We start from the raw sequence: 72,089 nt of genomic DNA on the forward strand, positions 1-72,089 counted from the left end.
TTGTGGTGGATGCATATTCAAAGTGGATAGAGTGTATCATTATGTCATCCAGTACATCTACAGCCACTATTGAGAGATTTTGTGTCATGTTTGCTACTCATGGCTTACCTGACATTGTTGTGAGCGACAACTGATCTTGTTTCACGAGTCTTGAGTTTCAGGAGTTCATGAAGCTCAATGGTATTAGACATGTGAGGTCAGCCCCATTTAAACCTGTTTCTAATGGTCAAGCAGAGCATGCTGTTCAAACGATCAAGCAAAGTATGAAACGTGTAACTCAGGGTTTATTACAGACTCGTTTGTCAGTTACAGGACACGACCTCATACGCTTACTTGGGTTTCCCCTGCTGAACTACTGATGAAGAGAAATCTCAAGACCAAGTCTTCTCTTGTTCATCCTGATTTGAATGATCGTGTTGAAAACAGACGTCAAAGTCAGCAATTGTATCATGATCGTGCTGCTGTGTCATGTGATATTTCTGTTAACGATCCAGTTTATGTACTGAACTATGGTCAAGGTCCAAAGTGGATCGCCAATACTGTTACAGTCAAGGAGGGTAACAGAATGTTTATTGTTGTGCTCAAGAATGGGCAAACATGCAGGAAACATGTTGACCAGGTAAAACTGCGGCACATGGATGAACTGGAACTGTTTGAGGAAGATGCAGTCAGTGACCAACCAACCAATGTTCACTCATCAGAGGACTTTTCTGTCATTCCTGAACCTGGACCTTCAGTCTCTGATGTAGTTATTACCACTTCCACCAGATCTGTTACTCAGTCTTCAGTCACAACTGACTCAGAACGCTCACCTAGAACTAAAGTTGAACTGAGACGATCAACTCGTGAGCGGAAAGTCCCAACCGTCTTAATTTGTAAAAAGACTGATATTAAGATCTTGAAAGGGGGATGTTGTTATGTATTCATGCCTGGGGCACCAGACACCAGGGGGCACTACTGTCGGAGGTCATCAGGCTGTATGTGCGTGTGCGCGGTCACGGGTGTATATAAGCGTGGGTACTATGTCACACGGGTACTTTGGCCCAAATGAAGATGGATCAGGTTTACACCTGTCGCAGTTTACAGTAACACGACTCTTGAGTCATTACAACCTCCCAGTTTGATTTGACTATGGCCCAGAATTTGCGGTCAGCGGCAAAGCAAAGACGTTCACCTCTGGCCCTGAAGAAAGCTTCCCACAAAGATCTCGCAATCTCTGTGGTTAGAGATTTGCCTTTATTGACACGTAAGTGATTTCAATGTAGTATAATGGGGAATCCCTAATGCCAACTGCTATGGCGTCAACGAGCTGTCTCAGCAGCTAATCACAATGCAGAATTTTTACAGACTGGGAACCTGCTTTTATTCGGACTTCTAAAAAAATGCGACAGAGAGCAAACAAAGATTGGTGCTCTCAGAGAATCATACCTTTCCTCCAATGTCCCAGACTCCGCCATCACCATCCCTGGGTATGTCCTGTCCCATTGGCAGGACAGACCCACCAGGGGTGGTGGCACAGTAGTATAGTCGGGAGAGAGTGGCCCTGGGAGTCCTCAACATTGACTCCGGACTCCATGAAATCTCATGGATTCAGGTCAAACATGGGCAAGGAAACCTCCTGCTGATTACCACCTACCGCCCTCCCTCAGCTGGTGAATCAGTACTCCTCCATGTTGAGCACCATGTGGAAGAAGCACTGAGGGCAGCAAGGGCACAGAATGCACTCTGGGTGGGGGACTTCAATGTCCATCACCAAGAGTGGCTCGGTAGCCCCACTACTGACTGAGCTGGCCAAGTCCTGAAGGAAATAACTGCCAGACTGGGCCTGCAGCAGGTGGTGCGAGAACCAACACCAGGGAGAAAAACCTACTTGACCTCGTCCTCACCAATCTACTTGTCGCAGATGCATCTGGCCATGACAGCATTGGTAGGAGTGATCACCATACAGTCCTTATGGAGACAAAGTCCTATCTTTATACTGAAGTCACGCTCCATCGTGTAGTATGTCACTACCACTCCGCTAAAAGGAGTACATTCAGAAGAGTTCGAGTAGCTCAAAACTGGACATCCATGAGGTGCTGTAGGCCATCAGCAGCAGCAGAATTGTATTCTGTAACCTCATGGCCCGGCGTATCCCTCAGTCTACCATTATCTTCAAGCCAGAGGACCAACCCTCGTTCAAAGAGGAGTGTAGAAGAGTATGCCAAGAGCAGCACAAGGTGTACCTAAAAATGAGGTGCCAACCTGGGGAAGCTGCAACACAGGACTACATGCATGCTAAACAGCGGAAGCAGCATGCTATAAACAGAGCTATGCTATCCCACAATCAACGGATCAGATCAAAGCTCTGCAGTCCTGCTACATCCAGTTGTGAATGGTGGTGGACCATTAAACAGCTAATGGGAGGAGGAGGCTTCATGAATATCCCCATCCTCAATGAGGTGTTTGCAACCATCTTCAGCCAGAAGTGCTGAGTGGATGTTCCATATCAGCCTCCTCCTGAGGTCCCCACCATCACAGAAGCCAGTCTTCAGCCAATATGATTCACTCCACGTGATATCAAGAAACGGCTGAGCTCACTGGATAGAGCAAAGGCTATGGGCCCCAACAACATCCCGGCTGTCATGCTGAAGACTTGTGCTCCAGAACTAGCCGCACCTCTAGCCAAGCTGTTCCAATGTAGCTACGATACTGGCATCTATCCAACAATGTGGAAAACTGCCCAGGTATGTCCTGTCCACAAAAAACAGGGCAAATCCAATCCGGCCAATTACTGCCCCATCGGTCTACTCTCAATCATCAGCAAAGTGATGGAAGGTGTCGTCGACAGTGCTATCAAGTGGCACCTACTCACCAATAACCTGCTCACCAATGCCCAGTTTGGGTTCTGCCAGAATTACTCGGCTCTAGATCTCACTACAAGTATGGTCCAAACATGGACAAAAGAGCTGAATTCCAGAGGTGAGGTGAGAGTAACTGCCCTTGACATCACGGCAGCATTTGACTGAATGTGGCATCAAGGAGCTCGAGTAAAACTGAAGTCAATGGGAATCGGGGGAAAACTCCTCACTGGCTGGAGCCATACCTAGCACAAAGGAAGATGATTGTGGTTGTTGGAGGCCAATCATCTCAGCCCCAGGACATCGCTGCAGGTGTTCCTCAGGACAATGTCCTAGGCCCAACCATCTTCAGCTGCTTCATTAATGACCTTCCCTCCATCATAAGGTCAGCAGTGGGGATTTTCGCTGATTACTGCCCAGTGTTCAGTGCCATTCACAATTCCTCAGATAATGCCTGCATGCAGCAAGACCCGGATGGCATTTAGGCTTGGGCTGATAAGTGGCAAGTAACATTGCCACACAAGTGCCAGGCAATGACCATCTCCAATAAGCGAGAGTCGAACCACCACCCCTTGACATTCAACAGCATTACCATCGCCAAATCCCCCACCATCAACATCCTTGACCAGAAACGTAACTGGACCAGCCACATAAATACTGTGGCAACAAGAACAGGTCAGAGGCTGGGTAAACTGTGGCGAGTGTCTCACCTCCTGCTTCCCCAAAGCCTTTCCACCATCTACAAGGCACAATTCAGGAGTGTGATGGAATATTCTCCACTTGCCTGGATGAGTGCAGCTCCAACAACACTCAAGAAGCTCGACACCATTCAGGACAAAGCAGCCCGCTTGATTGGCACCCCATCCACCACCTTCAACATTCACAATGTTTTGGAAGTGTAAGTTTCACTTATTAACTTCAATTACAACGTGTTATATAACATGCAGAATATTAATGGGAACTAAAAGCATTCAAATCAATCGGTTGTACCAGGAAATGAGGCTGACCACATAACCCCAGTTAATAAATTATACTCTCACCTGGATTCAGCAGTTATTTTTAAATGTTTTGAGATAGTTTACTATTTTATATTATAATTGAGTAGCTGGAACATAGCCTATTTGGACAGGCTTTGCTGCACGTTCCAATACAAGCAAACTAAACCACAACTATATTCCCCTTCAATGGATTGGCTTCCTCTCCCGAGCCTCACAATTTAAGATTTGGTGCCACCTTGTGCCAAAACGATGTATTACACAGAGCAACCTGCATTGACACAGGATTCAGCTATCTTTTAAGTTTCGTTTTGGAAAATGTAGTTGCTGTTCACCGCTGACTACAAAGTTTAAATATAAAAATTCTAAAACTCACACCCTGAAGTTTATTTTTTAAAAAGTAAAACTTCATTAAACTTTCATTATAGGCAATAGCATAGGAATTAAATGCTTTTCCATGAAGTGCTTATACTTTAGCACATTTTTAAAAATCATGAGTGCCAATACAATAGTGTGAATCAATGGCATTAACAGTGTCTTAATTGGCTTGTGTAGAGCATGAATTACTGTATCAGTGTAGTAATTGCCCCCTACATGTTATCCTCACCATTTAAGTTGCTTCCCATTGATTCCCATTAATTATTTTTCCATCATTTACACATATAGCTCTATTGCTAATTTAATTATTTTGTGTACTCATATTGTCAATCCCACAAACCTCAGTCATCATTTGTAATACATTACCTGTGTATAGTTTGTGTGTTTTCATATATGGAATATGTTATAAAACACTGGATCAGCCAAAGCAGCCCGCTTGATTGGCATCCCATCCACGACCTTCAACATTCACTCCCTCCACCACCGGCGCACTGTGGCTGCAGTGTGTATCATCTACAAGATGCACTGCAGTAACTCACCACGGCTTCTTTGGCAGCACCTCCCAAACCTACAATCTCAAAAACTTAGAAGGACAAGGGTAACAGGTGCATGGGAACAACACCACCTCCAAGTTCCCGTCCAAGTTACACACCATCATGACTTGGAAATATATCGCTGTTCCTTCATCATTGCTGGATCAAAAGTGTGGCACTCCCTCCCTAACAGCACTGTGGGAGTAACTTCAATAGAAAGACTGCGGTGGTTCAGCAGAAAAGATTGATCAGAATGGTTCCAGGGATGAGGGACTTCAGTTACATGGATAGACTGGAGAAACTGGGGCTGTTCTCCTTAGAGCCGAGAAGATTGAGAGGAGATTTGATAGAGGCGTTCAAAATCATGATGGGTCTAGACAGAGTAGATATTGGTAAACTGTTCCCATTGGCAGAAGGGTTGAGAACCAGAAGACACAGATTTAAGGTGACTGGCAGAAGGTCTAAAAGCGACATGCGGAAAATCTTTTTTACGCAGCGATTGGTATGTGCAGTGCCTAAAAGGGTGGTGAAGGCAGATTCAATCGTGGCTTTCAAAAGGGAATTGGATAAGTGCCTGAAAGAAAAAAAATAGAAGGGCTACGGAGAAAGAGGTGGGGAGTGGGATTAGGTGAAGTGCTCTTGCAGAGAGCCGGCATGGCTCGACGGGCTGAATGGCCTCCTTCCGTGCTGTAACTATTCTATGATTCTATGTTGCATGAGGTGATTAAATGGGCTTTGGTAGACAATCTCTCAAACTCCTAAATCAAGCATATTCCTTGGCAAAGTACTTCTGGTAATTGCGGGGCAGTCTCCATACAAGTATCAACCAAGCCTGCCTCTGTTTATCTTCTAAGACCTGATGGGATTGGGTAATTACCAAGGATTGGATATATCAAAAATATACAAGACACTGAGTGCAATCCATACAGTCCGGCAGATTACTGAGCCCTAGTATGCAGAGCTGTGCAAAATTGGGGGGACCAGGTCTTGGAACAAAGTATATTAGCAACAGTCTTTTAACAATGTTTTTCACTCATTTTTAAAATACTTAAGTGATTTCAGAAACAGCAGAGAATTGCAGCTTCAAGGCGAACTAACAAAATCAGACCCCTTGTATTAAAGATGCTGCCATTGACTGCCATGTCATTTATACCTGTGCCATCGAACGCTGCTATGTACTATTAAAACATTTTGGATGAACTTACAGGACATAAGACTACTGAGCCTGAAGACCTGGGGAGTTAAGGCAATTTCAGAAAGTGGGTTGGTGTAAAATCCCCTGATATTCCATTTGCCACTTCAGTTTTGAAAGTAGATAAACGAATCACTGGCTGTGCACTGATTAGCACAGTTCCCTTCATGTCTGCGATCTGAACTCAAATCCAACCTGGGCTGGTGGGATGGAAATGTTTTCTCTCTGCTGGCTGGAAGAGTCCAACATAAAAGTGTCAGATGTGGCTCAGTGGGTAGCACACTCGCCTCTGAGTCAGAAGGTTGTGGGTTCAAGTCCCACTCCAGGAACTTGAGCATATAAATCTAGGCTGACACTCCAGTGCAGCACTGAGGGAGTGCTGCACTGTTTGAGGTGCCATCTTTCAGATGAGACATTAAACCAAGGTCCTGACTGCCCTTTCAGGTGGACATAAAAGATCCCATGGCATTATTTCGAAGAAAAGCAGGGGAGTTATCCCTCGTGTCCTGGACAATATTTATCCCTCAATCACCATAACAAAAACAGATTATCTGGCCATTATCACATTGCTGTTTGTGGGAGCTTGCTGTGTGCAAATTGGCTGCCATGTTTCCCACATTACAACAGTGACTATACTTCATTGGCTGTAAAGTGCTTTGAGATGACTAGTGGTTGTTAAAGGCACTATATAAATGCAAGTCTTTTTTTCTCTCTAAAATGAGCTTGAAGATAAACCTGCAAGGCCACAAAGGCGCTTAGTGCAGGAGGATTGCTCTTCTGAGTGTAGTTTGTAGCAGATAGTAAATCCCTAAACTAAAATAACAAGTTCCATTCTCCATCACATCTTGAGAAGGACAGAAATCCAGCGAGCTTTTCAAAAAGTAATTAAGAACACTGGTGCATTGTACATGGAGGATGTAAAGATTATACAGGAACATTGCATATCTATAGCAGTGGGCTTTAGCCCATCTGGGAGCACGAGCTGATGATGCTCAGAGTTTATTGTGCTTCCATTCTTAATCCAGTCTTACTTTACATTGCATTCCCTGCTCTTCTTCTCATTCCGCAATGACTCATGAATCCTCTGCCCTCCTTTCCATTACACAGTGGCTTGTGGATTTAGTTGTTTACACGATAACCCATATAGAAGATCAATAAGTAACAGAACAGCTAGTTATTGATTGCTAATGTCCAGACTAATCATGCTCTTGTAAATATGTGTGGTCATCAAGATCCCCATTCACAAATGAACTGATAACAGGTCCATGGGCCATAAGAACATAAGAAATAGGAGCAGGAGTAGGCCATACGGCCCCTCGAGCCTGCTCCGCCATTTAATACAATCATGGGTGATCCGATCATGAACTCAGGTCCACTTCCCTGCCCACTCCCCATAATCCCTTATTGGTAAGAAACTGTCTATCTCTGTCTTAAAGTTATTCAATGACCCAGCTTCCACAGCTCTCTGAGGCATCGAATTCCACAGATTTACAACCCTCTGAGAAGAAATTCCTCCTCATCTCTGTTTTAGATAGGCGGCCCTTAGTTCTAAGATTATGCCCCCTAGTTCTAGTCTCCCCCATCAGTGGAAACATCCTCTCTGCATCCACCTTGTCAAGCCCCCTCATAATCTTATACGTTTCGATAAGATCACATCTCATCCTTCTGAAATCCAATGAGTAGAGGCCCAACCTACTCACCCTTTCCTCATAAGTCAACCCTCTCATCTCCAGAATCAATCTGGTGAATCTTCTCTGAACTGCCTCCAAAGCAAGTATATCCTTTCTTAAATATGGAAACCAAAACTGTACGCAGTATTCCAGGTGTGGCCTCACCAATACCCTGTATAACTGTAGCAAGACTTCCCTGCTTTTATCCTCCATCCCCTTTGCAATAAAGGCCAAGATTCTATTGGCCTTCCTGATCACCTTAGTTAGCCATGTATGGCTATCTTTTCTTCTACACCCTTTCCTCCTCACTGGATTATATTTTTCTTGAGAGTTACGAAATACCTTCTCAAACGTACTCCACTGTTCATCAACCGTCCTACACTTTAATCTATTTTCCCAGTTCACTTTAGCCAACTCTGCCCTCATATCTTTGTAGTCTCCTTTATTTAAGCTTAGTACGCTGGTTTGAGATCCAACTTTCTCACCCTCCATCTGAACTTGAAATTCAACCATGCTATGGTCACTTGTTCCAAAGAGATCCTTTACTGGGAGATTGTTTATTAATCCTTTCTCATTACACAGGACCAGATCTAAGATAGCCTGCTCCCTGGTTGGTTCCATTACAAACTGCTCAAGGAACCCATCCCTTACGCACTCTATGAACTCTTCCTCAAGGCTACCCTGACCAATTTGATTTCTCCAATCAATATAGAGGTTAAAATCACCCATGATTATTGCTGTTCCCTTTTTACAAGCCCCCACTATTTCTTGGTTTATACACCGACCAACAGAGTTGCTACTGTTAGGGGGCCTATAGACTATGCCCCCCAGTGACTTTTTCCCTTTATTATTCCTTATCTCCACCCAAATTGATTCAACATTTTGATCCTCTGAGCCAATATCGCTTCTCACTAACGCACTGATCTCATCCTTTATTAACAGTGCTACCCCTCCTCCTTTTCCTTTCTGTCTGTCCTTCCGAATTGGCAAGTACCCCTGAATGTTTAGTTCCCAGTTTTGGTCACCTTGTAACCACGTCTCTGTTACGGCTATCAGATCATACCCATTTGTAACTATTTGTGCCGACAGCTCATCTAATTTATTACGAATGCTGCATGCATTCAGATAAAGAGCTTTTAAATGTTTTTCTTACCATTTTCTCCTGCTATGGCCCCAGTTTCTGATACACTCTTATGTTTATAGATTCTGTCCCTTCCTGTCACACTCTAGTTTTTGTTTCCCCCATTGCTATCCTGCTTTATTGCCTTCACCTTATTCTTTGAACTTTTACGTTTCTGCTCACCTGAACCCTCCCCCCCGCTAATTAGTTTAAAGCTCTCTCTGCATCCCTAGTTATTCGGTTCGCCAGGATCCTAGCCCCAGCACGTTCCAAGTGGAGTCCGTCCCGACGGAACAGCTCCCTCTTAGCCCAATACTGGTGCCAGTGCCCCAGGAACCAAAACCCATTTCTCCCACACCAGTCTTTGATCCACAAGTTTAGCTCTCTGATCTTATTTAACCTGTGTAAATTTGCTCGTGGCTCGGGTAGTAATCCAGGGATTATTACCTTTGTTGTTCTGCTTTTTAATTTGGCCCCTAGCTGCTCATAATCCCTTAGCAGAACCTTCTTGTCTGTCCTATCTGTATCATTGGTATCCACGTGGACCACGACAACTGGATCTAGCCCCTCCCACTCCAAGTTCCTCTCCAGCCCTGAGGAGATGTCCTTAACCCTGACACCGGGCAGGCAACACAGCCTTCGGGACTCACGCTCACAGCTGCAGAGAACTGCATCTATCCCCCGAATGATACTGTCCTCTACTACTACAATGTTTCTTTTTACTTCCCCCGCTTGAATGGTCTCCTGTACCACGGTGCTGTGGTCAGTTTGCTCATCCTCCCTGCAGTCCTTGCTCTCGTCCACATACAGCGTAAGAGCCTCGAACCTGTTGGACAAGGGCAAGGGCCGAGGCTCCTCCATCACTATCTCCCGGATCCCCATACCTTCCTCACTCGTAGTCACACCCTCCTGTCCTTCACCGCTAGCCAAATTTGAGTTAGTTAACCTAAGGGGTGTGACTACCCCATGGAACACAGTGTCCAGGTAACTGTCCCCCTCCCTGATGTGTCGCAGTGTCTGCAGCTCGGATTCCAGCTCATCGATGCGGAACCGAAGTTCCTCAAGCTGCAGACACTTACCGCAGACGTGGCCACCGTGGATCTCAATGGGGTCCACCAGCTCCCACATGTTGCAGCACTGACACATCACCCATCCTGCCATCTTAATGCAGTTAATAATTAATTAAGTTTTATTTTTAGTCCCATCAATGCCACAGAATTCTACCCCTTAGTAAAACACACACTACTACTATTTATTAAACAGTTGATTCAATAATTAAGCAAAAAAAGCAAGAAAGGAGAGAGAATTCACCAACCAATCACTTTTCTACTTTCCTGTGACGTCTAATGTAGTCGCCCAGTTCTACTTCGTCGCAGTCACCAACCTGCTCGCAGTGCTCCCTGGAGTATCTAGCCGCCGCCACTGCCTTTAAGCTGCCTGTGGGGGGGTGGGGGAGTGGGGAGATGCTTACCTGAGGTCACAGTGATCTGATCTGGACCATCACCACTATCATCTGTAGCATCTTTCTTATCTCGTGCACAGCAAAGTACTCAACACAAAGCTCTGGAGGATGGCAGTGTTAAAGGGATGCACAGGGTCAATATTCTCTTTGGAGAATTAAAGTTAACTTAAAGTGTGAACCAGAAGCATCATAAATTTAGGCCCAGGTCGTGCAAGAAGATAGGGTGAAATCTAGATCGGAATGGATGGCTGCTGTTGTGTTGAGCAGACCTTCTGGGGTGAAATTCCGGATTGCCCGCTGCTGTGATTATCCAATAGTCTCAGGCAGTGGGTGAGGTTCCTGAGAGCCAATGCACACACTCACAAAATGACCCTTTCTGTGTTAAACACAAAAGCAAGTATTTATTTTTGAGGACTTTGCTTTGATTGATGGGACATTGAAATTGTGATCAATACAAAAGTTTTGATTGCAAATCTGTTCTGCACATAGATAGGCCATACCACTCGCCCACACCTAATCGCAGCAACCAAAACATGTATTAAGTGATTTATGTACCAGCTTTTACAATACTATGTAAATACACAATAGTACTTCTTCACACCTCCCTGCTCCCTGCTCCAACAAAAAGAGGAATCACTTTGTTTTGAGTGACAATGCTATCAGAAGACTCCACCACTCTGAGGCAACGCCCCATTTGAGGGCAGGGGTGTCCTGTGCTTGGCACGGAATTCCTGATGGCGTCGAAATTGGGATTACTGCCCCCAAGAGGAATTGGAGCACAATGTCGGGCGCTCCACTTCCTCTCGGGGGTGAGACCTGGGAATTTTCCAGCACTAAGCAGGTTGCCGTGTGGCTCTGGTGGGAGAACAGGGCCCTCCCCTTCTATTAAAAGGGAAGGAATGCTGTGAGCTCTGCAATGAGGGCCACCATTTCATCACTGGGGAGCAGAGAACCATGGCTACAGCCCGGCAGAGAAACGGAGTGCAGGGCTGCAACATCGCAGCACAGATCCCGCAAATTCGTCAATGCAAGGCCGCGACCGGTAAATCGGCCATTGCAAGAAAATGGCGACCCGCGATGCTGACGTGGACATTGCCTGCGGCAGTCTCATGGGCACTACCGAAGTTCCGCTCCGGGGCGAAAATGCCGCTGCAGCCCGGGCACTACCGACAGGAGCGGGGCACTGCCGGTTTGCGCCTCTGCCCACTCCAGCGGAATTTAGCGGGAGGCAGTAGCGACCCCATGCCCCGGGCGAGAAATAGTTTGCGCCCTGTTAGCGCCCCGGAGAGGCTAATGGGAGGAGCAAACGATGCGAATTTCTCCTCCGAAGTCTTTGAACTCTTCAACAGCTTGTTTCCAGAGTGGTTGCATTTACACAGCAGGTGTGACTATACAGAGCAAGTGTAAGTAATTAACTTAAAGACTTAATTTGCACATGTTGAACAATCGGCTCATTTGACATTATTACAGATTGGCTACTCTGGACTGAGATTGAAGTTTTCCCTGATCCTGAGGTGGAGCTCTCTGTTGTCAAATAATGCTCCACCTAGTGGCCAATCTGATAACTGGTAAAGTTATGCATTGTTAAACCAGAATGCATGTCAGACCTGGGTTTATACTCATGGCCCTCTCTCTTCAATGAAAACCGTGAATAAATGAGCAATCAAGTTCTGCTTTATTGCCGTTGGACACAAAATTCAAGCCCATTAGGAAACGAGGAAGGTCCATCAGACAAATGGGGAATCCCTCTGCTAGCAGTCACATACTCTCTAGAAGGGCAACTGGGCTGACGTCACTGGAGTCAGGACAGCGCATTGGAACAGCGCCCAAGCCCAGCTGGGAGGGCGGGGGGCTGAGATCCGGGCCCAGCAGGGGGGCTGAGATCTGGGCCCAGCGGGGGTGGAGGGGGCGGGGGGCTGAGATCTGGTCCCAGTAGGTGCGGAGGTCGAGCCTAGCAAGGGGCGGTGGTTGAGCCCAGCGAGGGGCGGAGGTTGAGCCCAGCGAGGGGCGGAGGTTGAGCCCATCGAGGGGCGGAGGTTGAGCCCAGCGAGGGGCGGAGGTTGAGCCCAGCGAGGGGCAGCGTTGGATTCCAATGAGGGGCGGAGGTTGAGCCCATCGAGGGGCGGAGGTTGAGCCCAGCGAGGGGCGGAGGTTGAGCCCAGCGAGGGGCAGCGTTGGATTCCAATGAGGGGCGGAGGTTGAGCCCAGCGAGGGGCGGAGGTTGAGCCCAGCGAGGGGCGGAGGTTGAGCCCAGCGAGGGGCGGAGGTTGAGCCCAGCGAGGGGCAGCTTTCAAGCCCAGCGACGGGCGGCGCAGCATTTAATATCGGCAGGGCCGTGGCCCAGGGGAAGCACAACAAAGCTTGGTCAATCCTCGCCACTGGACCAAGACCTAGCTCTGTCGAGCCCGTGTGGTGGCTGGTGTGCAACGGTCACCACACGTTAAAAAAATCCACGCACAGGCATCTTCCACCCTTTAAGATGTAACTCATTGTAACACCTGTGAGCCCATCTTTTTTTGGTGTGAAGAGCATCATCCTCATCACGAGGGTCTGCCTATACTATACTACTATACTTTCGTTATGTTTAGGTGAATTTTAGGGACCAATTTATTAAAACTATAGGAAAATCATCTCAATATTTAGAAATTGAATTATGAAATTTGGGACATTACCATAGACTTGAAATGGCTTACGAACTCAGATTTATATATTAGGCAATTTAAAGCATTTATCTCGCACCTAAAATGATTTCTTAAGTTACCACTTCCTTAATAATGAATTCGGTAACGGGGCAATTAGCAAATATTAATACGATTAGACAGAATCAACATGGTTTTAAGAAAGGGAAATCATGTTTAACACATTTATTAGAGTTTTTTGAGGATGTAACTAGCAGGGTAGATAAAGGGGAACCAGTGGATGTAATATATTTGGATTTCCAAAAGGCATTCGATAAGGTGCCGCATAAAAGGTTGCTACGCAATATAAGGGCTCATGAGGTTGGGGTCTTCATGGGGGTCTTCAAAGTCCGCTCATTTTCTGAGGCACTCAGGCACTGTTAAGCACATTTTAAATGTTTTTTCATATAAAAACTATTTAATTTACTAAGAAACTGACCAGTGTACCCCAGTGAAGTTGTTAAATTGTTCAGTATAGTTTTTAGGTGATTTTCAGTGATTTTAAATGAGGTTACTCAAATGCTTATAAACCCATTTTCAGCTGCATTACTAAAACTGCACCAAGTTACCACTCTCAAATATATCAAGGATACTTGTTGATGAAAAGAAAAAATAACGGTAACGTTGCCGAACGCATTGGTTCGGGGAAGATTTTACCTTTGTGATTATGCAAATGAATGTTAGCGGAAGCTAACCAGCACAATTTCAAATGCGTTTTGTGCACAATTTTCCGATTGTGCCCAAAGTGGAAACTCTATCCCTATGTGTTTAGGCCTGTGGAGTGGGGCTTGTACCCATAACCTTCAAACTCAGAGGCAAGAGTGTTACCACTGAGCCAAGGCTGACATTTTGACTTTCAAAAAATATCAGACTATAGCCCAAGAAATGCATGAGAAAGTTGTATTTTTTTAGGTTGGTTAACTTTCATGCTTTACAAAAGAGATGATAACACTGGGAAGTGGAACACAATCCCATTTGGGACAGCTGGTGTCTGATATGGTATAGCCAGATGCCCAGAACAGAGTTCCCTTTAATCTTTCCCAGCAACATGCCTTAACACCCCTAATGCACCAGTCTGCCATTTTCCATCTCTCACAACAGCCACCATCGTGACCTCTCTGGGAGAGATTACCAGTCTAGGAGCATTTTCACAATGTACGATAAAATTTCTACCCAAAACGTCAAACTGCCTTTTCTCTGTCAAATGCTGATGGACCTGCTGTGTATTTCCAGCATTTTCTATGTTTATTCCATTTAAGAATTTTACAGTAAGCAAATAGGAAACTTTCATACTGTCAATCATACTGGATTCAAATTCAAATCCCAGAGGTGAAAAGGACAGAGTTTTAACCTCGGCACTACCCACGGGGCGGATTAACCACAGGCGGATTAACCATGGGACGGATTAACCATGGGACGGATTAACCTCAGGGCGGATTAACCATGGGACGGATTAACCATGGAGTGGATTAACCACGGGGTGGATTAACTACGGGGCGGATTAACCATGGGGTGGATTAACCACGGGGCGGATTAACCATGGGACGGATTAACCATGGAGTGGATTAACCACGGGACGGATTAATCACGCGGCGGATGGGGCTGCAGCCCCAGGCCCACCAAAGAACATAGGCCCACCAAATACCTGTAGCAAAAAAAATATAAGGCCTCCCAAATAGGCTGAATAGAATAGACAAAAGAGTGAAAAAATAAAACCGAGGAACTTGTTTATACCTATATACAGGAGTCCCTACATACACTAATGTATCTATATACAGAACAGAGTATGTATTAGCCTGTTTTATTTCACATGTTATTGAAAGAAATTTGTATATATGTATAGGAATCTAGTATTGCAATGTTACCCGAACCAGAATATATACACACTTGATACAGAATATATGCTTTCATTGGTGAATATACTGGCCTATATTTTGATACTCCGGATCAGAATCATATATGTAATGTAATGAACATGAACAAACATAACTAGAGGCCCATTTGGATCAGTTTGCCCCAGGCCCATCAGGCCCTTAATCCGCCCCTGACTACCCAGTCCCAAGTGGGAACTCCGCGTTTTGTCGTAAGAGTGAGACGTAAGGTTTCTTTCTAGAGTTGGATATGGACAAAACAAAGACCATCTTGGCGAATCTTTTGCAGATGGCCCTAGGATACCAGAGAACACCAGATGCATCTCTCCACTACACCACCCGCTCACCTCAACACTGTGGGGAATTGAGTTTGGGTCTCTTCCTGCCCAGTCAGCCCTGCAAAGAAAATAGGTGTGTTATTCCAGTAGGCTGTGAGGGAATTACCCTCCCTGCTCTCCCCCCACTCTCTCGGTCACATATACGCACACACACATATATTTCTATCTATATACACACTAAAATTACTGGGGAAAATGAAACATACCCTTTGAGTATAACACAGGGATGTGACACCCCCCCCCCACTGAATAGGCAGGGATCAGCTGACCTTCCACCAATCACTGCTCCCCTTGTTCCCCCTTCCCTAAGGACTAGCATGTAATTGAAAACATAAAGGAAGAATAAAAAGAAACGAGTCTGATCCACCTTTTAGCTGTAACTCCAACCCCAGATCTCAGCTCTTGTTTACCATCTGCCATGTCCGCTGGATAAGTGCAATGTTCTGTTGGGGACGATTTCCACTATGGCCATGCTTTCACTACACAAAGCAGAAAGAGGAAATCTCCCGTGATGTACATTGGAAAGGACCAGCCCAGCCCTATTGGTCAATATTCCAAGAAATTGAAATATTGGAAATCGCAGCAACAGTTGAGTCACTTCAGCTCCTGCACTCTGTTTGGCTCACATCACCTCACCGTATTGCACAGCTTTCTGCCACTAGAAGGAGCTCGAGTAGTTCCACAGCTCATTGAAAACATCTAGTGGATGACGTCAGGCACTGCAACAGCACAACACTGAACATCAAGTTCTGGACCAGTGCAGCCACAATAATTGTTCCTCCTCAGCTCCAAGTATGTCATCCTACACACGCTTCAGCCTCCATACATCTTCACTGTACGGAAATCATCTTCTCTCTCATTTTGCCCCACACTTTCCCAGATTGCCCAAACTGTGGAACTTCTCATCACCATCAGTCCTGCAATCTACACATTAGGTGTCACCTAACCATTACTTCTTCTCTCCTGTTCAATCTTGGCCCCTGGTTTCTCAATTTAAAATAAAATTCCCATCACCACAAACCGTAGTTAAAGTCTCTTGTACGCCATCATTCTGCTTCACTTTTTCACACAGATCCTTGACAGAGGCAGTTTGTAAATTACCCGCTCTCGGTGCAGTGAGCGCACGTCTTTTCCAGATTGTGTTCCCTTCAAACTATCTGACATCAGGATGTGTCAACCTTGCCTCCAGCTTAATGCAGGCAAGACTGAAGGCATGCTTTTGGGCTCTGATCAGCTCCTATGTGACTCTGGCCTGAGCAGCAACAAAGTTACCAAATGCCACCTCAGACTAAGTCTGCTGGTGTGGAACTTGGGCATCCTTCTTTATCCTGAGCTGACATCGCTTGCCCGTATCCAGCTCATCATTGAGACCGACCATATCCACCTCTGTGACATCTCCTGCCCCTAACTCTCCCCCATGACCACTGAAGGTTTAATGGATTTAACGGCAAATCATTGTGCTACCCAGTGGTAGATCCAGCTGTCTGTGTTTGTGTTCTCAATTTCAAAAGGTGGGAGATACCTTGTCCCCACAGGGCAAAGCGATTGGACTTTGTTACTTCAAACCTCAATTTTTCTAATATTCTCCTAATTGGCCTCCCAAACTAACTCATTGGGAATGCCACTGCCTAAGTCCTTACTCTCATAGCCCTGCATTTAGTGCTTTGAAAGTTTCACTGATATTCCAGTGGATTAATTTCAACCTCCTTCTCCTCACCTGGCAATGCCTCCACCTTACCCCACCCAACCTCACTGATCATGTTCAGTACATTCCTTTTTATACCAATTGCTTGGCTGACGGTTCAAATCCTTGTCCCCTTCTCTTCACTCCACATCAGCCATTGTGTTTCAGTCACCATGCGCCCACTCTTTGCCATCCGTCCCAACATGTCTTTCTTCTCTCTTTACTTCCAAAATCTACTAAAGGCCACCAGAAAAACTCTGCAATCATCTTGTGGCTTCACACCTTTATCTCTATTTTACCTATTTGTTTCCCTCCCCCTCAGTGTCCATTTTATCTCCAATAAGTAAAGTGCTCCAGGACATCTTTCTCACACTTTTTATTAATGTAAGTTGTTTTATTTGCCAATGCATTGGTTTGATCCATCCAGCTACCACTGGTCTGGGTTAACATTTACTGTTCTTAATTCGATGACTCATTACTAATCTCAAGCTCTGCTTCAGTGTGTGGATGTTAATACTTACAGTTCATTTTTCTCAAAAGGAATTGAATTCTATTCTGAGATTCTAACGGGCACCAGTCTGTGAATTAGGTTTCACTGAAGCACCCGAGTGGAGTGAGCCTTGGCTCAGTGGCAGTATTCCCGCCTCACAGTCGGAAGGTTATGGGTTCTAGCCCCACTCCAGACAGCGTTGGCGAGTGGAAACGAGTGTCCTAGTCTCTGAATACTGGGCTGGCATCCAGCGGGATACTTACGTCTGATGGGAGTGGAGTCACAATGCCCCATCACCCCACCCCCGATCTCATCGTATCTAGCCAGTCGGGAAGTATCTTTGTAACTGAAACAATCCAGAGCACGATCAGCAAGATATGAAAACAGTGGAAGAGATGGGTTGTATCATGTGCCACGAGGCACAGAAGAGAAAGAGGACCTGCCTGAGTGTTGGTAGTTCTGTCGCAATGGATTTACCTGCCCAGTGCTGAACCAGCTGTCTTGTTTAGAATCATAGAATGGTTATAGCACAGCAGAAGGCCATTTGGCCCGTTGAGCCCGTGCCGACTCTCAGCTACTCCCACTCCCCTACCCTATCCCCATAGCCCTGCAAATCTTTTTCCTTCAGATACTAATCCAACTCCCTTTTGAAAGATAAAATTGAGTCTGCCTCCACCACCCTTTCAGGCAGTGCATTTCAGATCCTAACCACTCGCTATGTAAAAACGTTTTGTGTTATGTCGCCTTTGCTTCTTTTGCCAATCACCTGAAGTTTGTGCTCCAATTTCAAACAGTGGGAGATCCCTTGTCCCCACAGGACAAATCTCTTGGACTTTGCTATGTGACTGCTGTGGAATTTGCAGCAAACATTAACTCTGTCTACAAGATCCTCCCGGTTACATATTCCCAGAGGAGCAGTGGGATCTCCATTGTCACAGTGCTCCCGGCAGGCATGCTGCTTGTACCGTCACCTTATGGTGCTCTCAGCAAATTTGTTCAGGCAGTTTCAATTTGACACTTCACAGAATGAGATTGTGAAAGGATGGAAAAGTTTAGAGAAGCTTTTACAGTTAGAGGTACTTTTACATTTGAGTAAGCAACGAGTTAGTAAACCTGTCCTTGCCCAAGTTCGATCACCTAATAGAGGTCTTTAAAATTATGAAAGGTTTTGGTAGAGTGGATACAGAGAGAATCTTTCCACTTGTGGGGAAGAACAGAACTTGAGGCCACCAATATAAGCTAGAAATCCAATGGGGAATTCAGAAGAAAATTATTTACCCAGTTACTGGTGAGAATTTGGAACTCAGGGAATGGTTGTAGCGAATAGTATCGATGCATTATAGGGGAGGTTAGACAAGCATATGAGGGAGAAGGGAATAGAGGGTAATGCAGATAGATTTAGATGAGGAAAGACGGGAGGAGGCTCGAGTGGAGCATAAACGGCGGCCTGTTTCTGTACCGTATGTCCTATGTAACCCTATGTAACCTGTCTGTGCTACATTATCTGATCTTAGCTGCGATGACAGTAGGAGCACTGCAGTTGGCCAGAGCAGTGAGCACCCTGGCGGTTAGGGGTCAGATCAGCAGGTTGCTTCCTGCCAAAACGTGTGATTACATCGCCCGCCCGATGGCACCAGCGAGCAGCTCGAACCATTTTCACGGTTGGTCCTCATTGGAATTTGTTCAGTGAGCTGCAGGCACGCCACAAGCTGTGACAGGCTTGTGGGAGGAATCCAGTGATTCCTCCGTGGAGCCGAGCCACAGTTAAACCTTAATTAACTACTAGGGGTATAGCGGGAGAGGGGGGACCACTGAAAAGCCGGAGCAGGTGGGAATTCCTTTTTGTGGGGCATTCCTGCTCCTTCTGGCCCCACAGTTATCAGTGACACCAAGGTTATTGTAAAGTCCTTACACAATACCCCAAATCCACACGAGGCACATTCTATGGACAAGGTCACTCCATGACCTGAACCTTTATTCACAGGACCAAGAAGTCATGACCCTGCGTGGGACCGCCCTTTAAATACCTGGATGACCAAGTAAGGAGTGTCTCCCACAAGTTCATCCCCTGTGGTCAAGGTATGCATTTCTTACGTATATACAGTATTGCAGTGTTGTTACATAAAGGTTACATACATGACATCACCTCCCCCTCAACATCTTATTGGGATCATAGGTTATGTCTCTCGGGTTGGTCTGCGCTCTCTCGTGGAGCGCCGCAGTTGGGGCTCTGGTTGTTGAGCCTTGGTATGCGTGTCTGTCACCTGTGGTGATTCCGGCCTGTCCGGACTGACCGCAGGGACTGTGAATGCTGCTGAATGTTCTTGTTGCTCGTTCACTGACGGTGGTGTGAATACCATCTCATGATCTTCCTCAGGTTCCTCAGTGTCCATGCTGAACCTTTTTTTTTACTTGGTCCAGATGCTTGCGGCGTATCTGCCCATTGTTAAGTTTAACCACTATGACCCTATTCCCCTCTTTGTCTATTACAGTACCCTCAAGCCATTTGGGCCCCAAAGCGTGATTGAGAACAAATACGGGGTCATCAATTTCTATACATCTCCCCCTTGAATTTCGGTCATGGTACTCGTTTTGGGTCTGGCGCTTGTCCTCAACAATGTCGGACAGGACTGGATGAATGAGGGACAGCCGAGTTTTGAGTGTTCATTTCATGAGTAGCTCCGCGGTCGGGACCCCTATGAGTGAGTGCGGTCGGGACCTATAGGCCAGCAGGAGGCGCGATAGGCGGCATTGAAGGGAGGGTCCTTGAATCTGGAGCATGCCTTGTTTTATGATTTGGACCGCAGGTTCCGCCTGGCCATTGGAGGCCGGCTTGAACGGTGCCGTGCTGACATGATTAATGCCATTACCCGACATGAACTCCCGGAATTCGTAGCTTGTGAAACACGGGCCGTTATCGCTAACAAGATGTCCTGCAAGCCGTGGGTCGCAAAGACCGCGCGCAGACTCTCCACAGTGGTGGATGTCGTGCACGAATTCAAAATGATGCACTCGATCCATTTCGAGTACGCATCAACCACAATGAGAAACATTTTTCCCATGAACAGGCCCGCGTAGTCTACGTGAATACGTGACCGTGGCCTGGTGGGCCAGGGCCACGGGCTGAGTGGGGCCTCCCTGGGGGCATTACCTAGCTGGGCACACGTCGTGCACCTGCGAACACAGTGTTCCAGGTCTGAATTGACAGCCATGACCATCTCTGCGCTTTGCTCCGCTGTCCCCCCTCAGTGTGGCCAGTGGAAGCCTGCTGAGCGCGTCAGTGCAATTTTCGGTGCCGGATGGTGTAGTCATACGCAGCGAGCGTGAGAGCCCATCGTTGTATGCGAGCTAACACATTAGCATTGACAGCCTTGCTGTCTGACAGCAGCGATGTTAACGGCTTGTGGTCCATTTCTAATTCGAACCTCCCGCCAAAAAGGTACTGATGCATCTTTTTCACCCCATAGACACACGCGAGTGCCTCCTTCTCAACCATCCCATATCCCCGTTCAGCTTGAGAGAGCGACCTGGAGGCATAAGCCACAGGTTGTAGTTGGCCCTCAGCGTTACCCTGCTGCAACACGCATCCAAACCCGTAGGACGATGCATCACACGTCAGAACCAATTTCTTACGGGGGTCATACAGGGTCAACAACTTATTTGAACAAAGTAGGTTCTGTGCCTGATTGAAAGTCCATTCCTGACAGTCCCCCCAAAACCAATCGCAACTCTTACGCAGGAGCACGTGTAGTGGCTTCAATAATGTGCTTAAGTTTGGCAGAAAGTTCCCGAAATAGTTCAAGAGTCCCAGAAATGAACGCAACTCCGATGTTTTGCCGGGCCTGGGCGCTCGTCGAATCGCCTCTGTTTGGATTCGGTGGGCAGAATCCCATCTGCAGCAACCCTCCTTGCCCAGGAACTCAACCTCAGGAGCCAAAAACACACATTTAGACTTCTTGAGTCGCAGGCCTACCCGGTCCAGTCAGCGTAGCACCTCCTCCAGGTTGTGGAGGTGTTCCTCGGTGTCACGACCGGTGATGAGGATGTCGTCCTGAAATATGATTGTTCCGGGAATGGATTTGAGCAGGCTTTCCATGTTTCTTTGAAAAATCGCGGCCATTGATTGAATGCCAAACGGACACCTGTTGTAAACAAACAGTCCCTTTTGCGTGGTGATGGTCGTCAGTAGTTTAGATTCATCGGCCAGTTCTTGGGTCATGTAGGCTGAAGTGAGGTCCAACTTGGTGAACAGCTTGCTGCCTGCCAGTGTGGCAAAAAGGTCCTCCGCTCTCGGGAGCGGGTATTGGTCTTGTAGGGACATCCGGTTGATAGTGGCCTTGTAGTCGCCACAGATCCTGACCGAGCCATCCACTTTTAGGACGGGAATGATGGGGCTCGCCCAGTGGCTGAATTCAATGGGCGAGATGATGCCCTCTCTCAGCAACGAGTCAAACTCACTTTCAATTTTCTCCCACATCACATACTGCACAGCTCTGGCTTTGTGGTGCACTGGTCTGGCGTCCGGGGTGATGCGTATCACTACTTTGGTACTTTTGAACGTCCCGACGCCAGGTTGAAATAGTGATTCAAATTGCTGTAGGACCTGTGAGCATGAACTTCGCTCCACAGATGACATGGCGTGCACATCCCCCCATTTCCAGTTCATCTCGGCTAACCAGCTTCTCCCCAATAGTGCAGGACCATTGCCCTGGACAATCCAAAACGGCAGCCGGTTCACCGATCCATTGTGTGTGACCGCCAACATTGTACTGCCCAGCACTGGAATGATTTCTTTGTTGTACGTCCGTAATTGCGTCTCAATGCGTTCTAGTTTGGGTCTGCTGGCTTTGAGTGGCCACAGCTTTTCGAATTGTTGAACACTCATGAGTGACTGGCTGGCCCCCGTGTCCAGCTCCATGCGTACAGGGATACCGTTTAGTAGGACTTTCATCATCATGGGTGGCGTTTTGGTATATGAGTTGTGAATGTTTGCCACATGAACCCGCTGAACTTCAGCATCCATTGATTTGCCCCAAGCGTCATATTGCCTCGCAGACCCCTCATCTGGTTCATCCACCTCGTATATTAGCCTGGTTACAGGCTTTCTGCACATTCTGGCTAAATGGCCACTGAGGTTACAAGTTCTGCAGACGAACTGTTGAAATCTGCAAATTCTGGCAGCACATCTGCCCCCACACGTCCAGCATGAACTGAGATTCCCATTGTTGTGAACAAAAGAGCTGTTGCAAGGCATTCCTCATTGATTGTCTCTTTGACTGCTCTTGACCACCCTATTAGTGGGTGTCAATGGCCCCATCCCAGGCCGCATTGTCCACTGGGGGGGCGTAAATGTCTGTTCAGCCTGTCATTGTCTCTGTTGGAGACTTACTTTTGGGTCTTTTGCTGCCTGGGGTGTGTCGAACTGCCCTTGCCTGCCTGCGGGACTCTGTGTCGCGTTTATGATATTGACTCCCTGATCCATCGCCACATTGGAGGCAGAATTGCGCGCGTATATTATCTTGGTTTCCTCCTCCCCCGCCATAAAAGTCTGAGCCATCAACGCCTTCCAAGGTCAAGTCCTTGGTCTCAATTAGCTTTCTGAAAATCCCAGCATGACCGATATCCTCAATAAAGAAATCCCTTAGCATCTCCCCCCTGCAGGCGTCTGTGAACTTACAGACGCTGGCCAACCGCCGGAGGTCCGCAACGAAATTCGGTATGCTCTGTCCTTCCCGACGTTGGTGGGTATAGAATCTGTGTCGGGCCATGTGTACGCTGCTCACCGGTTTGAGGTGCTCAATGATTAGTTTGCTGAGCTCTTCAAAGGTTTTGTCCGCTGGCTTCTCGGGTGCTAGCAGGTCTTTCATGAGCGCGTAAGTCTTAGGTCCACAGCTGGTCAACAGATGAGCCCTTCGCTTGTTGGCTGCTGCGTCTCCCAGCCAGTCCTTCATGACAAAACTCTGCTGGAGCCTCTCAATGAAATCATCCCAGTCCTCACCAACACAGTACCGTTCATCTGTGCTGCCGGTGGCCATTCTCGTGGGTCATTGATTCCCGTTTCTCGTCGCCAATGTAAAGTCCTTACACAATACCACAAATCCACACAAGGCACATTCTATGGACAAGGTCACTCCATGACCTGAACCTTTATTCACAGGACCAAGAAGTCATGACCCTGTGTGGGACCTCCCTTTATATACCTGGATGATCAGGTGAGGAGTGTCTCCCACAAGGTCACCCCCTGTGGTCAAGGTATATACAGTATTGCAGTGTTGTTACATAAAGGTTACATACATGACAGTTTTTGGTCCATTCTTAAAGCTATCTGTAGAGGTCCCTTTAAGGGTCACTGGTTAGGCCATTCTACGCGCGATACCAAAGATATCTCAAAATTATGTTGGAGTTCTACAACCGGCGTAGGACCAGTAGTTAATTATTGAACTAAGGCTCCTGTCTGTATGGGCAGGAGAGCTGTTTGCCCAGTTCATGGCCAACTCAGAAATCAAGTCAGTTGGCAGCAGGAAAGGTTTTTTAATTTGCATCTGCCTACCAACCCGCGTTTTAGTGTAAACATGTGGTAAACATGGAAAAATCCCCACCCCATGACCTTCATAAAGAAAGGCATACATTAAAATAACATTTTAAAATAAAATTGAATGAGACTTGACAAACATGCCTTACTTTCACCTGGTATACGCTTTGCTGATACAAACCATTTTGGTACTTGTTGGGGGCGCGGGGGCATCAATGACTTATTTGGGGAGGAGATGAGAGAAAAAGAGTGAATGATCTCATGATGGTAAACGCACTGTGTCGTGGCACTGAGCTATTTGGGCCAGGAGAGTCCCTGGTCTGAGTTAGCCACTCACTCAGAGTCAGACAATTACAACTGGCCTCAGAGATCTTAAGCTAAAGAGAATTGGCCAAAAGGTTTTGCTCCTGATTGACACCCAATATAGAACCCACTTTCCTGTAATCCTGACTGGGGACGTGCAGCCACACAAGAGCGGGTCCTTGTCCTGATCTTCTGTATTCACCATTTTTGCAGTTCTGTGCTCCATTTCCTCTTCCTTAATAGAGCCTTGAGAATGGGCGAGTGTCTCTCAGCCATGGAGTTGAGCCAAACTCTGTGAACAAAAGAAAAAAATGCAAAAACATTTTATTCATTGAGGCTGTTTGTTAAAGCAAAGGAATTTACAGGGTTATTTGATTGAGGTGTTTAAAATTATGCAAGGGTCGGACAGAGTAGATAGAAACAGATTGGCCCAATATTAACTTAGAGGCGTATTGGGAGTGGGGGTAGGGGGATCTGATTTTGTATGGGAAACGCAGAGCTAAGTTCAGCGCGTTTGCCTGTGCCATTTTTACACAGGCACCTCATTATAATTTTACTTCTGGGTTTCACGTTTGTGTGCGACATGCATGACGCAATCTCAACTTGAGCAATTGGAAACTATAGATTCAGGAGGCTCAAAAACTGCACCTCGCTTTAATGACACCTCCTTTGATGTATTGCTGAGGTCAGTGAGGAGTCAGAGAAAGCTATTCTTCTCCAGCAATAGGAGAAAGTAACCTTTTGCTGGCACAAAGAAGGCCCAGGTCAGCAGCAGAAGCATTGTGCCATGCTCCTGGATTCAGTGCGGGAAGCGCTTTAATGACCTGCAGTTTTACATTTAAATGGGGAGAGATTACAAAATGCTGCGATACAGAGGGATCAGAGATCCTGAAACACAAGTACATGAAACACAAAAGGTTAGCATGCAGGTACAGCAAAAAGTAGGAAAGCAAATGGAATGTTGGCCTGGATGGAGTATAAAAGTAGGGAAGTCCTGCTACAACTGTACAGGGCATTGGTGAGACCACACCTGAGTACTACGTCCAGTTTTGGTCTCCTTATTTAAGGAGGGATATACTTGCATTGGAGGCAGATCAGAGAAGGCTCACTAGGTCGATTCCTGAGATGAACGGGTAGTCATATGAAAAAAGGTTAAACAGGTTGGACCTATACTCATTGGAGTTTAGAAGAATGGGAAGTGATCTTATTGAAACGTATAAGATTCTGGGGGGCTTGATAGGGTAGATGCAGAGAGGATACTTCCCCTCGTGGGGGAATCTAGAACTAGGGGCATAGTTTCAGAATAAGGGGTCGTCCATTTAAAATGGAAATGAGGAGGAATTTCTTCTCTCAGTGGGTCGTGAATCTTTGGAATTCTCTACCCCAGAGAGCTGTGGAAGCTCGTGGAGATTTTTGAAAGATAAGGGCGTCAAGAGTTATGGGGAACGGGCAGGGAAGTGGAGTTGAGGCCAAGATCAGATCAGCCATGATCTTATTGAATGGCGGAGCAGGCTCGAGGGGCCAGATGGCCTATTCCTGCTCCTATTTCTTATGTTCTTATAGTCTTCTAAAAACTGTTCAACGAGTGTCTACCTTTACCAGTGCAATTCCATTTGGACTATAGCACCGTTCTTGGAGCTGTGCAAGTGGCCAGCTCTTAAATGTGCGCACAGAGTTCCACTCATTGACTTCTGCTAGCCAGTGAAATTAATACTCGAAAAAGGCTGATCAGTACACCTATTAGTTTCAACAACAACAACAACAACAACTTTCATTTACATAGTGCATTTAACGTAGCAAACCAGCCCAAGGCACTTCATAGCAGTGTTATAAGACAAAACAAATAAATTGACACCGAGCCACATAAGAAGAAATTACAGCAGATGATCAAAGAGGTAGATTTTAAGGAGTGTTTTAAAGGAGGAAAGAGAGGTAGAGAGCCAGAGAGGTTTGGGGAGGGAGTTCCAGAGCCCCAGGCAGCTGAAGGCACGGCCACCGATGGTTGAGCAGTTATAATCAGGGATGTTCAAGAGGGCAGAATTTGAGGAACGCAGCTATCTCGTGGGGTTGTGAGGCTGAAGGAGATTACAGAGATAGGGAGGGGCGAGGCCATGGAGGGATTTGTAAACAAGGTTGAGAATTTTGAAATCGAGGCGTTGCTTAACTGGGAGCCAATGTAGGTCAATGAGCATAGGGGTGATCGGGACTTGGTGTGAGTTAGGACACGGGCTGCCGAGTTTCAGATTACCTCAAGTTTACATAGGGTAGAATGCGGGAGGCCAGCCATTCCCGCAAAGAAGTGCTTTGGAGTAGTCACATCTAGAGGTAACAAAGGCATAGATGAGGGTTTCAGCAGCAGATGAACTGAGGCAGGGACGGAGACAGACGATGTTACGGAGGTGAAAATAGGCAGTTTTAGTTTTGTGAGTAAAAGCCCAGCAGAACAAAACAAAACTGACTAGAAGGTCCCAGTTTTAATCCTGGCCTGTGCTAAATGAGTTCATCTCAGGTGGCATACTATGGTTGGCCTCAATAATTTGAAGTGGACAGAGGAATACAATCCAAACAGGCAGAGTTCTTGCTCCTGATTGCTATCCAGTAACTCCTGCTGGAACGTTTACCCGTGCACATCCCGGGAGAGGAGGAGATCAGGCTTGGCTGCAGTGGCCTTCATGGTCAACCAACCTGCTGATCCTCACACTAAACTCACATATGAAGAATGACCAGTTGAGTGAGGTACCACAGGTCCATTGCACCCAGGGCGTCATATAAAAAGAATTGACCCTTTTCTAGCATTAGCAACTTGTAAAGGCTGTTCAATCCTCCCCCTCTTACCACTTCACTGCTGCCGATCAGTGTTAAGCACGTCATCGCCATATGCACCACCAATCTAACCTCACCCGAGCTCTATTTAAATGTAACCGTTGAAGTTTAGAAAGTTTCAGCAGTGGGTGAAATTGTGGAGCGGTGCAAGACCGTCTCCTCCAAGCGCTTTCACGCCTGACACAACATGGTGAACGGGTGAGAGCCACCTTGTGCTGCTGTGTCATTAGAGGCTCAATGCAATCGTTCTGCTCTCTTTTACACTCTATTAACGCTTTTTCTAGAACCCTTTAAAATAAGGAAAAGCTTCCTTTTTCCAAAACGGCTAGAGTCGTGTAGATCAGGTCTGCCCCACAGTGTTTGGATAGTTTTAAAAATACTTAAAAAAATCTTTGCCTGATCTGCTTGCCCTTTATCACTGAGCTTGTATCCTCTTGTTCATCTTTAATTCAGACTCAAAGGGGCCGAAATTGCCCTTCTCCTTAAAGCCTGTTATCATCGCAAATCGGCGGCCACGTGCGGAGTGGAGTGGCCGCCGACTTTTGGTGGAATGGCCGCTGCTAGCCCAATTGACCTCCTGAGTTTTGCCCACAGTGCCCCAATCCCCCCCCTCTTACCACTTCACTGCTGCCGATCAGTGTTAAGCACGTCATCGCCATATGCACCACCAATCTAACCTCACGCCGGCGACATTCCCCTCCAAAAATCTTCGGCCTGCCAAAACAACCTTTTCCCGGTGGTCAAGTGAAGCTGTGGCCTTGTGCAGCAGCCGTGTGGCTTACCTTAAAGGGGAGGGCTTACTGCCGCTGCCGCCATGTTTTTTTTTTGTCCAATTTTTTTTGAAAATTATGCCACCGGGTTTGGTCCCTCTTGAGTGCCAGGCCGCTGGCCCGGCCAAAACCCTCCCTGGTGGCCCAGTGGGCCGAAGTTTAAAAAGCGCAGAGGCTCTCCCCTTTAAGTGAAGGGGAGAGCCGTGGTGACGCGGCGTTGCAATGATGTCATCGCGGCGGTGAATACGCACCACCCCCAACTCCCTCAGTTGTTGTCACTGCCGCATTTAAGCCCCTCAGGTGTAGTGACCGACTTCCGGATGAAAACAAAGAAAACCCCCCCAAAGAGTGGAATTTCCCAAAAGAGTCGACCTGAACTGCAGCTGCTGTTAAAAAAAACATTGAAATGGGGTGCATGCGCCCCGTTTCGGGGGGGGGAGGGGGTGCAATTTCTACCCCAAAACATTTAAATTCCACAAGCATGAAGCTAACATTTTCAAACCGTCTGTTATTAATGGGACCAGAGACCAAGGAGGCAGTAGAGAGCGAGGCTTGTTCCCTGCAGCTATGTAGGAACGTTGGAGTCATTAGATGATAAAGGACCAAGGTCCATCTAATTCACCTGCCACCATCCTGATGGTCACATGATACAACGATAATGGAGTTGTTGACTAATCATAGCGATCAATCTCTAGCAATAAGTCTACAACTGGCCCAGACATGAGGCGAGGAAAATCCCAATGGTAGGAAGCTTTGGGAACCATATATCCCAAGCATGCTATACTTGCCGCATCATGTCTTAAAGTGCTCATAAACTTTATCACAAAATGTTATGTTCTGAAAGTATTCTAACTAATTTGCGATTGAATGTATCCTTATATTTTGAATTATATTATATTATATGTTCTTATGTTCTGATAAGGGGTAGACCATTTAAGACAGAGATGAGGAAGCATTTCTTTACTCAGAGGGTTGTGAATCTTTGGAATTCTCTACCCCAGAGGGCTGTGGATGCTGAGTCTCTGAATATATTCAAGGCTGAGATAGATAGACTTTTGGAGTTTAGGGGAATCAAGTGATATGGAGATCGGGTGAGAAAGTGGAGTTGAGGTCGATGATCAGTCATGATCTTATTGAATGGCGGAGTAGGCTCAAAGGGCCGTATGGCCTACTCCTGTTCCTATTTCTTATGTTCTTATATTTGAATGCATGTCTTCATGGAGTTCAGGAAAAAAAGAGGCACTCAATTCACTTTGCTAATGCCCACTTTGCCTTGAACATCTAACAGATAACAAAATGAATTGTACTGTATTATCTCATATTATATGTAAAACATTTCTATTAGAAATGCAAAAACATTCTTGTTAAAAGAATGGCATAGTAGTTGCTAAATTGAAAGCATTCATTTGGGAATATTTGCTTATCAGGAATTTAAACGGAAGGTTAACTGCACCTGTTCAAATAGTAAAATTTCTGAAAAAAAGTGAGCCATCACATCAGACAATGTCATACCTTTCCAAAACCTCCCATGTAATCAATGCACTACTGTTTCACTGCAAAGATACTGTATTGAAAAAAAAACATTGCGAGTTGCGACAGCTTTGATCACTCACCTCAATTATTCCACGAAGGGATATTCTTTCCTCGCTCTAGCTGCAGCAGAATCTTAAATAAACCTGTAAAATCAACGCAAAACAAAAGGCCATTGCAAGCATCTCAGTAACTCTAGCGCTAACGGTGTATAGTTGTAAGATGCACTTAAGCAGCATGATTTCAACATGCTTGTTCTTTAAAAATGGCCAGTGATGTGTCCATTTAGACATGTTGCACAGTAACCATGGGCCTTATAAGACAAGAGAGATTTAAAGCTGGAGGTGGCAAAATGAGAAATTCAGTTCATTACATGCATAAGAAATTGTACTGCTCAGGGAACTGTTCTCTCAAAACAATTAGTTTCAAAGTATTTTATTTGTTTTATTAGTTTTGCAGTTTGGACTTTACACTCTGTTTAAAATGTATTTTCAAAATCTCTTCTTCCTCCCCTCCACATCATATTTAGTTTAATTGAAGCCAAGTCTGCTCATGTTTCCAATGTTGGTTCCTTGTGTCCTGGTGCCCTGTTAGAACTGCAGGTTCCATAATAACATACAGTAAATATGACATTCCAGACGCAACAATCAGGACACCGAGCCGAATTGTGTTGCAGTAAAATACTTCAATGGAGATGGTCAGACTTTGTTAAATTGACAAATTCTTCAGGAATCTGGGTAGCATGGTGAGTTAAAACCTTGGCTGTTAAAGATTCACTCCCTCTGGAATTCAAGGTAACAGCTGAGCCAGCTGTATATATCTTCTCCAGTGACAGACCAAATTGTTCCAAATAACGTTACTGGAATGCTGGGGAGTTAGATGTGCGTCAGAGTTGTGTGGCTTGCTGACCTTGGGTGGATACAACGAAAAAATGTTCCATTCTTTCCAAAATACTGCAGGCTTGATCAAGGGTAAGGCTTCTGAAACACCAGCACAATGTAAGTGCCTTTAAAGTGAAAATCATCTTAAAGGTCATTTAATGAAACACTGGTCTTATGCCGGCTATGGGTGAGACCTGATGGATGTTCAGTGAAGGAGGGCTTGGAATTATCATCATTTTGGACTGTATTTCAAAGAATGAGGAACACTGGTCAAGATTGTTTCAGGACATTGTCCAAATGGACAACATACTGACCTGTCTCAGGTATTTACATAGCAAGCATGCATTACAGGACATGTGATTCTGTGGTAAGATCATAGGGCACATTTTAACCCCTTTTACGAACATAGATGTAATTTAAATTTGAATAGGTTGCATTCCACATATCTACAGCTTGGCCTTTTGTCTCTAAAGCAATCCTTTCTAATAAGTGCCATTCCTATGTGTCCATGAGAGAAATATAAACAGCAAGTTGACAAAAGTGTGAATAAAACAATTATAAATTGGAGGAAATTGGAGATTAAAGTAACTACCTGAAACTATTGTCCATCGGACTATTTCAACCTGCCTTTTCAATAGCCTAGGAGGATATATGATACTGAGGGCTTCAAATGTTGAGAACATAACACGCTTTTACATAAACTTTTAGTCAAGTACAGGACTTGTTTTCTCTCACCAGCTTGTGTACTCATGGAGGGTAACTGGCCAAATGCCATGTGCTATATACAACCAGTCAGCTTTTCAGCAGTGGTGTTAGCAGATAGCTAAAAATACCTGCGGAAGACTACCTCCAACATCACATACAGGATTCTGATAAAAGGTTATTGACTTGAAAGGTTGGCCTCAATATTAACCCAACCGCCCACCCCCCCGTCCCCACTTCCTGCATGATGGGCGGGAGAGGGTCATTGGAGGCGATTAAAAATTCAAAATTGTGAGACGCGTCCCAAAACCGCTGTGTATGTGCCTGTTGCCATTTTTACGCCAGTGGGTTGCATGTGTGTATCCTGTCTTGTAGAGGCCGGACACTTCATTATCATATTTGACAGCTGCTTCCAGGTGTCCCAGAGCTCGGAAAACCCGGCAGCTAAATGGAAACCAGAGCAGCCAGCTCCAGCAGGTTAGTGCTTTTTGGAGCACACCTCAAGGAAGCCTTCGGCCTCCACTCTGCCAATCATGACCTCTCCTCGTGACCTCCCCTCCTCCCTAAGCCCTGCTCTATCCTTCGCCATTGCCTGGCTCCACCTCCCACTACCAAGCCCTGATTTTTCCCTCCCAATTGCCAGAGACCATCCCCAGCTGCGGTCCCATGCCACTGCATTTCCAGCCCAGCAGCCAGCCAGCCTGTTAATCTAGCCAGGTGGGAAGATGATACTGAGGTCCTGCCATTAATATCATCAGGACATTCGTGTCCCGGCCTTTCCTGGACTTCCCCACCACCACCACTGCGTTCTCCCGCTCCTTCCCCAACTCCCCGTAAATATCAGGAGGGGCGAAATTCCCTGTTGTGCATCTCCCGTTAGCGCCTCTGGGGGGGCACTAAAGGGTCGCAAGCCTGTTTTTGACCTGGGGGTTGGAGGGGGAGGGAGTTCCTGCTCCTGCGAAATTGCACGGGAGTTAACGGAGGCGCAAACATGGTAGCACCACGACCCGCTAATAGCGCCCGAGGTAGTCACGCCTCCGGCGATGACATCATCACCATGCGCGGTGACCACTTTCCACCACATGGTGGAAATTGACCAGCGGCCCGCACTAGCCTCGTGGGGCGTGAACTGGGCCGACCTCCGCTTCCGGGCCGGGAGTTAAAGGGGAGGTGCGCTGTGTCTGGTGCCACCATTTGTTTTCTTCGGCCAACTCACCAGTCAGCCCATGCTCCATCGATGCTGCATGGTCCGGGCCGCGATCGTGCAGCTCGGCACTCCGTCTTGGTGCTGGGCTGCGGCCATGGCACTGCGCAGCCCTGGAGGCCCAGTGATGGCCATTCAAAGACCTGCGGAGTTTGCAGCCATGTAGCGTTGCTGGTTCCATCCGTGTCACGCCCCCAAACCCGCCCCAACAGGAAGTGGAGCGCGCAACATTGTGCTCCACTTCCTGTGAGGGACAGTAACCCTAATTTTGCGGCTGGGGGTGGGACTTCCGCGCTCGGGGCTGTTAACTCTGCTTCTCTCCCCACAGATGCTGCCTGACCTGTTGTGTGTTGCCAGCATTTTCTGCTTTTATTAAATGCAGGGAATCCAGTATAAGATGCACAACTCTGTTCATTACTTTTACTAAACTAACAAGATAGGTGTGCTCAGGACTATTTGAGGTATGAGGAAGAGCTTCTATGGCTATCGTTTTGCCCATTTCACATCGCTGGGCTATCACTGAGCCGAAAGTCGCGATCCTAAAAATGGGCGATGTTCCAGCGATCGTGAAGGCTGACACATCGTCAAGGCCCATTTTTTGGGTGATAGCCAGCAAAGTGGAAAGTCTAGCCCATAATCCGGAAAGAAGTATTTGATATTTCACCTTCTAAAATGAGCCCTTTTCCTGCTCTGAGAAAAGCACTTCACCTCAATGCCACCTCCAGTGGTCATGGGGGATAGTGCCATGCCATGGCGTAGGACAATTAGCTACCCAGTCAACGTCAGCCTGGCTCAATTGTAGAATTCTTGCCTCTGAGCCACTATAGGATTTGCGCACATAATCTAGACTGATGCTTCAGTCCAGTTCTGAGGGAGAGCTATATTGCCAGATATGTCATCTTTTGGATGACACATTAAACCAAGGCCCTATCTACCGGTTCAGATGAATGTAAGAGATCCCATTGTACTACTTGAAGAAGAGCAGGGTGTCTGAACCAACATTTATCTTCAGTGAACACAACCAAACTGGTCATTTATCTAATTTACTGTTTGGGGGACCTTGCTGAACGCATATAAGAACATAAGAAATAGGAGCAGGAGTAGGCCACCTGGCCCCTCGAGCATACTCCACCATTTAATAAGATCATGGCTGATCTGATCATGGACTCAGCTCCACTTCCCTGCCCGCTCCCCATAACCCTTTAATCTCTTATCACTCAAAAATCTGTCTATCTCCACCTTAAATATATTCAATGACCCAGCCTCCACAGCTCTGTGGGGCAGAGAATTCCATAGATTTACAACACTCAGAGAAGAAATTCCTCCTCATCTCAGTTTTAAATGTGTGGCCCCTCATTCTGAGACTATGTCCCCTAGTTTTAGTTTCCCCTATATGGAAAAATCCTCTCTGCATCCACCTTCTCGAGCCCCCTCATTATCTTATATGTTTCGATAAGATCACCTCTCATTCTTCTGAACTCCAATGAGTATAGGCCCAACCTACTCAACCTATCTTCATAAGTCAACCCCCTCATCTCTGGAATCAACCTAATGAACCTTCTCTGAACAGCCTCCAATGGCTGTTAAATACGGAGACCAAAATTGTACGCAATACTCCAGGTGTGACCTCACCAATACCTTGTACATTTGTAGCAGGACTTCTCTGCTTTTATATTCTATCCCCCTTGCAATAAAAGCCAACATTCCATTTGCCTCCTGATTACTTGCTGCACCTGCATACTAATGTTTTGTGTTTAATGCACAAGGACCCCCAAGTCCCTTTGTATTGCAGCACTTTGAAATTTTTCTCCATTTAAATTATAATTTGCTTTTCTATTTTTTCTGCTAAAGTGGATAACCTCACATTTCCCTCATTATACTCCATCTTGCCAAATTTTTTCCCACTCACTTAGTCTGTCTATATTCCTTTGTGTCCTCCTCACAAGTTGCTTTCTCACCTATCTTTGTATCATAAGCAAACTTGGCTACATTACACTCGGTTCCTTCATCCAAGTCATTAATATAGATTGTAAATAGATAAGACCCCAGCACCGATCCTTACGGCACCCCACTAGTGGCTGTTTGCAACCGGAAAATGATCGCTGTGTTGCCCTGCAGAGGATCAGTGACTGCACTTCAAAAGTAATTCACTCGGAGTGAAATGCTTTGGGACATCCTGAAGATGTGAAAGAATCTTTGTAACTGTACGTTCTTTCTTTCATGGCTTTTGACTGACTGACAGGCAACTCAGTTTAGCCTCATGAAAAGATTTTGGGGCCAAAATTGGTGGCCTTACCGCCCACGATCGCCGGCTGCCGCCGTGTTTTTTCCGCCGCTCTCCCCTCGAGGACAGAATTCTCCAGGTCTGCCGCCGGTGCGGGGGAGGGGAGGACCACCGGGAACCGCCCGCTGACGGCCGCTGGCGCACAAGTCGCATAAGTGTCCTCCTGCCCGCCGAGCTGGCAGATTCCTCCGGGTGGGAGTCGGCGGTAGCAAGGGGAAAGACCGCTGGGTGAAGGCAGGTCTAAGCCCAACTGTAAGTAAGAAGACCTGCTAAAAAAGGTTAGTGAACTTTTAATTTTCTTTATCTGTATGGAGTCCCCTGAAGGTGTTCCAGGGATTTTTTTTGTGAAGATTTCTATTGTTAGGTCTTACCCCCTCCCTGTGCCCGACCCAATCCTCAGCGGCACTTTGGCAAGGATTGCATTTGCCGCCACGATTGGGAGCTGCCGCCCACTGCCGCTCAGATTGACGGCGTAAGTCATTGTTTGGCCGCCGGCCGGTACTGCCATCTCTTTTAGAGGAATCTTCCTGGCAAAGTACCGTCCGGTCTCTCAGCGGCCCTCAGCGGTCCTTCGGGCATCACTTTGGTGGGCCTTGGCTTTGACCAAGTTCGGGCCCGGGAAAGTTAGTTTGCTCATTTTCAAAAAACTAAGGGCATTTCAAATGGCAAGAAATATCAAAGAAACAACGGACATCATATTTCCCTGTGCACTCTGTGTTGGGAAACCTGTTCTTTATAAATCAGTTCTTTATAATTGGGATCTTTATAAATGGGTTTCTAATTTTGCCACAGCCGGACCACAATGCACTTAGTCCATCTGCCTTTGGTTGTTCAAGTCTTTCCTTACAACAACAATTTACATTTATGTAGCAGAAAAGAAAAATTAACACCAAGTCATGTAGGGCAAGACTAGGAGAGGTGATCAAAAACCTGGTCAAAAGGGATGATTTTTAGAAGTTTTCAATGAAGGTGAGGCAGGTGGAGAGGTTTCGGTGAGAAGTTTAGAGAGTGAGACTGGAGGCTGAAGGTTCCACTGCCAGTTGTGGGTCAAAGGGAAGGTAAAAGGCAGGAAACAGAGGAATAGAGTATTTGGCAGGAGACATAGGGCTGAAGGACATTGCAAAGCTAGGATGGAACAAGTCCATGGAGGAATTTAAAGATGGGTAGCCAATATAGCTCAGCGAAGACAAGGTTTCTAGGTCAGCAGGACCTATGGCAGGAGACCTGTGGCAGTTGTAGACAAGTTGGAGTTGATGGAGTGTGAACGATGGTAGCCCTGTAAGGAGATGATTGGTGTAAACTAGTCCAGATTATGACAAAGGCATGTATGAAAGTTTCAACAGCAAAAGCACTGAGGTGGTACAGAGGCAGGAAGTACTGCAGCGGTAAATCTTGATGATTGAAGGGATCTGGCATCCAAAACTGACTGAATGTCTGGGTGAGCCGAAGGTGGTGGCTAGGACAGGAATGGGATAGGTGGCAAGAGAGGGGGGTTTTCCTGGAGGCTAAAGATGACGGGGCCGAAATTGCCCCTTTCGATAAGGCCACTAACCGCCGGAAAGCAGCGCCACAGGACGGTGCGGAATGGCCGCTGACTCTCCACGCAGGGGCCGCCATTTTAGAAATCGCCCTTTCTCAGGAGCAGAGTGGTGTCTGGGACAGCTCCGCCCATTTTCCCGCCGCGCCGACCCCTTACTGTCTAGCGGGGGCCCCCCTCGCGAAATTGCCGTCGCAAAATTTCCCTTTACCCGAAATTGCCCCGCAGGAGCGGCTCCACCTCCGGCGAGTGCCCCCGACAGCTTGTTGTGTCAGTGCACGGTGTGTGAAATGGCGGCACGGCCACGCTTAAAGGGGAGGGCGCACTGCCACGGCCGCCATGTTATTTTTTTCAACCAGCTGCCAGGTGGATCTGACAATTATGACCCCGGGTTCGGCCAGGCCGCCAACAGGCAGCCTCATATCCCCTCCAGGGTGCCAGGCCACTGGCCTGGCCAAAAGCCTCCCTGGTGGCCCAGTGGACCGAACTAAAATGAACGCAGCCAATGTGCTACATCGGCACGGCACTGATAACTGACAGCTTCGGGTACTCCGTCCCGCCCCCACTTCTGCCCTGCTAGTGACGGACACACCGTTCCGCTCCCACTTCCGCCCCCATGATGATCCACCTCCGCCCCGCTGGAAAAAAAACCCAGAGAAGCTGAATTTGGCCGGAGAGGCTGCTGCATCCATCGCAGCGGCCAGAACACTTCAAAAATGGTAGGTGCGCCCGTTTCAGGCAGAGGGCAATTTCTACCCCGATGACTTTGGTCTTCCTCACCTTGTGCTGCAGGAAGCTGAGACTCATCCAAGAATAGAAGTCAGACAACCAGCCCAGCAGCACAGAGTCAGTTGTGAGGTTGAGGTAAGTGGTGGAGAGGTAGAGCTGGGGGTCATGAAGCTGACCCCATGCTTGTGGATAATGTCGCCCAGGGGCAACATGTTGATGAGGAAGAACAGGGGTCCAAAGATTTTTGGGAGGCTCTAGAGGTAACAGTGCAAGAGGACAGGTGAAGCCATTTCTGGAGATGTGCTGGTTACATTCAACGTAATGCTGCAGACAAAATCCAATCTGTTGAACTACAGTATGAAACTTTCAAATTTAAGAAATACATATTTTTCAGAGTTGTAGAGATCGAGTGAGTGTCTGCACAATAGCCTTTATTGGCCCGAATTTGCTGGAGCGGAGCATCTCGCAGTGAGCGCCGTGAGTTGGATTTTTTTTCCTCTCTCTTCAGCTCTAATTAATTGTCCCACCACAAATAGCTGAAGTATGAATTGATAACGGCGGAGCAAGGGCGTAAGGGCATCTGGGATCTGGTGAGCAATGGGATCAACAGTCTATCTCCTTGAGCAATGATATTAAAGGATAGAGAAAGAAACAGGGTGAATGACAGAGAAGTAAATATGGTGAATTTGAGTCAACGTAGATACAGAAAGAGCAATAAAGATAGGGGAAGAAAGATGGATTAAGAGAGACAGAAAAAAGAGACGGAACAGAAAAGATCAATTTAAAATGTAACAATTTACTATGTGCTGGAGTGAGGCTCCAAGATTTAAATTGTTCCCTTTCTGGGCCAAAGAGGTTGAGTGACATTGCAGGAACATAAAGCTTGTCATTAAAAGGGTCCTTACATCATGAAATACCAGCCTTTACTTTCTGCGGCGTGCTTAATCTGTATGTAGAGCGCGACTGCAGCAATTTCTTGACACGGGAAAGTTGAGGACAAGCTTCAGTTTTCGCGGGGTTAATGGTGGAGTAAACCATTCAGCAATTTGTGGTCATTCACAACTCATGGTGTATCGCTTCCTCACCACAAATTGCTGCATTTCAACTCGCCGTTAATTTTCCATCAAATTGTAGTCCATTATCTCCTTTCTAATCGTGCATTACACTGCTCACTTTGCATCTTTAACTGTTCAAATGAACTAAAATGCTGTTTTGAATGTTGTATTTTATTATAACAAAGACACTGTTCCTTTCTGGTTGCTGAATTTCAAATCTAGATATGTATTATTTACATATTAACTCAGTTGGAGCTTCTGGAATTAAATGTAAATTTATTCCTGACTAAACTGATGATAAAGAAGCCATCCGTACCTGTACTAATTCATTGGTTATATTTTATATCAGATATAGAATTCCCTGGTAATTGAGTGTCAACCATTTTGTGGTAAGTTCCACTTAATGCGTGACAAGCACATCATTACCCAGTGACACGGAGAACACTGACAATGGATGTCTGAACTCACAGTAACTGGTGGCACAATGGCCCAAACTGATCAATCCCAAATCCCAGTCATAGAATCATAGAGCCTTACAGCACAGGAGGAGGCCGTTCAGCCCATCGTGCCTGTGCCGGCTCTTTGAAAGAGCTGTCCGATTAGTCCCTCTCCAAAGCCTTGCAAATTTGACCTTTTCAAGTATATATCCAATTCCCTTTTGAAAGTTACTATTGAATCTGTTTCCATCAATCAAATGAACAGTAAAAAAAAAATTGATATACTAGAATGATTTCAAGGCAACCATCTAATATTATGTGTCATATGAGTGCTTTGATCACTTGACATTCATTGTTATAGGTTATGATGTCTTCTGAACCCCTTCAGAAGATTTGCCTTGAAATCACTTGCAGATAATTGCATTATTTTTGATAAAGTCAATGAGTTGACTGTTAGGTCTAGTAATTGGGTACCGCCCCGTTAGTGACCAGGTGCAGAAGTCTCGCCCCTCCCGATAAATTGGGGTTACCGCCCCCGAAAGGAAGTGGCACGCTAAAGTGCTCCGCTTCATTCCTGGAGCGGGAGGGGGATGCATGGCTCAGCAGCGCTATGCACTGGGACGCGTCACACTGCCGCATACGAGATGCTCGTCCCTGAATTAGAAGGAAGGGCCCAAGCTGCATACTCTACATATTGGGAAGCCACCGACCTGGACCAGCAGGGAGCGAGTGGTGCCGTGCGATCAGACCAACACTCTGTGACCACCCTGACCTTCCACTCTGAACTCCAGTGGACCACTGACCTTACCAATGCTCGACCCCAACCAAGCCTCGGACCAGCTACCATCAAGGGCGCTACTCAGCGCCGAGCTTGCGGCCAACATCTCACCGTAGGCAACTAGGCCCATACAGCAGAGCCTGGTCTCCAGTAGTCTTGGACCCCCTTGCCACTGGACCAAGACCATGCTCAGCTAAGCCCCTGTGGTAGCCAGTGTGCAATGACCACCCCACGTTAAAAGAACTCACGCGCAGGCATCTTCCACTCCGTTAACATGAAGTTCGGGACCTGGAACGTCAGGACCCTCATGGACAACTCCAACAGCGACAAGCTGCAATGCCACACTACCATTTTTGCCCAGGAACTTAGACACTTTAATATCGACATCGCCACTCTAAGCGAGACCCGGCAGGCAGGGTAAGGCCAGCTCAAGGAACAAGATGGAGGTTACACCTTCTTCTGGAAAGGGAAACCAGAGGAAGAACTCTGCCTCCATGGAGTCAGTTTTGCAATCAAAAATGAGCTGGTCGACCGCCTCAAAGACTCCCCCTGCAGAATTAACAAATGTCTCATGATTCTCCGACTCACCCTATCCCGGAATCAATGCGCCACAGTCATCAGTGCATATGCCCCAACACTCGATGCAACTGATGAGGCCAAAGAGGGTTTTTACTCCAACCTCGAAAAATCCATGTTCCGCGTCCCTGTGGACAACAAACTGATCCTCCTCGGAGACTTCAACGCCAGGGTCAAAAAGGACGCAGCCCTCTGGGGAAGCGTGATTGGCAGAGAGGGGGTAGGGAAAACCAACTCCAACGGTACCCTACTCCTGACAAAATGTCTCGAACATGACCTTGTCATCACCAATACCCTGTTTCGCCAGAGGGACAAGTACAAGGCATTGTGGCAACACTCTCGCTCCAAACACCGGCACCTTCTCGACTATGTCATCATCAGAGCCAGGGATCGCAAGGATGTGCGCATCACCCGCACCATGACAGCAGCTGATGCCTGCTGCACGGACCACCATCTAATCCAATCCACCATTGACTCAACACAGCCCCAAAGCGGCGAGGGCAGCAGAAGCAGTGCCGCAAAAAAATCAATGCCGGGGTACTCAAAGACCCAGCTAAGAGAGCCCTATACAGTCAGCACTGTTAAGTATGAATAACTCCACAAGACTGAGTACTGTGAGCTAAAACTGATGTCATCTTAGTCTCTTTAATACAATTCCAGAGTGCCTAAGCAGCATGGCAGACAACCTTTTATACTCCCTTGCACGAGGTGTGCAGGTGACCCTTGGGCCTCCAACAGTTGCGCCCTCTGGTGGCAAGTCTTACACAGTTACAATGTTTACATACATAACATCACTTTCCCCCAAAGTCTTTGATACAAATTATTTACAAGTTGAGACTATCCGGAGCCCTATGCTTCCTGGTTGATCGTCTGAGATCAAACTCTGGCATGGGTGAGTTGGTGGACCATTGCTGCACTGCGGCGCGGCTGGTCTGACAGGACTGTTGGGAATGGTGGATTCATCCTCTTGATTGACAGCGAGGTCGATTTCTGGTTGGATGTGTGTTGGTGGATCGATGATGGTGATGTCCTCTTCAGATTGTTCCTGGTTGTCGGTGAATTGCAGTTTGGTCTGATCCAAATGCTTTCTGCACGTTTGCCCATTCAATAGTTTGACCATAAACACTCTCTATTCCCTTCCTTGGTCAAGACAGTGCCAGTGACCCATTTAGGATCATGACCGTAATTAAGGACAAACACAGGGTCGTTAACATCAATGTCACGCGATACAGCCGCGCGATCGTGGCACATGTTTTGCCGGTGACGCCGGGTTGCCACATGATCATTTACATCCGGGTGGACTAGGGAGAGCCTGGTTTTGAGTGCTCTCTTCATTAACAATTCTGCAGGGGGAACCCCAGTGAGCGAGTGGGGTCGCATCCGGTAGCTGAACAGAACCCGAGATAAGCGGGTCCGCAAGGCCTGCTTGATAATTTGGAACACTCGTTCCGCTTGACCGTTGGATGCGGGCTTAAACGGGGCAGACCATACATGCTTAATGCCATTGTGGGTTAGAAACTCGTTGAATTCCGAGCTGGTGAAACACGGTCCATTGTCACTGACAAGGACGTCGGGCAAGCCATGGGTGGCATACATAGCCCGGAAGCTTTCAATGGTGGCAGTGGATGTGCTGGATGACATGATTACGCATTCAATCCATTTAGAGTAAACGTCCACTACAACTAAAAACATCTTTCCGAGAAAAGGACCAGCAAAATCTATGTGGATCCTGGACCACGGTTTGGAGGGCCATGACCACAGACTCAATAGAGCCTCGCTTGGTGCATTGCTCAATTGTGCGCACGTGTTGCACTGGTGTACTCTAAGTCCGAGTCAATGCCGGGCCACCAAACATGCAACCTGGCCTTCATCATGACTATGCCTGGGTGGGTATTGTGTAGGTCGCGTATAAACGTTCCCCTGCCTTTTTTTGGCAAAACCACGCAATTGCCCCATAAGAGACAATCCGAATAGATGGACATTTCATCTTTGCGCTGGTGAAATGGCTTAATTTCATCTTGCATTTTCCGGGAACGGCTGACCAGCTCCCATTGAGGACGCAACTTTCTACAAGTGATAGCACAGGATCCTGGCTGGTCCAGATCCTGATTTGGCAAGCAGTGATGGGTGACCCCTTGCTCTCAAAAGCATCCATGACCAGAAGCAAGTCTGCGGGCTGTGCCATTTCCACCCCGGTAGTGGGCAATGGTAGCCAACTGAAGGCATCAGCACAGTTCTCCGTGCCTAGTCTGTGGCGGATAACATAGTCATAGGCGGACAATGTTAGTGCCCATCTTTGGATGCGGGACGAAGCATTGGTGTTTATACCTTTGCTTTCTGAAAACAGCGAAATGAGCGGTTTGTGGTCGGTTTCAAGCTCAAACCGAAGTCCAAATGGGTATTGGTGCATTTTCTTAACCCCATATACTCATGCTAATACCTCTTTCTCGACCATACTGTAGGCTTTTTCAGCCTTAGACAGACTTCTAGACGCGTATGCAACTGGTTGAAGTTTGCCCGATACATTGGTTTGCTGTAACACACAGCCGACCCTGTACAAAGACGCATCACAAGCTAGCACTAATTGTTTACACAGGTCATACAGTACAAATAACTTATTAGAACAAAGTAGGTTTCTGGCCTTCTCAAAGGCTGTCTCTTGAGATTTACCCGAAAACCAGTCATCACCCTTATGTAGCAACATGTGCAACGGTTCCAGCAAAGTGCTTAACGCAGGTAGAAAGTTACCAAAATAGTTGAGGAGTCCCAGGAACGAACGCAGCTCCGTCACATTCTGTGGTCTGGGTGCATTCTGTCTTTGAGTCCGTGGGTCTGATACCATCTGCCGCCATCTTTTTCCCCCAAAATTCGATCTCTGGCACCAGGAAAACACACTTGGAGCGTTTCAGCCTGAGTCCCACTCTGTCTTGTCAACTTAGAACCTCTTGCAGTCTTTGGAAAGGTTGAAGAGGCAGAGGGCTAAGAACTGACAATCATAAATAAAGTTAAATGAAAACTAAGGTATAGTCAGAGATCAGTAGGCACATGACGGATCAGCCTGATTGATGGCTGCTGAATTAGAGGTGATGTTGAATAACATGCTTGAGACAAGAGTGGTTCTGTTTGCCATTTGTTGGTCAGCATTGCAGTATGCCTGGAAGGAGACTCCCAAAGCAAGCGCTCTACCCGGAACTACGTCACAGCAAACGTTACAAGGACACCCTCAAAGCCTCCCTGATAAAATGCAACATCCCCACCGACACCTGGGAGATCCTGCCAAAGACTGCCCTAAGTGGAGGAAATGCATCCAGGAAGGCGCCAAGCACCTCGAGTCTCATCGCCGAGAGCATGCAGAAATCAAGCGCAGGCAGCGGAAAGAACGTGCGGCAAACCAGTCCCACCCACTCTTTCCCTCAACTACTATCTGCCCCACCTGTGACAGGGACTGTGGTTCTCATATTGGACTGTTCAGCTACCTAAGGACTCATGTTTAGAGTGAAAGCAAGTCTTCCTCGATTCCGAGGGACTGCCTATGATGATGAATTAGAATGGGACTGCCACTCACTAACCAACATTACTGCTCTAATTAGAGAGGGACTATTACTTGTCACTAACATTACTTCTGCAATTAGAGTGATACCACCCCTCAACTAATCAATCGCGATGTATCCAATCAGAGTGGTACTGGCAGTCTCACTAACCTTACTCCTCTAATGATAATTGCAGTGGTTCCAACTTGACAAAGAAACAGAATTACGCTGGAGCTGTTGGGATGATTCTCTTTTCATCAGCATGTTTGTTAGGTTGATGATCTGACTTTGTCTGACTGCTGTTTTAATTGTTTGGATGGCAGATAAAAAGTATTAGGAAAGAATCATATCTAGCTGGAAAGCTGTACTGTTTTTATGATGGTTTAATTTTGAGGGGTATCTCAGCACAAAAACTTCACATGTTAACTGGAATAAACAACAAAAGGTTTTCAGTACAAAATGATTCTGGTTTTAATAAAGGCACTAAGAAGTACAGGATGTTTTTTATTGTATATTTTGTACCAATGAAGGTGTCTTTAAACTCTTGCATCAAGCCCTAATAATGAAGTCAGACATGTGACCAATCTGCCAGGTTATGGAGCCCCCACAAGGCAGGTTCGCCAAGCACAGTGGAGACTGTGAGCAGATGGAAACTGCAGCTGACTATTAATATCATCTGTTGTGCCAGCCCTATGCTGTATGTTAGCTGCTGGTCTCCTTGCAGCAGATGGCAGAGCTCTGCATTTGCCTCTCTGTTGATCTATAACCTGTGGAATACAGTTCCCGATTGCTAAGTATGTGTGACAATACCTGCAGATTGGTTAGAGGCATATTGGCTGGTGTGGTCAGTCTGGCTATGTTAGTTGCCAATTACCTGAAATGTCTCCTTTCATGCAGTACCACTGAAGTTGTGACATGGTGAGAGATTGGGAAATGTTGGTGTTCAGCGGCACCTGGGTGTCCTTGTACACAAATCACTGAAAGTTAACAAGCAATTAAGAAAGCAAATGGTGTGTTGGCTTTAATTACAAGAGGATTTGAGTATAAGAGTAAAGACATCTTATTGCACTTATATAGGGCCCTGGTGAGACTGCACCTGGAGTATTATGTAGTTTTGGTCTCCTTACCTAAGGAAGGATATACTTGCCAACAAAGGTTCACCAGACTGAGTCATGGGATGGGAGGGATTATCCTTTGAGGAGAGATTGAGTAGACTAGGCCTATATTCTCTAGAGTTTAGAAGAATGAGAGGTGATCTCATTGAAACATACAAAATTCTTACAGGACTTGACATGGTAGATGCAGGGAGGATGTTTCCCCTGGCTGGAGAGTCTAGAACCAGGGGTCACAGTCTCAGAATAAGGGGTCAGCCATTTAGGACTGAGAAGAGGAGAAACTTTTTCACTCAGAGGATGGTGGAGGCTCAGTCTTTGAGTATATTCAAGACAGGGATCGATAGATTTTTGGATATTCAGGGATATGGCGGCAGTGCAGGAAAGTGTTGGGGTAGAAGATCAGCCATGATCTTATTGAATGACGGAGCAGGCTCGAGTGGCCGAATGGCCTAATCCTGCTCCTAATTCTTATGTTTTTATGTTATTATACAAAGAACCATCCAACAAATGGTTAGGCATGGTGTAGCTTCAGAGCTCAGAAGGGGTGTGGGCCTAGGGGCAGCATGGACCAGCCCACACTGCGATATGTGTGCGCACTAGGTCTGTGCAGCAGAGCTGGTCTCCAGTTGTCTTAGTTAATCCTTGCTACTGGACCAAGACCTAGCTCTGTCAAGCCAGTGTGGTGGCTGGTGTGCAAAGGCCACCACATGTTTAAAAAAATCCACGCACAGGCATCTTCCACCCTTTAATATGTAGTTCGAGACCTGGAATATTAGATCTGCCTCGAAATATTTGTGAACTCATCCCTTTTTGGTGTGGAAACAAGTCATCCTCAATACGAGGGACTGCCTAAGAAGAAAAGAGCTTCAGAGCTGCTATTGCAACCCGTCTTGAGCACAGCATGTACTAATCCTCTGCCAAAGTGAATGTTGTGCACCGCTATCTGTAGATGTGGGTGTGGGAGTACCAGTGGGTGAGACCAGAATTCCTTCTGACCTACTTGGCATTCCTCTGCTGGTCATTCTTTTCCTCTTCCAAGAAGTTCACGTAATGGTGTTCCTATTGGTGGTACTAGTGGAGCTGTAGGAAAAAAGAAGCAGCAGAACTATTACCACAAATTACATTACATAGGATTACATCAGATATATGGCACAGAAACAGGCCATTCTACCCGTCCCTGCATTTAAAACTGTTAACTGAATCTTTTTCCTAGGCTCTTTAAATGAGCTTTCACCAGCAACAAACCCCCCCCCCAGCAACCCTGGGTGCCCATTATATGTGGTGAGATTTGGTGTTCCAGCAATGTAAAGGCCAGAAAAAGACACAGGGGGTGTAATGATGTGACTTTTATGTCACTAGATATTATTCTGGAATCTTGCCATCCCCATTCCCGCTGGAAATACACTAAAAGGGTGGAGACATTGCGTTCTGAGTCTCCGCCCCATTTTCTAATTCAATGCACCCCATGAACTGGCACTCGCAGCATGTAACTGATACAATAGTCAGCCCAACTATTCTATAGGAAGAGGATTATGATAACTACAGTAGGTCTTAAAAATGATAACATGCAGTGACATCTCTAATAAAATAATCAATTAATCTTCCACTATTAATAACTAACAAAGCAACCAGTTGGTACAATTGTAATCATTTTTCTTTTGTGATGTCTAAAATTCTACTCCGAGTGTCACTACTTCCATGTGAGCGCTTTTTGATGATGATGAACACTGAAGAATGTACGGAGTGTGAAATATTGCATTCCTGCACTGATGGCACACAATCATATAAACAATTACATAAACAAAATTAATAGATTGGAGGCCAGAGGTGTGGGAAATGTAGGCAGATGGAGGAGAGATTGGAGACCAGGGAAATGGGGGTGTGGGGTGTGGTGGGGAGAGTTGGAGGCCGGGGGTAGGGGGAGATCGAAGGCTGGGGGTGGGAGGAGATTGGAAGCTGGCTCAAAGGGGAAACATAGGCCAAGAGGGCATCTCATCATCTTTACTTTCACATCAGTGCAACAACCTAAGTGACATCATCTTCGCTGCACCACCAACACAAGGACTGAACAAGTTCAAGAAGCAAGCTCACCACCACCTTCTCAGGGTACTGGGGAGAATCAATAAATGCAACTTTACCAGTGTCACCCTAAGACGAAAATCAAAAGGCTAAGATGTGTGAGAATGCTACTTGTGGGTAGTTTATTATCATTTGGGCAGTGCACCAGGTGTAGTATAACTCCAGCCCAATGAAAAGCCACATTTAAGAACTACCTAGGCACAGATGTTTACAGCACAAAAGGAGGCTACTTGGCCCATCATGTTTGTGCTGGCTCTTTGTTAGAGCAATCCAAAACAAATCCCACTGCCCTGCTGTATCCTCATATCAAGGTATTTCCCTATCCTTCCCATTCCTTGTTTTGTTCTCCAAAATTGTATTCTTTCACATTTCTCCATATTAAATTGCATCTGCCACCTGTCTGCCCAATCCTGTATGTCCTCCTGCAATAATTTACAGTCCTCCTCACCATTTGCCAAAGCTGCCCCCCCGCCCTTTGTGCTATAAGCAAATCTCAATATCGTGCTCCCTATGTCAAGTCCAAATCAAGGCTATATAGAGAACAAAAGTGGACCCAGCAGTGATTCCTGGGGAATGCCTTCCAACTATTCAGCAAATCTCAGCAGCAATCCTTAAATCTGACGGTTTGTTTCTTGCCCATCAACCAACTTCGATTTATTGGATCTTTTTAAATATAGCTTTGAATAATTTAAATGTTGAGAAAGAAGCAATGATTTTTCTAACACTCTACCAACATTTAAAATTTAATAGCAGAGCACTGCACATTGATACTTGTAAATCCAAAAAAAAATGTGACAATTCTTGAAACATTTTGAACTTTAAACCACGATTTTGCAATGACAATGTTCATAATTAGAACTTATATTTCCTTTGAAAATTACTTCAGTTTGTCTATTGGTCTCATTTCTAAGGGAGTTCAGGCATATCGAGGTCACTGACATAGTTCTGAATTTGTGCAGTAATAGGAACTTGATGTACAAAGATTTGAGCACTGTGTGATTATGCACACTGGTCACAATGACTCATTAATGGCAAGGATTGAAGCAAGTGCCAGTGAGAAGTGTGCAGGACATTTAAATTGGGGGTAAGGATCATGGTGGAATTGCAGCAGCCTGTTTTAATTGTCTGGCTAAATCTTAGTTGGCATGGTACATCAACATTAAAAGAATTGTGCATTTCTAACGATATAAATCAGAATTTTCACTTTCCGAGGAAAAATACATTGCTTACATACTTATCCAGTGGAGTAACTCATAACAAGAAAATATAAGGAAGTAGGAATGATAAAAGGTCAGTCCATGTTGTCTGTTACATCCTTTCTCATGGCCCATATAGACATTTTTATCTCCCCTGTGTCCTGGTACCAGTTGGTATCCTCCTACTTCCTAAATCAAGATTCTATTCATTCACTCTTTGAAAATTTCAAATGAATCTGCTCAAACTTACTTTCTACTGTGTAAATGAATATTGGTCCAGAGTTTCCCACATTGGCAATATTGGTGATGCCGCCTTAAGGTAGACTGTTGTGCAAAAGACCTACAGCGTCAATATTTTTAAGTTTAAGTGTGGCATTGGTGTGAAATCTGGCTTAAATGCAGGAAAATGGCGATGGCTATTTCAATGGGAGGGGCGGAGCTATGATAGTTACTTTTTGACTGGTTTTGGCGAGGGTAACGGTCGAGTAGTGCAAAAGTGTGGAGTGGCATCATTAATGGCGTGAGCTACTTACTCCATAAATTCCTCTTTCTTTTGTGCCGTTCAAGGGTTCCCACGCCGTAGATGCGCAAAATCCCCAGGAAAATCTAGGCCAACCAGTTTAAGTGTAAAGCAGTTACTTCTTAATTTGTTGTGGTTCCCTTAAGCTACAATATTGGCTCCTGGTTCTACATCATAAACTTCTCCACATGATTTAAAGATCTGAATCATATTTCCTGCCCACCTAGTTCTTTTTATTTCCTTTAGCCTCTCTTTATACATTCTAGTTTACAGAACCATTCTTGTTATCCTTCTTTGAAGCCTTTCCACTACAGCTATGTGTTTTTGCAAATATCGTGATCAAAACTGAACACAGTACGTCAATTGTGGTCTAGCAGTACTTCATAATGTCAGCAACAGTTCTCACTGAACTTATACCCTATGGATCTACTTACACACCCAATGTCCTCTTGGTCTCAGCAATCACTCTGATATATTTGTGGTGACACTATCAACATTTGGCCAACGATCACACCCCAAACCTTTTCCTGTTCCACCCCATTTACTGACATGCTGCTCACTAGTGACGATAATAACTGCAGATTGCTGCTATCCGGTTAGAGCATCACAGTATTTACGAACACATCTGTAGGGTGCCTTGAATCACCTGAGTCCCAAGTGCCATGGAATCTATGCAGAACAGCCTGTGATTAAACTACCATGGTGGGCTGATAAGAACAAGTTGCATTTTAAAAGTCGATCTCAGCAGGAGTTTAATCTGGTTCAGGAACAAAAGCAGCAACCAAAATAAACTGAGGAAATGCTGCACTGGCTATCTCCACAGCCTCAACCGCCAGCTCTTTTTCATGTAAGGTAAATATTCTCAGGCCGCTGCTTCACAGCCACTTCCACGTTAATGTATAGGGATTTCGGATGCAAAATTGATGCAAAAGTGGTAGCGTAATTGTGGAGTCAGGTCCCAATCTTACTCTGGAATACATTAAAACCGAACAGTGTGAGACAACCTCCTGAATAGCCTTGCTCCATGTGGAACATAGCTCCGGTCTGATGTAATGCTGCGTCTAAAAAGTGATCAGGTAGTCTAAGGTAGATTTTAGAAGTTCAGCCCAGTCTTTCTAATTTAATGAGACAGTGGAGTCTAACAGCTATGCTCTCCTAACATGAAAAAAATACCCACTAGGGCTGTGGGGTTTTACACATGCATCTAACCTATATTACAACAGTGACTACACTTCAAATGTACTTTGTTGGCTGTAAAGCGCTTTGAGACATCCGGTGGTCATGAAAGGCGCTATATAAATCCAAGTCTTTCTTTCTTATACAGCCCCAGTTCTCACTCCAAGCAGGGAGAGTGCAGTTCATATAATTATAACTTCAGTGCCAGTCAAATTTCACCCTCGCCCTCTGCTGGTCTTAGGCCAATCGTACGGTATAACTGCAGCCTGCCCAATGAAGAATGCAGGTAGCTGACTGTGATTAGTGAGCTCGCCCCTGCTTGATGTTAAAGTTGATTCACACAGATGGTTTCTTCTACTGTGTCAGAATCCCTCCAAAATCTTAGCTGCAATTTCAATTACAGGATCTAACTCTTTCAGATACAAACCAATATTAAGTATGAAGTTTATAAGCTGTAACCTGGAATGATAGTGATGTTATAGTCAAGGACTCGTTCTTACTTGAACTTTTAAACCTTGGTGCTGAAGCAGATAAGGGATTTCACGTGGAGGATTAATTGTCTGGCTGTCGCTGTTACATGGATGTTTCTGGAGAGTAAGTACTGAACATATATCAATTATGATTACATCACCATTAGATGTGGGTAAACGTATGACAACATGCAATTAACGGCAAATCATTTCAAAGGAATTTCAAAGTATTCCATCATTATTAAAACGTCCGGGATTTTCTGTTTGGTTATATAAGCCGAAAAAGCAAGCAGCATTTCTACAAGTGCTCTCCTGCGATAAAAGGAGGTTAAACGAGTGCCAGATAGCAGCAGATGCACCATGGCAGGCGGGTTTGTGCTGGCACTATTTCAAAAAGCAGTCCAAATGTGATGAGGGGAGCCCGGCACACAATGGCACAGGTCATACTGTACACAGAGTCGGACTGGGCCTTTATCAAAGTCAACTGGGAAAAGTTGGGGTATTTCTTTGCTGTAAATCAATGTTCATTTAAAAATGAATCCTGACTATAGCACCCCTGAAACACTGCAATTTTGAGTTAAACATAATATTGGGCTAGAAATTCGGTTTTGGGTCATAGCGTTTTCTTTGGTGGAAAAAAACCGCTATGCCTCTGCTATGATTTTGAGTCGAACATTCGGGATAAAAGGGGAAAAATAGTGCCCGGCGGGAAAAATCACCGTTACACAAAGATTTGCGGCGCAAACCGTAAATTTTCTGCAACTTTTCTCCGAGGCCGATATTGCTGCGAGTTGGGCATAGGGAAGGGGGCAAACACAAAAAAAAATCCAAAAAAACAAAACATAAAAAATGACAAAACATTCACAAGACCCTTTTCTAGCGAATTGCTGAAAAAGAATTTAAAAATAAAAACTTTAACTTGCCTTTTTTGCAGGGTTCCAAGGGCTGCACCGGCAGGTTTTTCCTCGGTGTTTTTTTAGGCCCTATCTACGGGTGACCGCTGAGCCAAATATCGGGCGAAAGCACTTTTTCCAGTTTTGCACACCGGCGGCCCGCTCCCCAGCGGTATTTCAAAACCACCAGCGCAAGACTTCAGGGAATTTCCTGCCGCACTGTTTTTCGCCCAAAACAGTGAAATACCGTCAAAAAACCCGGCGCAAGGTTGCCGAAAATCCAGCCCAATTTTTATTACCCTTACAAATTGAGGAACCATAAAAAACACTTGCTATATATGTTCCTTGATGTAAAACATGTATCAATCCCAAAGCCAGTGAGGCAGAAAGAACATCCTGTCTATATGCTACATGATTGCTCTATTGCACGAGTGTTGTTAGGATTGGGAATGAGGAAGCCATTGTAAACCGTAGTGTTAATGGGAGTGGTAGGCAGGGAGTGAGGACACCATTAACAGTGCATGACTCTGGTCTATCAGAAAGCAGGCAGTCCTTTTCCAAGACAAAATGACAACATTGCAGTGAAGCACCAATACGTGGAGCCAAGAAGTAATGGGTACAGGTTGGATTTCTCACTGTGCTGACTTTCTGATCTGAGCACTATCAGAGGCACCAAATAGGTGCTCCTCAGGAGGGAGAAAAACATTGAAGGAAAGAGTCACCTAACCTGCTGGTTGGTTCAGAGAAGCGTTAACAGAGACCTGGGGACAAGTCACCCATTGGCTTATCCTCCTGCTCTGAAGGTGGTGCATGGCCAAGGTGTACAGAAGAGAAAAATGGGGGAAAGGTTCCGAAATAAATACCCTAAAAACCAAGTTCAAGCTCAAGAAATTATTCTTTGCTTATAGAAAATTAAATAAAAGGCTTTCTTTTCAATAAATATTTACACTGTAATTTTCTGATTATATTTAGACAGTTTTATATGTGTAATTAAAAAGTACTTTTTGCTGTATTGATCATGTATACCTGCAATAAATCACCCCTCACTGTAGCATTTCTTTATATAGATTATCAGGACCTTTGATATTGCATAAATTATTTATAGCTCCCTTATCAATCGAGAACCCTTCTGAAGCACCCTTCATGTGCTATGCCCTTTGTATGGCCCTCAAAGTAGGTTGGACAGCGTGTAATGTTTTATGCCGTATCTTAGTCAAAATGATTTTTCAAATGCCAAACACTGATTAAAATGTTATGTCATAACCTTGATCAGGTTGTGCGGTTTGTAAGTTGAGTTTATTTACCTCACCACCCACCAGCTCAGCAGAACTACCAGTCTTGTTAACCCCGCTGGCTAGACAATGCCAGATATGGTGGATAACTATGTAGTGAAGGGCGCTGTGAGCGTTTGGTTTTATGGGCACCATTGTGATTTTTGGCAAGTTTCTGGAGTTCATCGATAGAAACAGAAAAGGAAAAGACAACAAAAATTTCCATTTGTACAGAACCTTTAATGTAGAAAAGTGGCCCAAAGCACTTCACAGAGGCATAATGCCAAGCTACTAGGCTTAGCTCAGTGGCAGCAGCCTCGCCTCTGACTCAGAAGATGGTGGGCTTAAGCCTCGTTCCAGAGACCTGAGCACATAATCTAGGCTGACAATCCAGTCCAATATTGAGGGAGTGCTGCACTGGCGGAGGTGCCGTCTTTTGAATGAGACGTTAAACCCAGGCCTCATCTGTCCTATCACATGGACGTAAAAGCTCCCATGGCACTTTTTGAAGAAGAGCAGCACCCGGTGTCCTGGTCAATATTTATCTCTCAACCAACACCATCAAAAACAGATTATCTAGTTATTTACATCATTGCAATTTGTGGGAGCTTGCTATGTGCAAATTGGCTGCTGCGTTTCCTACATTACACCAGTGATTACACTTCAAAAATACTTAGTTGGCTGTGAAGCACTTTGGGATGTCCTGAGGTTGTGAAAGGCGCTAAATAAATGCCAATCTATCTTTATTTTTTAATCAAAAAAATGGGCACAGAGCCAAAGAAGACCAACAGCTTGGTTAAGGAATAAATTTTAAGGAGCCTCTTAAAGGAGCAGAGGGAGGTGGAGTGGCAGGGGGGCTTAGAGTCGGAATATCAGATTGTGGAGCCTAGGTGGTTGAAAGCATAGCCAATGGGAGGTGGTTATGGGAGGGCAATGCACAAGAGGCTCGAGTTAGAGGAATGGAGAGTTCTGTGGGGTTGTTGGGCTGGATGAGGTTACCAAAATAGTGAGCGACAAGGCATGAAGGGAATTAAACACAAAGCTGAGAATTTTCAACATTTGAGGTGTTGGGGAATGGGAGCCAAAGTAGGTCTGACAGCACAGGGGTGATGGGCGAGTGGACTTGGTGTGATTTAGGATATGTGCAGCAGAGTTTAAAATGAACAGAAGTTTAGGGAAGATGAAGGATGGAAGACCCAGCAGGAGGGCATTGGAATAATGGAGTCTGGAGGTGGCAAAGGCATGGATGAAGCATTCAGCAGCAAATGGGCTGATAAAGGGCAAAGCAGACGATTTTGCGGATATAGAAGTAGGCAGTTTTATGATGGAGAGTATATGTATGGGGTTAGAAGCTCAAATCAGGGCTGAATAGGACGTGAAGTTGTGAACTCGATCTGCTGAAAGGTTCGACAGTGTTGTGAGACAGCCCCACGTTGCTCTGACTGGGCTCAACCTGAAACAGTGGCTGGGAGGGAGCTGAAGTCATAGCAAGGGTACAGAGTTTGTGGCGAGGGTCAAATATGATTGCTTCAGCCTTCCCAATGTTTAACTGGAGGAAATTTCTGCTCATCCAAGACTGGATATCGTATGACCAATCGAACAGCATAGAGGCAGTGAAGGTTTCGAGAAAGGTGGTGGAGATGCAGAGCTGGGTATCACCAGCATACACATGGAAGCTGAACCCGTGTCTCCAGGGGATGTTACCAAGGAGCAGCATGTAGATGAGGAAGGGGAGGGGGAGGGCAAGAAATTTCTTTAGGGACTAAAGGTAACAGTGAGCAAGTGGGAAGACAAGCCACTGCTGGAGATGCTCGGTAAGGTAAGAGTGGAACCAAGCAAGGGCAGTCCCACGAAACGAAGGGAAGGCATTGGAGTAGAATGGTGTGGTCAGCTGTGTCAAAGGCTATAAAAAGGTCAAAGAGGACAAGGAGAGATAATCGGCCATTTCAGGGCTGAGAGAGGGATGGAAACCTGATCGAAGAGATTAAAGCAATAAATTATGGCACAGATTTGGGAGGTGACGACACAATTTAAAATGGTATCCATCTCGTGAATAAGTGTTTCGCCCAGCAAGATTCTGCTGCTGCAATGCCAGAACTGGAAAATCAGCCCCTCATTGTAATAATTACCATGGAAATCTGAAAACCACAACTAAATGAAACCTTGTATCAGAGCAACATGGTGCTGTCTCACGCCACTGTTAAACCATTCAGCAGATCGAGTTCAATGTGCTTCTTCCTTCAACATGCCACCAAATGTGTAACGTGATAGACTTCATAAAAAAGCATTTAGCAAACCGTTTCATTCTGGTTGGAGAGGGAAAAGAACCAGCGGAGATATGCAGCATTTATTGTCACATACAGAGGCTAAACACCACGACATAGTCGACTTATTTACTGAGGCATACGAAAGCATAGGCCTTACGCTAAACATCCGTAAGACAAAGGTCCTCCATCATCCTGTCCTCACCGCACAGCACTGCCGCCCAGTCATCAAGATCTATGGCGTGGCCCTGGACTCTGTCGACCACTTCCCCTATCTCGGGAGCCTCTTATCAACAAGAGCAGGCATCGACGACGAGATCCAGCACCGCCTCCAGTGCACCAGTGCAGCTTTCGGCCGCCTGAAGAAAAAAGTGTTTGAAGACCAGGTCCTCAAAACTGCCACCAAACTCATGGTCTACAGGGCTGTAGTAATACCTGCCCTCCTGTATGGCTCAGAGACATGGACCATGTACAGCAGACACCTCAAGTTGCTGGAGAAATATCACCAACGATGTTGCTGCAAGATCCTACAAATCCCCTGGGAGGACAGGCGCACCAACAGTAGCGTCCTCGAGCAGGCCAACATCCCCAGCATTGAAGCACTGATCACACTCGATCAGCTCCACTAGGTAGGCCACATAATTCGCATGCCAGACACGAGATTCCCAAAGCAAGTGCTCTACTCGGAGCTCCTTCACGGCAAACGAACCAAAGGTGGGCAGCGGAAACGCTACAAGGGCACCCTCAAAGCCTCCCTGATAAAATGCGACATCCCCACTGACACCTGGGAGTCCCTGGCCCAAGACCGCCCTAAGTGGAGGAAGTGCATCCGAGAGGGCGCTGAGCACCTCGAGTCTCAACGCCGAGAGCATGCAGAAATCAAGTGCAGGCAGCGGAAAGAGTGTGCAGCAAACCAGTCCCTCCCATCCCTTCCCTCAATGACTATCTGTCCCACCTGTGACAGCGTCTGTGGCTCTCGTATTGGACTGTTCAGCCACCAAAGAACTCAGGAGTGGAAGCAAGTCTTCCTCGATTCCGAGGGACTGGCTATGATGATGATTGTCACACACAACTGATGCAGGTCAAAGTGATTCGCATAATTGTTCCATAAGTTCATATACAAATTTAAAAGGGTTGCCAAACATTTATTCATGAAGATGGCGATGCTTCAAAATTATAATTCATCTCAGGGTTTAGGTACTGATTGCAATCTATTTACGTTTCTCTGATGCAACTTACGACATAACTCCAATTGTCCATTGAGTAACAACCTTGTATGTTACTCCCATGTATCTATCAGTTCATACTGTATATAAAAGGTATTGGGGCAGATTTTCAGTCAGCGCCATTTCCTCAGAGTATGCCCCAGGCACCCAAATAGAATACAGATGCACCTGACGGGGACCCTCCTCCGTGAACTTGCTCTCAGATGCTGCGTACTCAAGGGCAGCATAATGGATCCCAGGGCCGCAACATGGGCCTAGTGCTCCAATCAGCACACTGAAGGGAAAGTGTCTGCCTCCAGTACTGATAACTTTCTTTTTATTGCAATTCACCCGATGTATTTTCAGAATAATTATAAGGACTTGGGGAATAAATCGTTCCTAAATGACCCACTCTCTCTCTCTCTCAGACACAGACCCATCTAAAAAATGATTTGGTAATTAATTCTTAAATCTACTTTAGGAATTAGAGATTTGATAAATTGTTCAAGCTCTGTGAAATGTCATATAAAATAACATGGGCAGGTGATATAGACATAACTACAACAGAGCCTAAGCAAAGATCTGAAAAATCTGTACATTAATCATTGGAAGTGTTTCGGACAGTTTTATGATTCATTACATCACATTCCGGATCTAATAGAATAACTAACTGTCTCTATCTAATCCCTTTACACTGATGCAAACAGGCCCTGTTCCTGTCTGCATCAATTGGAAAATGTGCGTATGTAATTGCTGGGCAATTAGTCCAACTCTGCGCCAGCAATTGGGATTTCCAAAGTGGTGTACATCATCTGTCAAGGTATAACTTGACAGATCGCAAGTTCGGGATTTAGCGCATGGAAATTGTGGTCCATTTCAAAGGTGGTATGACAGCAGACTCTGCGAGTATGCTGTCCCCACCGCAAATTCTGGCTCAATGAATAGCTTAGTATCTCGTTGGAAAAATATCCTTCTAACAACTTTATAACCATGTGATCTTCAAAGCACATCTGTTTCTGTCGCAGAGAATGATATATTTCTGGATTTGTTGGAAGTGCTTCAGTGCCTGACGATGTAATACTTCCAGGTGTTAGACAATAAGCTTCACCTCTGGGATTTGGATTAGACTGATGGATTGAATATCTCTGCCTGTTGGCTCTAATGGTCCAAAGTAGAATGACTTTGGTCTGTCTCAGCTTGTGAGCATTCACCCATAACACAATACTGCCCCTAAATTTGGCATTCTCACTCAAAGGAGCCAGAGGAAGGCTGATGTGGGAATTGGATAATGTCATATTGGTGCTGTAAGAGATGCTGTCCTGAAGTTGGAGCTGAGACACGGTGTTCAGGTAGCACAGTGAAAGCTTTACCCTGCAGCTGCTGGACAATATCTGAACTGAAGTGCTTGACACAGACACTAAAATGGCAATGTTCCATTTCCCACTTCAATCAAAACAAAACAAATCACCCCAAAAAACTTCTAAAAGGCTCTCCATAGGTGGGTGTTAAAGGCAGCAATGCAACCGAGGGATTCAGTTGACATATATACAAGCTGCTCAGAAGTCATTTTTGTGCTCCACTATTATCTGAACTCAACTTACTGTGTTATTCTCCCTCGTTATTGATCATTCTACATGTACTGCAATTTATCTCAAATGGAGTGAGCAGCAGGTTTTTCAGTCTTGTATTCACTCACTTCTCTGCTCCGAATCTCAATTTCAAAGATATTCTTGAAGAATGTCTACATCATGGTGTGAAGACCCACATAAGTCCCAGATAATAGAACCTTCAGCCCCTTCTGAAAATTACAACCGCACTTTGCCTTCTGCCTCTCTATTCTCCCTGCCCCCGCACAGAATCTTCTGAGCTTTGCCTTATGTAACCCTCCCTCACCCAAGGATGGGAGGAGCCACAACATCATTTTCCCACAGTCCAGCCTCTCGGAATCGTTACAATGGAAGCAGAAAACAAATTTGTGTTTCATCATGAACTTCAGAACTGGGCAAAGCTGAATAAAGGTTCTACGCTGGAAATGGGGCTCCTAAAACAAACTGAAAGGGCTCAGCTCTCGGCTTTTGTTGCCTCCTGTCCCCAGAGTGAACCGGCTTTCTCTACACTACAGCAGTATTGTCAACCATCGCATTACTAAACAGGAACTGGATCTCATTCAAGTCTATGAGTGGCACATTAAGGGTTAAGATGATGAAGTTGCCCATGTCAGAAGGATTTACTGCCAATCCTTTTTGCTGACATTTCACTTCCCACCAACTTCCACATACCTACAATTGGTTCTATTTGCTCTATTTTCCTCTATTTTCATTGGGCCCCTTTTTGTTTGGCTTTTGCTTTTATCCTTGGACTGTCCGGGCTGTAAATCTTTTGGAATATTGCTGGTACGGAATTCTAAATTGCAGGATAAAGGAAGTTTTAGACTCTTCCTCTGCGGTGCGTTCAGAAGTCTCGTTGTTTGCACCAGAAACCTCGGATGTAATAATAGGGGATGATTTATCTGTTTATGCGAATGTGCTCTCTCAGTTCAGGAAATGTCATGCTGCAATAGAGCAGATTAGGAAACTGTGAGAAGAAAGATTGGAGCTCAGCGCCCAGCTCCAGTAACTGAGTGACGCCGGCGGAATATGGGTTGGCACGAGTCGAGGGGGCAAAGGTCTATTCACACCCAAAGAAGCACACACCCAGCTGACAGCAGGCAAAACTGTTAACTTCCTTTCTTTCGGTTAGCATTTGACCTCCATTTGATTGTACTTCCTTCCTTTTCCTTTTGCATAGATCTCATTAGTGTGCACTCCTGCAATCCTTTCTAATATCCTGTTTTGATCACTAGCCCTGTCGAAATCCTTTTTTAAAGATCCGGACCTCGACGGCCAATGGCAGACGTGCACCACACAGGATAACATTTCCTTTAAAGCTATGTGTCTCTGAGTTCAGTGTGTTACCTTTAACACACCTACATACAGCCTACACACAGATAGGACAAGTGTATGGTCACCCTACATTTCTGTCATTTCTGTCATTATAAACAAATTACATACAGCAGCACATCGGTGCTGTTTGTGTGGAAATTGAAAGGAATGAAATTGAAGAGAAACCAATCCTTTCACAAGATCACTGTCTATTCCTGCCCAGTCCACTACCTCAGCAGACACATTCTCATTTGTTGATCATCCACATCTCAGCCAGGATGTTACAAATGCACTTTAGCATTACCTCCAAGTCCAGGATCCCTCTGCTGGATACGTATGTATTTACGATCAGCAGCCAAGCTGACCGTGATGAGGCCGGACTCCACATTTCTCTTATTTCAGACTGAGGAGCCTCCGTTTCTCCGTTTCTTTCTTCAGTCCCTTGGCATGAATGGTCAGCCTTGTGGCTTTTCTCTTCAGTGCCTTCAGACAGTAAATGTTCCACATATATCTCGGTGATGAAGAATGGACAGTCCTCAAGGTGCAGAGCACTGTACAGTTTTAACATGATAAAATGCCATTTGAACTCTACTGATTTGACAATAATTTGTTTTTTGTATTTATATAGCGCCTTTAACATAGTGAAACATCCCAAGGCACTTCACAGGAATATTACGAGATAAAATAATTTGACACCGAGCCACATAAGTAGAAGTTAGCACAGGTGACCAAAAGCTTGATCAAAGAGGTATGTTTTAAGGAGCATTGCTTAACTTGAAGAGGAAGGAGAGGTGAAGAAGTTTATGCAGAGAGTTCCAGAGCTTGGAGCCTAGGCAACAGAAAGTACGGCCACCAATGGTTGAGCGATTATTATCAGGGATGCTCAAGAGGGCAGAATTAGAGGAGCGCAGACATCTCGGGGGGATTGTGGAGCTGAAGGAGATTACAGAGATAGGGAGGGGCGAGGCTGTGGAAGGATTTGAAAATAAGGATGAGAATTTTGAAATCGATGCGTTGCTTAACCGGAAGCCAATGTAGGTCAGTGAGCAGAGGGGTGATGGGTGAGCGGGACGTGGTGCGAGTTGGGACACGGGCAGCTGAGTTTTGGATCACCTCTAGCTTACGTAGGATAGAATGTGGGAGGCCAGCCAGGAGTGCGTTGGAATAGTCAAGTCTAGAGGTAACAAAGGCATGGATGAGGGCTTCAGCAGTGGATGAGCTGAGGCAAGGGCGGAGATGGGCGATGTTACAGAGGTGGCATTAACTGCATAATTTCCGAGCAGCCGACCAGCGGGAACTACTAAAGGGAGAGGCCACTGCAGCATCAACTGACCGCGGAGGGTAAGAAATAAAAATAATCAATGTGTGACGTCACAGGAAAGCAGTGAAGTGATTTGTTGGTCAGTGTTTCTCTCTTTTTCTTGAGCGTTCATCTAAATTAAGAGCCAGGATTAAAAACTAAACATTCACAACTTCAAAACTTAACAAATTAAATATATTAGAGATGGCATGGGAGGTGATGTGTTACTGCTGCAACATGTGGGAGCTGGTGGACACCATTGAGGTTTGGACGAGAGCAGGGGCTGCACGGAGGATGAGCAAATTAACCACTGCACCATGGTATAGGGGGTCATTCAAGTGGGGGGAGTAAAAAGAAATGCTGTAGTGGAAGGGGATAGTATAGTTAGGGGGATAGATACTCTTCTCTGCAGCTGAGAGTGTGAGTCCTGAAGGCTATAATGCCTGCCTGGTGCCAGGGTTAAGGACATCTCCTCTGGGCTGGAGAGGAACTTGGAGTGGGAGGGGAAAGACCCAGTTGTCATGGTCCACGTAGGTACCAGCGACATTAGTAGGACAAAGAAAGAGCTTCTGCTGAGGGAGTATGAACAGCTAGGGGCTAAATTAAAAAGCAGAACCACAAAGATAATAATCTCTGGATTACTACCTGAGCCACAAGCAAATTTGCATAGGGTAAATAGGATCATAGAGATGTACACGTGGCTCAAAGATTGGTGTGGGAGGAATGGGTTTCAATTCATGGGGCACTGGCACCAGTACTGGGATAGGAGGGAGCTGTTCCGGCGGGACAGACTTCACTTGAACCAGGCTGGGGCCAGTGTCCTGGCGACTCAAATAACTAGGGCAGTGGATAGGACTTTTAACTAAATAGTGGAGGGGAGGGATCCGGTGAGCGGAAATTTTAAAAGTCAAAGAAAAAGGAGAAGGCAGAAGTACAGGGTAGCGATAGGGGTAATGATAACCATAGTGTGACAGGAAGGGACAGAGCGTATACACATAAGACAAAATTAAAAGCTCTATATCTGAATGCACGAAGCATTTGTAACAAGATAGATGAGTTGACGGCACAAATGGAAATAAATGGGTATGATCTAATTGCCATTACAGAGACGTGGTTGCAAGGTGACCAAGGCTAAGAACTAAATATTCAGGGCTATTTGACATTTCATAAGGATAGGCAGAAAGGAAAAAGAGGTAGAGTAGCTCTGTTAATAAGGATGAGATCTGTGCAGTCGTGAGAAATGATATTGGCTCAGAAGATCAAGATGTAGAATCAGTTTGGGTGGAGATAAGAAATAATAAGGGAAAGAAGTCACTGGTGGGAGTGGTCTACAGGCCCCCAAACAGTTGCCACACTGTGACACAGAGTATAAATCAAGAAATAATGGAGGCTTGTAGGAAAGATACAACAATAATCATGGGCGATTTTAATCCTCATATTGATTGGACAAATCAAATTGGCAAAGGTAAAATAATAAAGCACATTATTATTTAAATGGGGAGCGATTATAAAATGCTGCAGTACAGAGGGACCTCGGGGTTCTTGTACATGAAATGCAAAAAGTTAGCATGCAGGTACAGCAAGTAATTAGGAAGGCAAATGGAATGTTGGCCTTTATTGCAAGGGTGTGGAGTATAAAAGTAGAGAAGACCTGCTCCAACTGTACAGGGCGTTGGTAAGACCACGCCTGGAGTACTGCGTACAGTTTTGGTCTCCTTATTTAAGGAAGGATATACTTGCATTGAGGACAGTTCAGAGAAGATTCACTAGGTTGATTCCTGAGATGAAAGGGTTGCCATATGAAGATAGGTTGAGCAAGTTGGGCCTATACTCATTGGAGTATAGAAGAATGAGAGGTGATCTTATTGAAAAATATAAGATTCTGAGGGGTCTTGACAGGGTAGATTCAGAGAGAATGTTTCCCCTCGTGGGGGAATCTAGAACTATGGGGCATAGTTTCAGAATAAGGGGTCACCCATTTAAAACAGAAATGAGGAAGAATTTCTTCTCTCAGAGGATTGTGAATCTTTGGAATTCTCTCCCCCAGAGAGCTGTGGAGGCTGGGTCTTTGAATATATTTAAGGTGGAGATAGACAAATTTTTGAATGATAAGGGAATCAAGGATTATGGGGGAGCGGGCAGGGAAGTGGAGTTAAGGGCAGGACTAGATCAGCCATGATCTTATTGAATAGCGGAGCAGGCCTGAGGAGCCAAATGGCCTACTCCTGCTCCTATTTCTTATGTTCGTATGTTCTTATATAAAATTCTAGCCTTTTACTTAAATAGTGATAGAATACTAGAGAACCCAAGTCATTTTGGTGATCAGTTTTAAAGGAATTTATAAGTAAAATTACCATAACACGCAGGATAGAAACAGGTGGCCTAAATTTGTTCCTGCCCCAAACTGGACGCAATTGCAGAGGTGTGCAGCAGCGTGCATCAGAATGGGAAGGCCTGAGGACTAAACTAAAGTCATCCTTGGATCTCATCCTCATTATTTAGGCCAGCTTATTGGCGCCCGCAGCTCGCCTTTTTGGGCCTAAGCAAGTTAGGTCGACGCCAAGACCCACAGGTAAGCCAGCAGAGGGGTGGCACTCCTGCTCCTTCCAACTCCACATAAAAATCAACTTTTTTTTAGCTTTGGGGCCAGTATGAGCACCTTCCAGGATTCCCTTTAAGAGTTAGGCAGCTCAAGACCTCGAACTACTAGTCACAGAACATGCATCGCAATCACAGTCTTAACAAATTTAGGAGTAACTGAAATGGACTCAGTTTTAATATTTAAATGAGGCCTGCGTTTGTTTCAGGCAGTCGCAGGACCACCTAAAAAAGGGTCCTGTCAAATTTAGCAGTGGCCGAACGCCCATGCAGACAAGCCCATTCACTGCTAAATTGGTTATCGTTGTGCCTGTATTACGCCTGTAAAATGGGCTCAACTAAGTTCAATTTTGGCACCACGGAATTTAGTATAACTGAATTCTCTAATAATAATTACTCAAAGATACAATGACAATTTATTTAGGTAAGACGTAGAATTTAGTGAAAGTATTTAAAAAGTTATATGGAATATATGTGCAATTACTTGCATACAATTTATATTTTATAACTGACAGATATCCCATGGCATTGCTCACAGTGAATTGATATGCTGCTTTGTGTCAATAAGAGTGTTATCAACAAAATGTTACTGGATAATCTTTTGCAACTGGAAGTATGCAACACATTCAAGACTTTTAATATTTTACAAATGACACTATGGCATGTATTTTTTCAAAGGTGATTTATGATTTGACAAACTTCATTAAGTTTTCATTTGCTGTTGCGCCTGTGTATAATCTGCAATACCAGCTTTAATATAATCTGGCATTTTGCATCTTGGTTCAGTTGTACATATTTGGTGCATGTCTGAGTAGAATTGTACATCTTCACCAGCCTACAGGTTTGTTTCCACTGGAATTGTTAATTCAGATTGATTCTGAATACAGAACCCTCTCATGTCCCCATGACCACTGGGTTACCACCTTTTGTCAAATTCAATACTGGACAGGGGCCGGGTGTCACGGGTTCTCGCCCAGGCTAACAGTCCCAGTATTGAAGCACTGACCACACTCGATCAGCTTCGCTGGGTAGGCCACATAGTTCGCATGCCAGATACGAGATTCCCGAAGCAAATGCTTTATGCGGAGCTCCTTCATGGTAAATGATCCAAAGGAGGACAGCGGAAACGTTATAAGGGCACCCTCAAAGCCTTTCTGGTAAAGTGCGACATCACCACTGACACCTGGGAGACCCTGGCCGAAGACCGCCCGAGGTGGAGAAAGTGCATCCGGGGAGCGTTGAGCTCTTCGTGAAGAGGCCAAGCGCAGGCAACGGAAGGAGCGCGCGGCAAATCAGCCCCACCAACCCCTTCCCTCGACGAATGTCTGTCCCACCTGTGACAGGGTCTGTGGTTCTTGTATCGGACTGTTCAGCCATCAAAGAACTCACTTTGGGAGTGGAAGCAAGTCTTCTTCGATTCCAAGGGACTGCCTATGATGATGATGTCATGGGTTATACAGTCCAAATCCAAACGGGTGCCAGCCCTGTTATATTAGTGCATAGAGGTCAGATTAGGCTAGGCCAGGACCAGGTCTTACACTGTTCCAATGAAGTTCAACGTAAGCTCGAGGAACAGCACCCCATCTTTTGTTTAGGTACTTTACAGCTTTCTGGACTCAACATCGAGTTCAACAATTTCAGATCCTATCTTATTCTGTTTTTTTCTCTCTTTCCCATGACAGCTGTTGATGATTCTGCCATCTCCATTTGGACTCTATCAAGACTTATCTTTTGTTTCTTAACTTGTCCCATTACCATCTCGCACCATTATCTCTTTTGTCTCTTAATCTCTTCTACCTTCCACCTTATCACAGACTTTCCCTTTTGTTCTTTCCTCCCCTCCCGCCTTTCCCTGCCTCTACACTTGCTTAAAAACCTGTTGCATCTCTAACATTTTCCAGTTCTGACAAAGGGTCATCGACCTAAAACTTTAACTGTTTCTTTCTCCCTAGATGCTGCCTGACCTGCTGAGTATTTCTAGCATTTTCTGTTTTTATTTCAGATTCCTGCATCCGTAGTATTTTGCTTTTGTGTTAGACCAGGTCTAGAACTGTTAGCAGTGCTCACCTCTCTCTGTAATGTACTATAGAACACCACTACAGTCAGATCAGTGCTGATTTCATGCCGGGAGTTCAACTTGGGCATGTGGTGGATTTTGTAGCTGTGTCTCCCTTGTTCTGCACACTGCATCCCCTCTTCCCACTCCCTTCCTCACTACTGAACACTGTAGCCATAATATTCAAATCATCATTGAGTACATTTCTGCTGATTTTTGCTTCATGGAGAAGTTTTTACAAACTATTTCCTGTGGAGGTTGTAGCCTATGTAGGTGTGACAGTGGGCAGGACAGTTAGAGACAGAAAAGAATGACTTGTACTCATATCGCAACTTTCATGTCACAGAATATCCCAACCAATGAAATACTTTTGAAGCATAATCGATGTTGTGAGGATGTAAAGTCCTTATCTACAGCATGAAACCACACGAGGCACATTCCAGGGACAAGGCCACTCTGTGACCTTAACTCTTTATTACAGGAATCCAGAAGTGATAATCCTGCGTGGGACCTCCCTTTATATACCTGTGTGGTCAGGTAAGGAGTGTCTCCCACAAGTTCACCCCCTGTGGTTAAGGTGTGCATCTAAGATGAGTGTGGTTTTACATTGTAGTTAAAAACATGACACATCACCTTCCGCCCCCACCCCGCGCCAAAGTCTTACTGGGATCATAGGTTCAGTCTTTCAGGTGGTCTACGCTCCCTCGTGGAGTGTCGCAGTTGGGGCTCTGGTTGTTGGACGCTGATGTGAGAGTCTGTCACCTGTGGTGATTCTGGCCTGTCCGGGCTGACCTCAGGGACTGTGCATTCTTCCGATTGCTCTTGTTGCAGATTCGCTAGCGGTGTTGTGAGCGCCATCTCATGGTCTTCTTCAGGTTCCTCCGTGTCCATGCTGAACCTGTTTTTTACTTGGTCCAGATGCTTACGGCATATCTGGCCATTGTTAAGTTTTACCACAATGATCCTATTCCCCTCTTTGACAATTACAGTACCCTCAAACCATTTGGGCCCCATGGCGTGATTGAGGACGAATACAGGATCATTTATTTCTATACATCTCCCCCTTGAATTTCGGTCATGGTACTCGTTTTGTGACTTGCGCTTGCCCTCAACTATGTCGGTCAGGACTGGGTGGATGAGGGACAATCGAGTTTTAAGTGTCCGTTTCATGAGTAGCTTTGCGGATGGGACCCCCATGAGCGAGTGCGGGCGGGATCTATAGGCCAGCAGGAGGCGCGATAGACGGTATTGTAGGGAGGGTCCTTGAATCCTGAGCATACCTTGCTTAATGATTTGGACTGCCCGTTCCGCCTGGCCATTAGAGGCCGGCTTGAACGGCACAGTCCTGACGTGGTTGATGCCATCACCCGACATAAACTCCCGGAATTCATAGCTCGTGAAACACGGGCCATTGTCACTAACCAGGATGTCCGGCAAGTCTAGGGTTGCAAAGATCGCACGTAAGCTTTCCACGGTGGTGGATGACGTGCATGAATTCAGGATGATGCACTCAATCCATTTCGACTACGCATCTACTAGAATGAGGAACATCTTCCCCATGAACGGGCCCGCGTGGTCAACATGAATGCATGACCATGGCTTGGTGGGCCAGGGCCACAGGCTGAGCGGGGCCTCCCTGGGGGCATTACCCAGCTGGGCACAGGTCGTGCACATGCGAACACAGTGTTCCAGGTTTGAATCAATTCCAGACCACCAAACGTGTGACCGGGCAATGGCCTTAATCATCACAATACCTGGGTGCTCGCTGTGGAGCTCCCTGATGAATGCCTGCCTGCCCTTCTGGGGCATGACTAAACGGCTGCCCCATAGTAGGCAGCCGGCTTGGATGTAGAGCTCATCCATCTGCCTGTGGAACGGTCTGACCTCCTCAGGGCATGCTCCGTGTGTGGGCGCCCAATCCCCAGTCAGGACACATTTCTTAATCAAGGATAGGAGGGGATCTCTGTTTGTCCAGATTTTGATCTGGCGGGCTGTGGTGGGGGTGCCTGCAATGTCAAAGGCATCGACAGCCATGACCATCTCAGCGCTTTGCTTAGCTGGCCCCTCGATGGTGGCCAGTGGGAGCCTGCTGAGTGCGTCAACGCAGTTTTCAGTGCCGGGCCGGTGCCGGATGGAGTAGCCATAAGCAGCTAGCATGAGGACCCACCGCTATATGCGAGCTGATGCGTTGGCATTGACAGCCTTGCTGTCTGACAACAGGAATGTGAGTGGCTTGTGGTCCGTCTCTAATTCAAACTTCCTACCAAAGAGGTACTGATGCAATTTTTTTACACCATAGGCACATGCAAGCGCTTCCTTCTCGACCATGCCATATCCCCGTTCTGCTTGACAGCGCGACCTGGAGGCATAAGCCACAGGTTGCAGCTGACCCTCAGCATTACCCTGCTGTAACACACACCCAACCCCATAGGATGATGCATCACAAGTCAGAACTAAACGTTTACAGGAGTCGTACAGGGTCAACAATTTGTTTGAACAAAGTAGGTTTCGAGCCCGATCAAAAGCCTGTTCCTGACAGTCCCCCCAAACCAATCGCAACCCTTATGCAGGAGCACGTGTAGCAGCTGCAACAACGTGCTCAAGTTCGGCAGAAAGTTCCCGAAATAGTTCAACAGTCCCAGGAATGAACGCAGCTCCGATGTGTTGCAGGCCTGGGTGCTCGTCGAATCGCCTCTGTTTTGGATTCGGTGGGCCGAATCCCATCTGCAATAACCCTCCTGCCCAGAAACTCAACCTCAGGAGCCAAAAACACACATTTAGACTTCTTGAGTTGCAGGCCTACCTGGTCCAGTCGGCGTAGCACCTCCTCCAGGTTGTGGAGGTGTTCTTCGGTATCTCGACCCGTGATGAGGATGTCGTCCTGGAATACGATCATTCCAGGAATGGATTTAAGCAGGCTTTCCGTGTTACGTTGAAAAATCGCGGCCGCTGATCGAATGCCAAACAGGCACCTGTTATACGCAAACAGTCCCTTGTGCATGGTGATGGTGGTCAGTAGTTTGGATTTGTCGGCCAGTTCCTGGGTCATATAGGCTGAAGTGAGGTCCAACTTGGTGAACAGCTTGCCACCTGCCAGCATGGCGAAAAGATCCTCCGCTCTTGGGAACGGGTATTGGTCTTGTAGGGACACCCGATTGATGGTGGCCTTGTAGTCGCCACAGATCCTGACAGAGCCATCCGCTTTTAGAACAGGAACAATGGGGCTCGCCCAGTCGCTGAATTCAACAGGAGAGATGATGCCCTCTCGCAACAGCTGGTCCAATTCGCTCTCGATTTTGTTCCGCATAACATATGGCACCGCTCTGGCTTTGTGGTGCACTGGCCTGGCGTCCGGGGTGATGTGTATCCTTACTTTAGTGCCTTTGAAAGTCCCGATGCCCAGTTGAAATAGTGACTCAAATTGTTGTAGGTCTTGTGAGCACGAACTTCGCTCCACCAAGGACATTGTGTGAACAACCCCCCATTTCCAGTTCATCTCGGCTAACCAGATCCTCCCCAACAGAGCGGGACTATTGCCCGGGACAATCCAGAGTGGCAGCCAGTTCACTAGTCCATTGTGTGTGACAGCCATCATTGCACTGCCTAGCACCGGAATGATTTCCTTGGTGTAAGTCCGGAATTGTGTCTCAATACGTTCTAATTTGGGTCTACTGGCTTTGAGTGGCCATAGCTTCTCGAATTACTGAACGCTCATGAGTGACTGGCTGGCCCCAGTGTCCAGCTCCATGCGTACTGGGATGCCATTCAACAAACCCCTCATCATCATTGGTGGCGTTTTGGTGTATGAACTGTGAATATTCGCCACATGGACCCGCTGAACCTCGGCGTCCATCGATTTGCCCCAAAAGTCATCCTGCCTCACAGAACCCTCTTCTGGTCTCTCTGTCTCATATATCAGTTTGGTTGCAGGTTTTCTACGCATTCGAGCTAAATGTCCACTGAGATTACAGTTTCTGCAGACAAAATGTTGGAATCTGCAAGATCTGGCTGAGTGTTTTCCCCCACACCTCCAGCATGAGTTAAAGTTTTCATTATTGGGGACAAAGGGACTATGGCCAGGAATTCCGCGCTGACTGTCCCTTTGACTGCTCCTAAGTACCCACTGTCCCTTTGACTGCTCCTAAGTACCCTATTAGTGGGTGTCAATGGCCTCATCCCGGATCGCATTGTCCACTGTGATGGCGTGAACGTCCGTTCAGCCTGCTATTGTCTCTGTTGAGATCCTGCTCTGGGATCTATTGCTGCTTGGTAAATGTCGGACTGCCCCTGCCTGCCTGCGGGGCTCTGAGTAGCATTTATGATATTGACTCTCTGATCCATCGCCACGTTAGAGGCAGAATTGCGCACGAAAATCATTTTCGTCTCTTCCTCCTCCGCCATGAAAGTTTGAGCTAACAACGCTGCCGCTTCCAAGGTCAAGTCCTTGGTCTCAATTAACTTGCGAAAAATTCCCGCATGACTGATACCCTCGATGAAGACGTCCCTTAGCATCTCCCCCCTGCAGGCATCTGTGAACTTACAGAGGCTGGCCAAACGCTGGAGGTCCGCTACAAAGTCTGGTATGCTCTGTCCTTCACGATGTCAGTGGGTGTAGAATCTGTGTCGAGACATGTGTATACTGCTCGCCGGTTTGAGGTGCACCCCGATTAGTTTGCTTAGCTCTTCAAAGGTTTTGTCCGACGGCTTTTCGGGTGCCAGTAAGTCCTTCATGAGCGCATAAGTCTTTGGCCCGCAGCTGGTCAGGAGATGAGCCCGTCGCTTGTCGGCCGCTGCATCCCCCAGCCAGTCTTTAGTTATGAAGCTTTGCTGAATCCTCTCGACAAAATCGTCCCAGTCTTCCCCAACACAGTACCGTTCCTCTGTGCTATCGGTAGCTATTCTCGTGGGTCGTGAATTCCTGTTTCTCGTCGCCAATGTAAAGTCCTTACTCTACAGCATGAAACCACACGAGGCACATTCCAGGAACAAGGCCACTCTGTGACCTTAACTCTTTATTACAAGACTCCAGAAGTGATGACCCTGCGTGGGACCTCCCTTTATATACCTGTGTGATCAGGTAGGGAGTGTCTCCCACAAGTTCATCCCCTGTGGTCAAGGTGTGCATCTAAGTTGAGTGTATACAGTAATACAGTGGTGTTCCATTGTAGTTACAAACATGACAGTGAGGCAAGGGAAAGCAGCAGTCAATGTTAACATAGCAAGGTCCCACAAACAGAAAATGAGATAAGTAACCAGTAATCTGTTTTAGGAGTGTTGATTGAGGCATAAATGTTGGCCAGCATGTGAACATCTGAAGCAGCTTAACCAACCAGCCTGCACAAATTCCTCATCCCAGGGAACTGCAACAGCACCCAAAGGAACTGGGGCAGCCATTCCGACCAGCAAGATTCAGCACTGGTTCCTGGTAGAACTAAGGTACTAGATTCTACAATTCGCAGCCAATTCAAATAAAAATAGCAACATTTGGTAGCAACATGGAATCGTGAGGGGTTTGTATGCTTGTTTTTTTTTAAATTGTAATTAGCCTTTTTTTCTGATTCGTAGCCCAAGAATAACATCTTATTTGACAGCATGACATGGTAGGTAGCATAACCCACAATACGGCTTGTTTCACTTCAAACGACGCCTCTGTCCTTTCAGGGTTGCAGTGGCAAGTGGAATAGCCTCTTGGTAGGGCCCCAAATCTAATAGAAGCTGGATTGATAGTGTCAATACTTATCGAATCAATTTTACATTTTTTTAAATGAACCCGCCACTCTGGCATCACTTTGGAATAAATATAGGCACTGCTTTAAGTGATGAAGGAAATTGCTGCAAATCAGACTTATGCAGCAGTTCACTTCAACCCCCTGCCTGCTTCTTACCTCACTGTACCACACAGACTCCATGTCTGATTGTATCAGATCTTAGTCAAACTGCCATCCCATGAGGCAAAAGGTTAACTGCTTTAAGCAAACACTGTAATCCCAAGTACTGATTGCTTTGATAGATGACCATTTATTCTTTGTTTTGCCAAAATATTTATTTTTCTTCAACTATTAACTTTAACTAAATGTATGTGAATTGGTTCCATATTACTCAGTAATCCTGCGCTACCCTGAAAATTGCATCTGATGCTGCAAACTGCTCCCAGACACTTAATACAAAACAAACATCGGTACTATGTTTAGCGTTTAACCCATGACAACATTCCCCTGGTACCTGTTAGTATTTCCAGAGATGCTATCACATGTCAGTGCATCATTTCATCACTGTACATCGACACCACAGTACAACCCAGGTATTTTATGTGGAAGGCACTGCTGAAAGTGAGTCCTGCAGCTAAGTCTTTTTTAGATTTTTTTCTTCCTTTATTATGATATCCTGTATAAATAAAACAAAACTAAATAGAAGCACCTTTCTGAGGGTATTAGTTTCTATGCAAGCCTCTTCTGCCAAGTCTTTAACATTTATCACAAGTTCTGCACAGCATTAAAGCTGGGAACATGGTGGAGTTATTTTGGTGAAAGGCGCTAAATTGATGATACGCTAATAAGACACGCCTGTTTGAAAGTCTGGTTTTAGCCTGCGGTTTTGGTCCTAAATTGATGATTACCATTATTTGAACTTGCCGGGAGGTACTGAAACAGAGGCACCTGCAGGTTTAGCACGCAAGCCCTGATTAGACCCAATTTTCGTGGAGCCGTAGATGTGGGCTCCACATCTCAGTCGTCAATACTTATTCCAGTAAAATGTTATTCAATATTGTTTTTACATTAATGAGCATCAGTAGGAATGAAATCAGTTGACAGTTAGATAAATACAAATATGAAAAAATGAGGTTGAATTTCTGAGAAATGTTCATAAAATAGTTAGAATGCTTCTCTCTCTTTCTTGGCATCACAGTAACATAGTCCTAAAACTCTTTGATATGTTGTGTGTATATATATGGGATTTACATGGGAAGTCCTCAGTTTTTATTCCAAAAGAGGCTGTCAGTGGAGATGTCAGAGTCCAAGTGATCCACATCATTGATACATGATGGTATTCACCTCAGAGGATTGACGATTGTGATACCAATGCTGCCATTTTATCTGAAAATAATCTGTGATCATCTACCAGAAATGCCTATGTCTCAAACACATGCAGAGTTCACCACATTTTTAACGACTGATATTATTAAAGAATCGCAGGAAGTCAGCATTGAAGGAGTTAATATTTATCTCATGTTTGATTAATGCTTCTCCCTTCCATCTTGTTTATGCAGTTGCTGAGAATCCTCCTTGTCAATGAGCTCCTGGGAAAACTGCGATCAGACCATCTCCCTGCTAATTGACGCAAGCTAAAAGAATACCCACCATACACATTTTATTCTTGATGCTTCTGCGGGAGCTTAATGCGATTCTCCATTTTTCCTGCTAAAGGTGTGCTCTTCCCTTTTAAATTGTACTATCCTAATTTAGAAAACGGGTCTAAAACCAAAGTTTTAGCCCTACTAAGACATACATTGCAAGGCTTTCAAAGTATTTGCCATGTATTGAAACACAAAATACCTGAAATGACAACAACAACAACTTGTATTTATATAGTGCCTTTAACGTAGGAAAACGTCCCAAGACGCTTCACAGGAGTATTATAAGACAAAAATAAATACATTTAACACTGAGCCACATAAGAAGAAATTACGGCAGATGAACAAAAGCTTGGTCAAAGAGATAGGTTTTAAGGAGTGTCTTAAAGGAGGAAAGAGAGGTAGAGAGATGGAGGGGCTTAGGGAGGGAGTTTCAGAGCTTAGGGCCCCCCCAGGCAGCTGAAGACACGGCCATCGATGGTTCAGCAGTTATAATCAGGGATGCTCAAGAGGGCAGAATCCCATATATACCTGCATTGTGGACAATTATCTCTTGACTGTCAATATTGAAAGGCTGCAGCAAAGAGGTCTTGCTGCCAAGTAACGAAAAACATCAATCTGTTCCGGGTTGAGGGATGAATGGTAACCAGGAGACTTACTTACTCATGTTACTGATTTACTGATGCATTTTGAGGTCTTTTTACCTAATTAAAAATGTTATTGATACTTGTCACTGGAATTAAAATCTCAGT

At 45.8% G+C, this 72,089-nt stretch overlaps 1 long non-coding RNA gene across 2 annotated transcripts; it reads right to left on the reverse strand.

Moving 5' to 3' along the window:
- Window positions 1–23,382: 23,382 nt before the first annotated feature.
- On the reverse strand, window positions 23,383–42,522 carry LOC139279348 (uncharacterized). 2 transcript variants are annotated; one of them, XR_011596452.1, is made up of 3 exons: window positions 42,141–42,522; window positions 29,293–29,355; window positions 23,383–24,378 (listed from the first exon to the last, which is right to left on the reverse strand). It is a non-coding gene; the product is annotated as an uncharacterized lncRNA (long non-coding RNA). The 2 variants fall into 2 exon arrangements; XR_011596451.1 differs by lacking the exon at window positions 42,141–42,522 and adding an exon at window positions 34,293–34,365.
- Window positions 42,523–72,089: the final 29,567 nt, after the last annotated feature.

This window comes from Pristiophorus japonicus, chromosome 14, assembly GCF_044704955.1.
Source record: "Pristiophorus japonicus isolate sPriJap1 chromosome 14, sPriJap1.hap1, whole genome shotgun sequence".
Taxonomy (NCBI): Eukaryota; Metazoa; Chordata; class Chondrichthyes; family Pristiophoridae; genus Pristiophorus; species Pristiophorus japonicus.